The sequence below is a fragment of the Arachis ipaensis genome, chromosome B1 (genome assembly GCF_059453495.1).
Source record: "Arachis ipaensis isolate K30076 ecotype BB chromosome B1, ASM5945349v1, whole genome shotgun sequence".
NCBI classification, from domain to species: Eukaryota; Viridiplantae; Streptophyta; class Magnoliopsida; order Fabales; family Fabaceae; genus Arachis; species Arachis ipaensis.
The window spans coordinates 87951315-88023403 of record NC_142436.1 but is presented as its reverse complement, the minus strand read 5'-3'; the positions used below and the strand labels follow the sequence as shown (position 1 = coordinate 88023403).

Here is a 72089-nt window from a genome sequence, read left to right as displayed (position 1 = left end):
CTTTCAGATACTTTAATGCTCTCATTTAATTACTTATGTTGCCAAATTGGTCTATGAACTCTTTATGTTTAGATTGATTTTCTCTTATTAATGCAATTGAGGTATTTCAGATTTATGATTCTTGTTTAGCTTTTTATATTCTTGGCTTTAATTGATTAACTGGAGGCTCTTGAGTTATCAACTTATCGTGATTGATTGTTATGTCGGCTAATTGACTGGAATTCCACTAACTCTAGTCTTTCCTTAGGTGTTGGCTAGGACTTGGGAATCTAACTAATTAGTTCACTTGACTTTCCCTTGCTTTTGTAAAGGTTAACTAAGTGGGGTTAACTTCAATTCTCATAGGAGTAACTAGGATAGGACTTCTGAATTTTCACACCTTGCCAAGAGTTTATTTTACAGTTATTTATTTATTTTACTTGTCATTTAAATTACTTGTTCCTTACTTTCAAAACCCCCAATTTACAAAACTCATAACCAATAATAAGAACACCTCCTTACAGTTCCTTGAGAAGACGACCCGAGGTTTAAATACTTCGGTTATCAATTTTAAAAGGGTTTGTTACTTGTGACAACCAAAACGTTTGTACGAAAGGATTTTCTGTTGGTTTAGAAGCTATACTTACAACACGGTCATATTTTTATATTTCTTTACCAATAGAAAAACCGATCGTCAATGAGTCCTACACCCTTGTAGTCCTTTGATCTTTTGCTTTCCCATAGCATGAGGACATGCTATACTTTAAGTGTGGGGCGGTTCATAAACCCCGTTTTTAGGGTTTATCATGCATAGAATCTAAGGGTTTTATCAATGATCTTCCACACTTATTCATATAAAATTGCATGATTTCGTGTCTCTTTCCCATTTTACCTCATAGATGAGAATATGCTTCTTTTGCATCAAAATTGAGATATTGTAATCCTCCTCTATTACCATTAGATGCCTTGATCCATTTGTTAAGTGATTTCAGAAGTTATAGGGCAAAAATGGCCAAGGGGAATGGAGGAAGCATGCATGAATGGAAGGAGCATGAAACAAATCAAAGAATTGAAGTTTGGACATGCGCGCGCACGCGCACCGTGCGCATACGCGTGGATGCACTCATCCAGTGCCAGCGCAGTGGAGCCGAGCGAGGAGCCGGTGTGCTTATATGGCTGGGCCATATCCCTTATGACGCTCGCGCGCACCGTACGCCTTCGCGCAGATCGCAAAAGAGCCCAAGGACGCGTACGCGCGTAATGCGCGTACGCGTCGATATGCGCACATGATTTTTTAAATGAAACAGGTGCCCAGCGATTTCAAGGGGTTTCCAGGCCCGCTTTGGAGCAGATTTTGGAGGGAAAGTCTTAAGAAGACTAAGGCTTAGGGGTGTTAGGGGGGAGAGTCATAATTCTAGATTTTTTTTAGGAAGTTAGTTACATTTTGTTTTTAGAGAGAGAAACTCCAACTTCTCTCTAGGTTTTTATCCTCCATTGCAAGTTTCCTTTGAATTCTTGGTGAGATCTGTTGCTAATTGACTTTTTGTTTTGCTACAAGTGTAGATCTACTCTTCTTCTACTCTTAATTGATGTTCTTTTGGTTCAATTTCTTAGATCTAGATTTGGTTCACTTTGTTACTTTGAATGTGGATTAATGAATTGAGGTTTCATTCAATTGTGTGATTGTTGAGGATTGTTTGGAATAGATAGCTTTAATTCGATTCTCTTCTCTCAATTGCCTCATGTTTTCTATAATTGCCTACCAATTGTTTGTGATAATGACAACCTTAGCTATGGAGTAGATTTCTCTCACTTGGCTTAGGGGTTGAGTTATTGGAGACACTTGAATAGTGGATATCAATTATAGATTATGAATTGAGAATTGCTAATTGTCTTGGAGTGCACTAAAGCTAGACTTCCCTAGGGTGAGACTAGGACTTGTGACTCAAGTTAGTTACTCTCACTTGACTTCCCTCCACTGTTAGGGGGTTAACTAAGTGAAGCAATAATCAACTCTTATCATAATTGAAGGAAACTATAATGATGGAACTTCCAATGCTTACCCTTGGCCAAGGCTTTTATTTCCATTAATTGTTGATTGCTTTGCTAGCTTGAATTCTTGCACCAACTCTCAAAACCATAAAAGTTTTCCTAATCAATGATGCACATTCTAAAGCAATTCCTAGGGAGAACGACCCGAGATCAATACTCTCGGTCATAGATTTTAGAATTGTTTGATGCGGTATTCGTATGTTGGTTAGACTATACTCACGATCGGATTTATCACTAGTTTCTAATCGGCATAAGAATATTTGCGTTCATCAATCGACCCTCACTCACCTGAGGTATTACTTGGTACGACCCGATGCACTTGCCAGTTCAGTTGTGGAGATTTAAAATCCACACCAGCCATCCGAGCAAATTAAGTCACACCTTAGACGAGCAGGATTTGAGCACGTGGCATATATGCTAGAGTGAGACCATGACTAGGCATTGGTCTCTGCTTTGATTGAGAGATGGCGATCTGAGTCCCACACTTTTCACTTGCCATGTGGGGAGATGACTATCACCCTACATGATGTGGTGTATTGGTTGGGACTTAACATTGACAGAGATCCAGTCAGCGGCAGCATTACACTACAAGAAAAATGCTGAGTACCATTGGATTTACCGTCGAAAATAATCAGACGATATAAACCTTGTCGGTAAATGTTTATCGTCAGAATTTTCTTCTGACGATAATTACTGTTGGATTTTGCAACGAATTATCAGTTCAGAAAACCAATTGGTTATCGTCGAATTTTTCCAACAGTATTGTTTACGCCAAAAAATATTTTTCCGTGCATTATTATCGTCAAATTATTCCAACGGTAATGTCAATTTTTTTTAATTTGAATTAAATGGTTAATTTTAATTTTAATTTTGAATTTTTTTTCACATAATTAGTAGTCCATTCATAAATAATGAAAAACTTTTATATAAAATAAATAATACAATGTTCAAATAAATTAAAAGTCAATTACATTAAATAAATACATTCAAACAATAAAAGGAAAAACTAATAACTACAAATCCAGGTAGTCATCGTCGTCGTCGGTCCCGTGGCTCTGAATCGGCAGCGCAGAAGGTGGTGATGTCCGTATTCCACCAGCAGGACGGCTATCACCTGCAATAGGACCGCTGCCATTAGCAAGGTCGATGCCAGCGGCGCGCATCTGGATCTGGTGCACCTCCATCTGAGCCTTCATACGCTGCATCCGCTCCAGCGACTCCCTACACTCCAACCTAAGCTCATCTATAGACATCACGCAAGTGAGAATTTTCTGATAGCTCTTCCGATAATCGTTAAGTTTTTGAGCCTGCTGCTGAAGGCTGCATTGGAGCTCCTGCACCTGCAGCCTCAAATCCATGCCTTCCTCAGGCTCGATGGCTTGACTGGTGGCAGAGCCTGACGACGGCCTCAACGTGGAGGTGCGAAGGCTGCTGGTGAACAATGATACCATCCCGTATACGCGGTTCTTGTACGGTGCTGAGACGGTTTCATGCCAAACCGCATCAGGATCGATGACAGAAGCTATAGAGCCATCGGTGGCGTCCTTTCCACCTTGCTGAGACTGTTGAGTCACGGCCTCTAGTCTATGTGTATATGACTCCTGTGTAATTAACATAAGCTAATGTATTAGTACAACAGATATACAGTTAATCTCTAATAATTTTATAGCAGAAGATAATCAGATGTATGTTTACTCACATAATGGTCCTGAGACCGCTGATCAACAAACGTCTTTTTGTTCTCCTTCAATGTGTGGTTGTACTTGAACGTCTCTGCCAATGTCACCTCACAATCCAACGATGTTGACTACATATGTTGCATTAAAACAATATGATTAGGATACCTAGAAAAGATATGAAAAAGAATATAACTAAGTTATTAACAAAATTAAAATTACTTTACATACCATCCTAGCCTTAGTCTTCATGAAGGTCATTGAGCCACCAATATACTTGGACGACCTTGGTCGAGGTCCTGTTAGCTCTGTTGGTGAGAGCCGACGCCAGAACCCCTCATCGTTCTCCCATTAAACAAGCAGAGCCTTCTTTATGTCCAGTCAAAGCCACTGCGTCCGGTGGTCCTATCCCTGACGAACATCGTCTAGCATCTGCTGGAGCCGCTGACCCATTCTATGGTCGAATATCTTCTTGGTGGTAAAGTCGTGCTTAGTGTCCCACCTAAAGTGCATCTACAACAAATAAACTTTAAAATTAGTTAAGCAAGATATAGGATATAAACTAGCTAAAAATGTTTGAACCTAAAAAAAATATTAATTACCAGTCATTTCTGAAATGGTCGCTCCCTGGTCTCAGCGGGGATCTTCGTGTAGTTGGGCCAGGGATGGTCATACATTAGCTTGATGACATTTGTCATCTTCTGAGTATACACGTTGTTGTTCGGCGCAAACCTAACAACCCACAAACAAGAATCAACCTAAATTTACTAGACAGGAATCAATTTTCAAGAACTTTCACCAATAATGTTAATCATAATCATTGAAACTTAAAAACACTAATCAGACAACCAAATCAAATTAAATTCACTAGATAGGAATCAATTTTCAAGAACTTTCAACAAGAAATTTAATCATAATCATTGTAACTTTAAAACACAAGCCAAGCAATCAAATCAACCTAAATCTACTAACAAGAATCAATTTTCAAGAACATTCAGCAATAAAGTTAATTATAATCATTGAAACTTAAAAACACAAGCCAACCAACCAAATCAACTTAAATCCACTAAACAAAAATCAATTTTTAGGAACTTTCGGCAACAACCACAATCACTGAAACAAAAAACACTAAATAGGTAAATAGAGACAACTAAATCCACTAGATAGGAATCAATTTTCTGGAACTTTCAGCAACAAAGTTAATCATAATCATTGAAACTTAAAAATACTAACCAACATTCAAACCTAAATCCGCTAAACTAGAATCAATTTTTAGCCACTTTCAGCGGTAACCATAAACAAAAAATACATGAGACTCAATGTGATTCTTACCCTGTGCCACCATTAGGCCAAATCTTTAACCATACATGGGAGGTGGTGGAAGGACATCAGCTACTGTCTCACTTTCGTGGGTGAACTCTGGGGCCGCGACATCTGTCGCTGGAGGCGGCGTCGACATGGATGCAGGTTGCTAAACAGTAGGAGGTGGCGTCGTCACCATAGACAGAGCCACATAATTAGGGTTAGAAACCATGATGAATGGCTGGTCCGCTAAACCCACAACATGTGGTGTCATCGGAGTGGTCGGAGTAGAGAGAGGATCCAAAAGTCCCAAGGGTACTGGAAGAAACCCTCCATTTACCCCGACCATGGCTACGACCACGACCAGCAGCCTAATCCGTAGCACCTCTACCTGTCGAGATGTCAGGAAATATAAAATTATCAAACAATGCAATCTCAGCAACAATTTCTTAGCAAAATAGTCATCAACGTAGCAATTAACACAATTAGACAATTCCAAACACTTCAACAATTCAAAACCTAATGTATTGAATCTAACCTAACTTAATCAACCTAAATTCACTAAGATTAGAAAACTGAACTAAACTAAGTTTGAAAATGATTCAAAATTAAAATTGACATTCTAATCAAAGCTAAATTAAATTAAACTAAAATTAAACAATTATCAAACAATCTCAGCAACAATTTCTCAGCAAAACAGTCATCAGCGTAGTAATTAACACAATTAGACAATTTCAAACACTTCAACAATTCAAAACCTAATGAATTGAATCTAACCTAACTTAATCATCCTAAATCCACTAAGATTAGAAAACTGAACCGAACTAACTTTAACATTGATTCAAGATTAAAGTTGAAATTATAATCAAAGCTAAACTAAATTAAACAATTATCAAACAATCTTAGCAATAATTTCTCAGCAAAACAGTCATCAACTAGCAATTAACACAATTAGACAATTCCAAACACTTCAGCAATTCAAAACCTAATATATTGAATCTAACCTAACTTAAGCAACCTAAATCCACTGAGATTAGAAAACTAAAATGAACTAACTTTAAAACTTATTCAAAATTAAAATTAAAATTCTAATCAAATCTAAACTAAATTAAAATAAAATTAAACAATTAGCAAATAGTCTCAACAATAATTTCTCATTTTCTCAGCAAAATAGTCATCAACGTAGGAAATAACAAAACTAGAGAATTTTAAACACTACAACAATTCAAAACATAATGTATTGAATCTAACATAAATTAATCAACCTAAATCTACTATGATTAATAAACTAAACTGAGCTAACTTTGAAACTGATTCAAAATTAAAATTGAGATTCTACTCAAACCTAAATTAAATTAAACTAAAATTAAATAAATTTGAGAAGAGCTGCTCAAGAACCTGTAATGAAGAACAGAGCAGGAAATAAGGGAAGAGGTGGATGTTGCAACCTTGGTCACCAAAGTTGCGGTGGCGGCAGATGATGGTGATGACAGATGGTGGTGACGGTGAAGAAGAGAGAGAGGGAGGGGAAGAAAGAGAAGAAGGAGCATTAGCGGTGGGGTTGACGGTCACAGAGAGGGGGTGGCGATGGCGGCGGTGACAAACGATGGTAAAGGCTAAGCCGAAACACGAGAGAGAGAGAGAGAGAGAGAGAGAGAGAGAGAGAGAGAGAGAGGGATGGTGGTGAGGGTTCGGATGAGGGCGAAGGGGTTCGTGATTTGAATTTATGCCACTTTCACCATCGGATTTACCGTCGAAAAATTTTGACGAGAAACCGTTGCAGGTCACCAAAATGCATCGTTTCACTAAATTGAGTTACCATCGGATTTTTTAGACGGTAAACTCAACAATAAAGGACGCGCATTTACCATCAAAAATAGAATCCGTCGGTAATTACCTGACCTTATGAATTCGACGTGGTTACCGCTGGTAAATCCGCAGCTACTCTGTGATGCTAAATCCAACGGTATATCTAATGGTACTCAACATTTTTCTTGTAGTGTCAGTGGGTGGGAGCAGTTCTACGATGGTTGGTCTATTGAGGCCCTTTGTCTGGGGCTGCTAGGTGTTGTTTCGGGCCCCATGATAGACAGTCACAAAATAAGTGGACTATCAATCTTACATGGTTTTAGAATACTATTTGTGGGCAATTGGAGGAATACCCGACGGAAGAGTGCCTGCTGTGTTACCTTCGAGTAATATGTGCTGAGCAATCACCTTCGAATCCAACCTTCCATGTTCTTGGCCTATTGATGTTTGCATGCAAGTATCATGACCAATGTATCTCCTTACCTCCCATTTTTCCTACTTTTGGCGATAAGCCATGCGTATGTTTCATTGACTACCAGCCCCAAATTGTGAATATTGTTCAACATACTTTAACTGGTCACTCTCTATTATCTTATATTCTATACCCCTTTTAATGCTATATGTCTTAACTGCCATAATAAATTCCGCCTTGTTTTCATATTATTGTCCAATCTCAAACTTATTGGAAGGATCATCCTCGAGGCCTCCTTGATTGAATAAATAATCTGAAGTCATTGCCTCGAGATTTAATGGGAAAAAGTAATCCAATCGATCATATAGTCGAAAAATAGCAGGTTGTGTCAATGCAATTTTTGTGTGTCACCGTAGTAGTTCATCTCTTTCTCCTCCTCATCCAAAATTTTAGTTGGTTCAGCCTTAGCATCTTCACCGTCATCAGGGTTAACTTGAATGGGATCCATCGTTGGGTCTCTAATAGCAGGACCCTCATGACTTTCAACATCAACTTACATCATACCATCATTAGAATCTTCGATATTTGACCCCTCTTGGCTACCTTCAGGTGGCATATTTAGGTTAACTATCGTCCTTCTAATATTTATCCTAACCGTCCCACTTAAAGGAGTATCATCAACAGTATTCGCAAACATTTCTCCACCCAAGTTAACTAGAAAAAGAAATAATTCCAATACATGGATATTTATACAACAATTGTACCAGACCCTAATAAGACATATGTCTTCGTCATCACGTAACTGATACCTAATTTACAAAACATAAATTCTTATCATAATCATCATAAAAAAATAACAAAATAATTATAAAAATTATAATTTATAATATACTTTTTATAAAATAAAGTGTTATTTACTTTGAACAGATATCTATAGTAGATTTTTTTCACTCTTTTCATGTGTTATTGACCAATGTCATGCAATATCAAATTCTTCAACACTGTTAGACTTTCTATTTTAGGTGGCATATATGTAAATACTAATTTAGCAAAAGTGAACACGATAGATCCCTCTTTATCATATTCTATTTCACCATCATAATGAATAAATAACAATGGAATTTCAGATGTTGTATAGAATAAGTAAAAGATCGATATAAAAGGAGAAAGATGAGTTACTAGTAGTGATTTTAATTCCCAATCATTCTCGTTGGGATTTTATTTGGAGGAAGCTGCTTGAAGTTCGCCAAGGGAGGCGAAGAACTTCATATATTACATGAAGTTTGTCGAGGGAAGCAGCAAACTTTGTAAAAACAACAAGGTTTGTCGAGAAGAATGACACTTGCCCCAGACGTAAAAAAAAAAAACAAATTTCAAAAATTAAAATAAAAATATTCTTTTAAATATTTTTTTTAATTTATATCAGAAAAAAAAACTCCTTTTATTGTCCTTCCATTTTGTTATTATTCTAACTAACTGTATATACTAATATGTTACATATAAAATGTAATATATATATCACCTCCAATAATTAGATTATTGAAATAGTTAGACTTGTTTTTTATTCATCAAAAATATTTTCACTTTAATTAAAATTTAGACATTTATTATGTACAAATATTTTATTTGTGTTTTCTTCCAAATTATTTTTACAGCAGAAGAAGAAAGAGATTGATTGTTTGACATATAGTTTTTACCATTCAAATAGAACTTTTTTTTTTGTTTTTTTGTTATATATATATAGAGAGAGAAGTGATCTAATATCCATATTTTTTATACTCGAATTCGATCCGATCTAATCTGCATATTTATATATCGAATCAGATCAAATATTAAATATATCCACAAATAAAAATATATTAAAAAATTATTTTATAAAAAAGTCAGTAAAACTCATTTTTTTACTTTTTTAAACATGATTACTCATAAAATACTATTAAACTAATTTTTTTAATACAAAAATAAAATAATATAATACATATATAAATAATAATTATTAATTAAAATAAAACATAAATATAACATATATATCATTTATTTATTATTGGTTTTTTTTTTTGAAAGCAAAAAGCTCAACACAATAGCAGTGGAGCACCAAAAGTCATCCAATTCTCAAAAAAAACAACCTAAAAAGAAAACCAATAACCAAACTAAAACCGTCCCCATGTCATCTCCGGCATAGCCATCAACAACTAAAGGGATCACCACCGCTCCACTCGTTAGCACTATTTGAAGACATGTTGATAATTTCTTCAACTCCTTTGCTTGTTTGCTGAAAAATCCGTTTATTCCTTTCCAACCATATGTTCCAGACGATCGCAGAGAAGCACCTCAACCGGTGATTACGCTCTTCCAACCTCCTCGGTTCCTTTGTCCAACTAATAAAGTGATATCCGCGATCCAATCCATTTAAAATGCGGATCAGATCCAATCCAATTCAATCATCTTATAGATTAGATACACATAAATATCACAAATGTGTGGATATAATCCAATTTATAACATCCCTGTTTACATGATATGTCAATGTCCATTTTCTTGTAGGACTGGTATAATGATGATTTTAAAAAATACATTATAATTTTGATGGAATTTTCAAAACTACATTGATATATCAAGTCAGTTACTATTATTAAAGGCATTTTAATAAGTAATAAAGTTCTTTTATTATATGGATAATTTTTTACAATATATTTATCATTTTTTAATTTAATTTTTTTAAAAGGAATCTCACTAAAATAATTAAATGACACATTTGTTTTGTTTTATTTTAAAAAATTCCGATTTATTTTGGACCCAAAAAGAAAAAGGATTTGACAACTTTGCTATGAACATTCCTGCTGCCGTAATATCCCCTTAAACCACTTATAATATTATCAACCCCAATATAACAGTACAGTATTAAAAATGAATGACCCAACATAAAGCTGCAGTAACATTCATTCATGCTTGAAATAGATCCATCCAACGGTTTCAGCGGACACCATGATCAAAATCACACCAAGCAGCAATCATAATAATGCTTCTCATAGTAAATCTCTTCTGAAATTCAATTTCATATTTTGAATTAAATTGAAAAAACACAAATTAAATTTCAAGGGTCAGAAAATTAATAGATATAATTAGATAATTAACATCTAGCTAGCTAGATCCAAATCTGATTATTCTTCATTATTTTCCAAGTGCTGTGTGTAAAATACAAAATAGAGAGATCACACATTTGATGATTTGACATTTTTAAATCTTGTAACGAAGGTTAAAAACATTTTGTGTTTCTGCCAGGCTGATTGGGGCTGGATTTCAACCATGCCTGTCTGCCTCATATTATGACATTACTTCATTATTTTGCAATTTGTAAGCTTTCGTTTTCTGCCTCCATCAACATATTCCTATTTATAGAAAATATAAAACATGGATTTATTCAATGGCAGCATCACCCAATAAATATTATTTATTAGAAGATGACATACTTTGAGCTGCATTTTTTTTTATTCTTATTATTTTTTATTTACTAGAAGATTTAGAAATAATTTAACAGTCACGTATATTCAAATAAAAGACCTGCCATATGTACCATTCTCAATGTCACAAGAAAAATGTTTTATATATATATATATATATATATATATATATATATATATATATATATATATATATATGTATTTTTTTCTTTATTATTATTATTTTAAAATTAGAGTCAATCCAATTTATTTTGATAAAAGTAGGTAACAACCAAAATGTTCTTTAGTTTTAATTCAATTGATCAAAATAGTTCCTTAATTTTATGTAAATCAAGTTAGTCTTAATTCCTCTGTCAAATAGCTAGTTAATGACGCTAATAGAAATCTTACGTACACCATTTATTATTGACACTGCATCATATTCGAATCGTCATGGTCTTCCTTCTCTTTCACGAAGGGACTAATTAACTTAACCTATGGTAAAAAAGAAATTAAAGGACTATTTTGATCAATTTTAAAATTGAATTATTAGTTTAATTACTGAGTTGAACATGAAAAATTATTTTGCCAATTAATGTACAAAACACCTTAAAAAGAAAATGTTCAAAGCTGAAATTCGAATCTGATTCACCACTACCACTTTAATTTGTGATAGATTAATTCCCTTACTGTATGATAAAGCAAACCTTTGTTGGCACACAACAAACACTACATATATTCTATAGAATTATTGAATTGACTTTATTATTTATTATTGTGGATCTTTTACCATGCATCTTGTAAATCAATCAAGTTCTCAATGTATATCTTCTGTACTACGCAATACTTATAGCTGGATATCTCTACTAATTTATGGCAAAACTATCGAATCCCATGTGCATGAGTTTCCACCGGTATCTAATCTATTTAACAGAAGAAATGTTTGTATTGACTTTTTTTTTATTTGGTACAATGTATATGTTTACAATTTTTTGCTATCGGTGTGCATAAATCATGCTAATATATATATATATATATATATATGTCATCTTGGTAACAGTAGTCCATTTTATTATTCCCTATGTCTATTTTTGCTTGCATTTTCTTTAATTGAAAAAATAATTAATATGATCTAGTGATCTACCTTTTATTTAATCACACGGTGTTTCTTTCCCCCTCCTAGCTACTTAGTAACTTTTTTTTTTCCTTTCTCAAGAATATCACCTCTTTATTATTTTAAGGATAATAAAATTTATTCTTCAAACCGAACGGATTAATAACTGAAGTAAAATTTAAGGGTAGTCATGATTCATGTGGGTCGGACAATAGCAGGGAGTTCAAAATCGAATCTGACTCGAAGTTTGGCTTTGGACCCAAAACATGTTCTGTGGGATTCAAATTTGTCATTTTTATTTAGTATTATTTTTAGATTGGATTCAGATTATATTTGGATTAGATCCGGTTTAGTTTAAAATTATATTTTATAATTAAAATATATGTTTTGTGGTATGGTGAAATTAATAATACATTATGAAATTAGTAATAGAATATTAGAATGTTATAAAATTTTGAGGTGAAATTATATGGTAATTTTTTTAAATAATTTATTTTAATATAAATATTATAAATATTTAATAATTTAATACTTAAAGATAAATTTTATGAATTTATTATATAAAATTTATAAAATTATATATCAGATTGATCCGATTTATTTTGGATTAATTTAGAATTAAATTCAAATATTTAAAATAAATCCTATAAAAATAATAAATTAAGGTTCATATCTAATTAAACTCGATTATTGGATAAAAAAATCATTAATCGGTACATAAATTAAAGAAGGATGATGAACTATAATGCATTAAAATAACACTACTTGTTTTCCTCAACTTCTGATACAAGACAAATTGCATAACATGCATTCGATCATGTCTTTCTAGTTCACTGAAATAGCATTGTTCAACCAACCGTCCTGGAAAATACAACAGAAAATGAGTTAAGTCATCTAATTTAACCCTTTTATTTTTTTTTTTTTAATGTTTTGAACCGTATAGATTTCGTCATCAAATCAAATTAATTTTTTTATACAATTTATGTATCTACACGAATCATGCACTGTTATTTTGTAAAAGAGGCTTAACTTTTTTTTAATTATATAAAAGATATAAAATGTAATTAGATTAATAGTATACATTCAAGAATTTAAATTTGATGTATTTTCAATTCACCTTTTTTGTGGTTATCTATGTACGGGAACTTGGGAAGTGATTATTTTTGTTGATATAGTAAGAATTGTTGTAACAATTAATGAAAATTAAATATGGTAAATTATGGCTGTTTTTTACTAATTTTCTTTGGTTACCAAACATTTCCGATAATCTATTATTGAATGCATATATAAAATTAATATATTTATATTGGTTGTTCATAAAATTAAATCCTATATTTAAATAAAAACTAATTCTAGGAAGGTTTTATTAATTGCTAAACATTATTAATCTACTAAAATTAGTTTTAATGATTAATTAAAACGAATGTAAATTAAACCTTTAATTTGCATTAACTAGTTCCAGAGAGAACGAGTTCATTATAGTCCAAAACTTAAATAAAAGCTAGTAAAAAAAGAGTTATATTAAATATCACTATGCTATATATACACTAAAATATAAAATATACATTAAAATATAAAATATAGATTAAAAATAAGTTAAGCTACACATGTATTTATATATATATATATATTTATTTGTACATAAATATATGGTGATTAATTTTGATAGCTAATTTTAGTATACAAATATTATTTTTAATTAAATATATACAACAAAAATTAGGGATGATAAAGCGGGTAGCTCGTCCAAAAAATTAATGGAGCAAAACGGGTGTAAAATAGGCTCAAAATGCTAGCTCGCACCGCTTTATAGTGAATTGACGAGCATTTTTGAAAAATTAATAAAATTAATAAAAATCACAATTAAAAATCAACTACAAATAAAAAAGTCAAATTATAATACAATTTTTTTATTATTTTCTTCTAAATTTTTAACTTCAATAAATTTTTTAAAATAATATCCGTTAATAGAATTATCTTTATTTTAAGAAATAAATTATATAATTTGAATATATAAGTATAAAATAAAATAAATAAATTAATTACAAAAAAATAAAAAAATATGTTTAAAAATTATATGATTGTCAATTTTTATAACATTAATCACTCTTTAATTTTATCTAAAAAACTTTTGGCCTGGCGAGCTTGTCCTTCCTAGCCCATGAGTTCGGCAAGGCGGATTTAGCAAATTTTTCATTTACGATGGATTCAAAATCCTAGCTTGACTATTTTTTTGGTGAATTTGACGGATCGATTAGATAAATTCGACCTATTTTTACTATCCTGACCAAAACTATTTAGAGCTTAACCTAATTGTAAGTTATTTATTTATTGTTCCAATAATCTGGACAAGCACAACTTGGTTTAATATAGAACACTCTCGTGAGTCAACATGAAAAGCCAAGGAGAACAACAAAAGATGACTGCAACCCAAAATCATCTTTAGAACCTACCAAGTATAAAATAAAACCAGTACCACACAACAAACACTAATGCACCGAAATCAATTATTGACACAACCTAATTAGGAATATCCCCAAGGGATTACACACCTAACTAAGTTAGAATAACATCATCTTAGAAACAATTCAACATTAAGACAAAATGATTCACATTTCCTTCCTGCCATCCACCCAACCACCAACTGGCCGATTAAGTAGAATAACTACCTTCATGATATCACCCACATTCACACACATACATATATGCTTTTACCTGCCACAAACAACAATCATAATTTAACAAATTGTTATCTATTTTATGCTAATATTTTCTTAATTTTTTTTTTACTTATAATTGTTTCACTATTCCATCATCACCTTCCCAATTTCCATATTGATGAGATATATATCATCATGTAATGTAACTTTCAAGTCAACAAATAATATAATCATTTATATATTTTATTAGAAAAATAGAAACGAAGTAAAGCTCTAGAAATATTTTTAGAATTGTATTTACAAATTTTACCAGAAAATTTACATAAATAAACCAATTGAATTTTAAATTTGTGCAATTATAACTTTTCTAAATAGATTATATCTATGTTCTAATAAACTAATTCTATATAAACCACTCTTTAGCATTTACATGTAATTCACTATAGAGTATCACAAATTACATTAAAAATCGCACAAGCATAATTCACTACAGGGTCTCATAGATTATGAATAAATTGCAAGGCATAAACAGCTAGAGGGTATTACAGTTTATGAACAAATAGATATAGGCATAATCTGCTAGAGACTGTCGCGGATTATGTGTTGTATTGCTATAAAATTACGATAGCTAGCAGTGGATTCTTCTTTCGCTTGATAGAAAAATTTTTGGATTGAGAGGGAAGTTTTGGACTGAGAGAAGAGGTTGAGAGAGAATTTGGGGCGACCATACTTTTTAGTGGGACTATAACAGAAAAAAATCACTTGTACCGGTTGAATGGCATTACTCACGTCATTGTCATTGGAAGGATCAATGAAGAGATTAGTTTTTTTTTTTTTAACTATAAGAGTTGTCATTGCATTAAGAGATTAGTTGTAGCTATTTAAATATATATCTTTTATATTTTGTCTTATCTAACATTTTTACAATTTTTGTATATTTAAAAGATTGGATAGATAACAGCATTCGCATTTTGAAATTTGGTTAGAATATTTTTACAAATAATTTATGGTTTAAGCTTTCATGACTTAGAATTTATATATTTTTTATTCTCACCTAACATAGTTTTTGTATATTTAAAATATTAGATATATAACATGCATTTACATATTTGGAATATGATGGAGACATTTTTTATAAAGAATTTTAGTATTTGTATTTTCACTTATTTTGGTCCTACACACTCCAAACTTTTATAATATACTAATTTTTAGATTTGACAAGGTATTATTCAATAACTGGATAAAGACACTTAAGGATTTTTTTATCGGTAAATTTCACTTCTTTTTTGTTTTTTGTTTTTTTTTTTAATTTTTTCATAGTCATGCACTAGAGCTAAGAAACTCTCTTTACTTGACATTATTGTGAATTTGACACTCTATTTCACAAATACTTTTTCTATATATAATGCCTCCACCTATTCGTAATTTGCTGTAGGGTGCAGCAGATTATGCATATACCTATTTGTTCATAAACTGCAACATTCTCTAGCGATTTATGTCTTGTAATTTGTTTATAATCCGCGAGACTTTGTAGCGAATTATGGTTGTGTTTTTTAATATAATCTGCGATATTTTATAGCGAATTATATGTAAGTGCTAAAATACATTACCATGTAATAATTTATATAAAATTAATTTAGAATATAGATGTTACTTATTTTAAAAAATTGTAATTTCATAAAATTAAAACCCAAGTGATTTATTTATATAACTTGTCCAATTTTACACCAATAAAATTATTTTTCTAAATTGTTGTATCATCACTACTTATGTTGTTGTTGTTGTTGAATAGTTATAGTAGTGTTTTCTAAAGAAATTTAATTTTCATATATTATCGCTATAAAAGAGTTTATATAAATAGTTAATCATATATTATTACTTTAGAAAAATAATTAATTTTTAAATATATTACTAAAAAGTTCATCTAAATTAAATGCATAAATATCATTAAATAACTGTGTAAAATGCATCAAATTAAATACATTCTAAAAATAATGGATGATTTTACAATTTTAAGCTCGTTATTTCTTTTATGTGGTTCTATCTGTTTGTTAATACAACAATATATTATATCAAAAGAATAAAGAAAACCTTATAAGTTATGCTGATTTGATGAGTAGCACTATAGAGTCTATAGATGCTATCACTAATAAATTAAAGATAAACGGAAAATCCAACAAACACCAATGTTAAGCAAAACAAACAAAAGTTAGATTTTCACATGCTAAAAAAGTTGATCATCACTTCTATACGAAAACATGCACTAAAAAGTCTATAGATATAACAATACAATTCAATTAATTTCTATATAATGTGCGCATACACATATAATACAAAGTCTATAGATATAGAATAACATACTAAATCGTTATGTATGTTTTATATTCTTAAAAATATTAGTTACATGTAAGCTAAAAAATATTGGTCCATAAATTATTAATGGATTTAGTTAACATATTTCTTAAAAACTCACATTAAAATTATTAATTAAGAAATATAAAATATAACTTTTAATATACTTATTATACATTTACTAAAATAAAATATTTTAAAATTTTTATTAATAGTAACTTTACATGTGCCCAGAACTAAACTCATTACTAATTAATCAAGGTATGAAACGAAAATAACAATTAAAAGTTTAAACAATAAAATAAGATAGAATCCGGCAAGTTGAGAATGTGTTCAATGTCCTTCTTTGCTTGTAAAAGAAAAAGCGAAAGTGAGAGAAGTGAAAGACTATAAAATGATGAGAATGAGATGCTGGGAGGAGAGAAAGTGAGAAAGAAACACACACAACACAGAAACAGAGGGGTCCACCATCTTCTTCAGATAAGTGAATCCGAAGCTGAAGGCCTTCATCTCATAAAGCGAGGCAATAACCGCATTTTTCATTATTATCTTATTAAAAATAACAAAACTATAATTGAGAGAGGAAAAAAAGAAAAAAATAGTACTATCTTTTACTGCTTTTTCCCGGGAAAATTAACAGCCTCCAGTCCTCAACTTTTGATTTCTTCTTCTTCTACTTCTTATTCTGAGAAATAATTCACGACATACACTCCAACTTTTGTTTCTTTTTTTTTTTTTGGGGGGGGGGAGGTTGAGATGGATGATCAACTACCACGGTCTTCATCTTCAACGGTATCTCCGCCACCGGCTTCTTCTCTAACCTTTAACAAGTGCCACGTGGACAGAATGATCAACTCCTCACACTACTGCTCACCTTCTAGAACCATCTACTCCGACAGGTTCATACCGAGCAGATCTGCCTCCAAGTTCGCCTTATTCGACATACCTGCTTCGCCGACCTCCGCCGCCTCGGGAGTTTCACCGCCGGCGGCTGACGGCAGGGAGGATAGCTCCAGTGCTTACACCATGCTGTTGAAGACTGCCTTGTTCGGACCCGACGCCGCCGGAGTTCCGGTACCGGTGACACCAGAGAAGAGGAGCTCGTCGGCCTCCGTGATGACGATTTCAAGCCGGAACATATTCCGGTACAAGACGGAGACTCGGCAGTCCTTCCATTCGCTTTCGCCGTTCATGTGCGACGATGCGGTCCCCGGCGTTAATCACAGCCCTGTCAAGGCTCCTAGGAAGGTTCCTCGGTCGCCGTATAAGGTCAATTTCGTAATTTAATTGTTTTTGCCACATCCTTCACTATCGTTTATTTCAATTATATGTGGAAATTCTGATATTTTGGTGGTGTAATTTTTTAAAGGTTCTAGACGCGCCTGCGCTGCAAGACGATTTTTATCTGAATCTGGTGGATTGGTCTTCGCACAACGTGCTGGCGGTTGGTCTTGGTAACTGTGTTTATTTGTGGAATGCGTGTAGCAGCAAGGTGAGTGAGTTGATTGAATGTAGTTCCAGAACAATGCATGTTCTCTTTTTTGTAAATTTTGATTGTGTTAAGGAAATGATTGGTATTTTGGGGCTAATTGCAATCTTCTTCTTTTGTTCGGTGTTATGTGCAGGTAACTAAATTATGTGATTTGGGGATTGACGACTGCGTTTGTTCAGTTGGCTGGGCTCAACGGGGTACCCACCTTGCTGTTGGAACTAGCAATGGAAAAGTTCAGGTGAGAGTTATTGTGCTTATCACATTCAAAGGAGTGTATTTGATGAGTACTCATAGTAATTGGATTCGACCATTCTTTTAATTCCTTTGTGCTCATAGTTTCTTATGAGTTATGATGTTTACTTAGCCCCTCAGATTTACTTAAGAGTTATGATGTTTACTACGCCTCTCAGATTCCACTACTAGTCTCTCTCAAATAAACATAGTTTTCCCTTTCTTTTTCGGCTTTAAGAAGGAAGGTTTCTGTATACGAATGGTGATTACATGTGATAGCTTGCAGGCAGAGACTAGCAAAATAGCACCATAATCATTTAGCATTGTAGTTGTGGTTGATTAGCATTTTTTTAAAAGTTGAGACTTCAATTTGTTTGGTATGACACCATCTCCAGGGAAGAATGAAATTTGGCAAAAAGTAAATGAGCATCAGCGCAAAGTTTGAAGATGAAGATGCAATCTTTCATTAGGTCAAAACAAATATCAAGAAATCAAGAACAAGCTGTAGTGGATTGGATGTGGTTGAATATATAGCTACAGAAGGATGCCAATTAATGGCCAGACATCCTGAAGCTGAACTCAGCTTCTCTAGAGGATTTGAGCATTCCTGGGTGTTTTATTAGCTTTAACAAGGAAACCAGTATCAAAGTTAAAGCAATTAACTTTATAATTTTCTAAATTATGTAGAATGGAAAGGAAATATTTTCACTATATTAAGGAGAGAAAATTATGTTAAGCTAAAATACTTTATAGAGAACTCATCACTTTTAATGCTATATGGGCCATTTTTTTAATATTAATGTTTTCGTTTTGTGTCTATAGATGCGTTCTGAACTAATCTCTATTTCTTTCATATAATGTTTATGCCATGCCTTGTCCTTGAATTTTAGTTCTTGTCATGCCTCCATGTCCTAGCTCATGTTGTGTTATGTTGTGTTGTGTTGTGCTGTGCCTGTTTCTGTTGCTTTTATCTGTTCTTCACATCATTCTTTCCTTCCTTGATTGTAATACATCCAAAGAAGGGATCAGATAGTTCCTTTCCCCTCTTTTTAAGGAATTTATTTGGCTTCATTGCACCCTTTGAACTAAAAGGGTGCTATAATGCCAGAAAACTATTTATTATAAAGGGTACTTTCTGATATTAGGTCATTTGGTTGACATTGGTCTGATTGTACACGACTTAGATGCTGCTATTCATGCAACTCCATGAGTCAGCTGTTCAAGATAACCCTCTCCAGAAAGCTAGGTTGAGGGAGAGCCTCCACTGTAAAGTGGGTTATATACAACTCATGCTCCTCTGTCAAACCTGATTTGGTTTAAAAGAGCAGTCATTCCTTACTCATGTATAGTCATAGTAATCTTCAATATTAATTAATGTTGACTGGATTCTGCTCGTAAATGCTAGGCTGATAAGAAGGGAGAGAGTTTACTGTGTCTAGAGTTTGTGTTGCAAGTTGCTACCAGCTGACGTGCGACTTGTGTGTCAGTGTATTATTTAACAAATGGATCAATAAGCTTTCTCATCTATACTGTCTATGGTGGAAAATATTAAGTATGGTAATGTGTGTGTTAAACTGTTAATTGAATAATTATAATTCATGATCTTAACTTGTCACCTTTGAGATTCTACAGATCTAGAAAACTTATCCTTTCACAACAGTGGATCAAAGAAACAGTGGCTTCAAATTTGGTAACTTCAATTAGACTGATTCATCCAAAAAACTTCCAAGAATCTTGGAGTCTAGTTGACTTTAACTTAACTGTTTGGGGTTATTATGTCTTTATTTCCTACATCGATCCCTGTAACTTGCTGAGTTCCCTTTATCTCTGTTATGAACTTTTATATGCTCTCTTTCTATACCAAAGCTAGCCGTGCCTGCATCTGACTAATATCCATGTAGATTTGGGATGCAGCTCGATGTAAGAAGATAAGATCGATGGAGGGTCATCGTTTACGTGTTGGAGCCTTGGCCTGGAGTTCTTCTCTTTTGTCCTCAGGTGGCCGGGATAAGAATATATATCAACGAGATATAAGAGCACAGGAAGATTTTGTCAGTAAACTTTCGGGGCACAAATCAGAGGTGAGACACTTTTTTTCCCACTCAAGCTTTTTCTGGTCTAACCAAACTACTGTACGTGGTATGCTATTCTACATAATACTGATTTTTTTTTTCAATTATGGTTTAGGTTTGTGGACTGAAGTGGTCATATGATAACCGTGAGTTAGCATCTGGAGGAAATGACAACAGAGTATGCAATTGCAAACTTTATCATTTTTATGAGATATCCAATTGTTCTTATCTTTTACCTCTTGTTCACTGGTATTCATATTATTTCTTGGATTTGCAGCTGTTTGTTTGGAATCAACATTCAACCCAGCCTGTCCTTAAGTATTGTGAGCATACAGCAGCTGTTAAAGCGATTGCATGGTCTCCTCATATTCATGGACTTCTTGCATCAGGAGGAGGAACTGCAGATCGATGTATTCGATTCTGGAATACAACCACAAACTCACACTTAAGTTGTATGGACACTGGAAGTCAGGTAAAACGACACTTGGAACCTGCAAGTTACTTTTGAAAACCCTATTCTAAATGCTAAAATGGTGACTGGGTTAGAAAAGAGTCCAGTAACTTGGTTCAGAAATATGGACCCCAAGTTGGATATGGCTCTCCGTTAGGGCAATCTTAGTAGATTTTGCATGTGGGGGTAGATATGTATTAGGCTATGGTAGTTTTTTACACTAGATTTTGCTAAGAGATACCATTTTGTGTGCTTAGTTTATATAGCCAGTTTCACAGCTGTTGTTTAAAGAATGGACATTGCATACGCTCATTTTTTCCATGTTCAGAAATCTTTATATAATGGGATCATGATGTTCAAATTCTATGCTGCTTAGTCAACAAAGCTTAGACACCATGCCAACAAATCTTTAAAAGCTTACCTTGTCTAGGGAAGGCTTATAGGTGACTGTATTACTTCGATACTTCTCTAGTTCACGTATATCATAACTATGGGATCCAAACTAGTGGAATAAGATGAACAATCCATGGGGTACAATGAATATCATGATTTGCTTTATGATTTCGGAATAGGGGAGACATTACAAGTAAAGTAACTTCAATGTAGTGTTCCTTACACAATTATAAAGTTGTCAATAAATTTCCTAATAAAAATAAATTCTGGTCAGTGACCTTTCATAACTGTGAGTTTTCATTTGACTTAATCAAAAATTGTTTTCAGATTTTGTGGTATTTGTCTTCATATATTGAGATCAGGATAAAGTGTCCATCCTGCTATGATTTTTTTCTTTTATAACCACAAATAAAATGATGTAAACTGATGTATATGGCAGGTTTGTAATCTTGTTTGGTCAAAAAATGTCAATGAATTGGTAAGCACACATGGATACTCCCAGAATCAGATAATAGTTTGGAGATACCCGACCATGTCGAAGGTAAAACAATATAATACGTGACAAGTTATATCTCATATTTTTAGTTAATGTAAACAAATTTATTTGACCATTTCGATGTCTTTTGCTGCAGTTAGCAACTCTTACAGGTCATACATATAGAGTTCTTTATCTTGCCATCTCTCCAGATGGGCAGGTATTTCAGTTGTCCTTTCAACCTCTTCTACATGACTGATTAAGCTGGAATTACGAAATATTTTTTATTACTGTGTTTTTATTCATGAGGGGTTCTACTGTTTCAGACTATTGTAACTGGAGCTGGAGATGAAACACTTAGATTTTGGAATGTATTTCCTTCCCCTAAATCACAGGTAACTTATTCATTAGAAGATAGAGGGGAATAAATTGTTCTACTATCCACAGTTCCCTATTTACATTTGTGAAGATATTAGTGTTAATCATACTTAGAATTGTCTCTATTCCCTTATATATGACTGAGGATACATGAAAATCACTTTAATGTGATTTTAGCTAAAGGCCGCAATATCATTTCCGTTTCATTATGATGTCTTTGTTCTTTGAGAATGACTTGTAATTGAGTTCTGCATTCTTGAAAATGACTGCCACCTGTCCACCAAGTCTTACGATTATTTTTGTTGTTGTGATTAACTAATTGTCAAATTGATTTAACCAGAACCATACCTATATATTGCCACAAATTTAATGTGAAATTTCTTGTCAATCACTTTTAACTTCATTGGTTTCATATATATATATATATTGGTGATAATTCATATAGCTACATTATTAGTAAACACTAAAAATGTTTCAGAGATGGTTTAACAACTATTCCTACCAACTTGAGTAAGGTGCTCTAGTGATGAATTCAGTTTGGTAGTTCGTTAGTTCATGTATAGAGTATTTCATGCATAGAGTATTATATATAGACATAGATGACAATTGTTTTTTTTTTTTTCCCACTGTTTCTGTTAAATTATTGATATATGTATGTGGCTATTGTTGCAGAATACTGAGAGTGAAATTGGAGCTTCATCTCTCGGAAGAACAATTATAAGGTGATTGCACCTGCCGTTTTGACCTATTTATGTTACATTTTTTGATTGTTGTGAGAAAGCAAGCTTAGAAGAGAACAGCATTCTGGAAAAACTTCGCGTGTGAAGAAAACAGAGCAGATTTATACTTATCAGAAAGGTGGTATGGCTGCTGAATGCTGATGGTGTGATATCCCTGCCTTTCATGCGAAGTCCCATTTTATTTTAAAAAGAAGAAAATAAAAGGAGTCATTTTCTTGACTTAGATTTATAAATGTGCTAAGGGGATTGTAACGGCCTTTGTATATAACTATTCTTTCTCAGGAGAGGTGTAACGACAATTTTTTTCCCCTAATGCAATTATTTTTATTGTTTTAGAAAGTTATTTTGAAATTCTGTGGATCAACTATAGGCAACTTACTGTTATTTCCAATGAAAGGGTAGTAGAAAAATTCAACTTGCTTAGTGATAGGCCGACACGGGTGTGTGTTTTGCGAGATGGATTAACTATATTAAGTGGACCGAATGGCTTTGGTTGCTGCCTACGATAACATAAGAAAGAATCTGTCACCAAAAAGAAAAAACAAAGAATCGCTGGTATTTGTCTTGGTTGTGTAAAGTCACATAAATCACATAAATTTATTTGTATAATAAATAATTGAAAACTCATAATTCATCAATTAACCACGTTTTAGAAACCAATATGACACTGCTTCATGCCAAAATTGAAAACGAGGACGCTATTCTTGAAGAAAAGAGAGTAGGGCGATTGCGAGTTGTCTAAAGAAAGGGTCTTGTGTAGTTAGTTCGCCAAAGGAATGGTCTTGTGTAGTTAGTTTGCCTAGAGTTGCCTTAGATATGGTTTCTCTCCTTCCATTGACTCTATGACAAAGTTATTTAGATTTTTTGTTAATGAAGGGTATCCAAGTAGATAGTTTCGAACAAGAGTGTTTTGGTTGCATTTGTTGTCAATGATTGAATGGAGACTAAATGGATTTATAATGATACTAGGGTTTAATATGTCTGTGAAATAAGGTTATAATTCTTGCATAAATCTCATGATAATGCATAAAATTAACAATACGATTGAATCAAGATAAGCATGAATTTCTCATCCAAACACTTACTTATTGCCTAAGGAATGCATAAAAACCAATTATAATAGATTAAAAAAAGGCTTGTGAAACTAACCTAAGATGACTTGTCATCACTCTTCCTCAATTCTGCATGTAATAGGCTCAGAAAATGAGTTGGATCTGGGCCTGGGAAACTTAGAAATCGCCCCCACCGTTTTCACTTTAATGAGGTCACGTGCGAGCTGCAACGCGTACGCATGGGTCACGCATACACGTCGATTGGCATTTTTACTTCCCACGCGTACGCGTCATATCACGCGTACGCGTCACCATGCGACCTCATATTCACGCGTGCGCGTCGTTCCACGCGTGCGCGTCGATGAATGCACTCCCAATCCTTGATTTTTCATGATTTCTCCACTTTCCATGCTTTTCTCTTCACTCCTTTGATCCATTCCTAGCCTTTTCAACCTGAATTCACTAACAAACACATCAAGGCATCTAGTGGAATCAAAGGTGAATTAAAATTAGCAAATTAAAGGCCTAAAAAGCATGTTTTCACTCTTAAGCACAAATTAAAGAGAATTTACGAAACCATGCTATTTCATTGAATAAGTGTGAGAAAAGGTGATAAAATCCCCTCAATTCAGCATAAAATGCACCACGAAATTGTGGTGCATCAAATTTTCCCACACTTAAACCATAGCATGTCCTCATGCTAAACCAAGAAAGAGACAAAGGGTATCAATATTTATTAAATGCAAACTAACTAAATGCAACCTATCTATATACAACTATCTAAATGAATGCAACTACTTGGTCAAAACAAATCAATTTCCAAGAAAGCATATATAAGCATAAGGGCTAGAGGTATTAACAACCAAGCCAAACCCACAATTGACTTGAGTTATTGAAAGATTTTTGCAAACTTGCAAGAAAAGTGATGATTCTAGGTGAAAACATGTAATTGAGCAATCGAACCCTCACCGGATGTGTATCCGCTCTAATCACTCAAGTGTATGGGGTTGATTCACTCAATTCTCCACTAATCATGCTTTCCAAGATTTGTTTTTCATCTAACAATCAACAATTATTCATGCATGCATACAATTATCATGAGGTCTTTTCCATAGGTTGTAATGGGGTTAGGGTCAAGGTAAGATGCATATAGTCAAGTGGACTTGATATTTGAATCTTTAATAAGCTTAAACTTTCCACCTAATCTTATATAACAACCTATACAATTCTAAACAAACCTAACTACCAATTTTTTACTTTTTCACACACTCATGCATTCTTCTTTTTTATCACAACTCATATGCATTAATTATTATTGGACTTCGCTTTGGGGCATTTTTTCCCCTTTTTATTGCTTTTTTTTCTTTCTTTTTCTATTCTTTTTTCTTTTCATATATATATATATTATTTTATCATCATTTTTTTCTTTTTTCAATAAAGTATATACAAAAGTATCAATGTATATGGGTTTTATATTTAATTAACACATGATTATGTACCCAATTCCCAATATTTTCAATAGAAATACAAAACACACATTTTTCTCAACCAATGTCCCAAGTTTTCCCACACTTAAATGATACACACACTCACTAGCCTAAGCTAATCAAAGATCCAAATTAAGGACATTTATTGTTTTTTGCTTCAAGGCTTGTAACGTGCTAAAGTTAAGAACAAGTGGGTTAATCGTAGGCTCAAAATTGGCTAACAATGGAGGATAGAAGGTAGGCTTATTTGGGTAAGTGAGCTCAAAGAAACAATGGCCTAAATCATATAAATGCATGTTTACACGAAATAATGGACATAAAGAATCAAACAAATCAAATATTACAATCATAGAAAGAGAATAATGCACACAAGAAGGAAATAAAGTGGTTATAAGATGTAACCAGACAATTAGGCTCAAATCTCACATGCTTGTGTTCTTAGCTCAAAACACGTTCCACAAGATATAATTCAAGTAAGTTCAATGAAAAAGTTTTACTCAAATCAATTGGGGGGTTGCCCTATAGATAAATTTCTTGGAAAAATTTCATTATTTTGACTAAGCTTATTATTATATGCAAAATAAGCAAGTACAACTAAAAATCCTAAAAGACTAAAAATGAAATGCAAAAGTGTTGGGATTAGAAATTTGTCACTCAAAAACACCGATTGGTCAGATGACCTCCCCACACTTAAAAGTTTGCACCATCCTCGGTGCATTCAAAGGATAGCAAGGGGGTATGGCGACTTGCCGGATTGCCACCTTTAGCTGGTGGATCAACCGGCTGCTGCATATTCTTTGTCCCGCTTCCGTTTTAGCTTATAATGACTCATCCTGAAAATAGAAGACAGGATAGTAAGAAAAGTAAATGCAAAATCAAGGAAGCATGCATTGTTGGAATAAGGTAATAATCACTAGAATGAAGTCAGTGAATTAGTGTGACATGGATAAAAGGTAAGTGTGTATTCTAAGTTGCACGCGGTTTATAACACACATACTAATATAAAAAGCTATGTCACAGTTACCAAAAAAGAACATGCACTTCACTCATCCTAATGTGCTTGAGATGCTCTAAACTTGTAGGCTAAGACAACCAAACAAGCAATAAAGAAGAATGAAAACATTCAAGCCAAAAACATATGGATGCATATGATCTAGAAATACAACGCATTAAGATAAATGCATGACATTCGTCAAGAAATTGCCTACTCAAAGAAAATGGTTCAAATCACATGGTGGACAAATCATGTAATTCAAAAAGATTTAACATGCTTGAAGGCAATGTCATTCACTTGATATTCACAATTGTTCAACAAAGAAACTCAAAACCAAGTAGCAAAATATAACCTCAACAATGAAATTCAACAATGACAATTAACAACAATGATGTTAAACTAACATCTCATCAACAATCAGCAGCAATAAACAGTAAACAAAATTAATAATCCAACACTTATAATGAAAAACAAAGAATTAAACAAAAAATGAAACTAACTAAATAACTAACTAACTGAACTAACTAATGGTTAATGGTGCATAGTAGTGTGGGATGATGGGTAAGAGAAGGGAAGAAGAGAAGAGAATAGAAAAAAAGGAAAGAAATGGAAAGAAGAGAAGAAAAGAAGAGTGGTGAAGAAGGGCGATCCACGCGTGCGCATGGGGTGGTGAAATGGAAGCGACGCATACGCGTGATGGGTTATTCAGAGAGGTGACGCGTACGCGTGAGGTGATGCGTACGCGTGGCCAGAGTTGTGCCTCGCGCACAAAGTTGGCATGAAGTAGGCACAACTCTCTGGATTTTGTATGGAGGTGGGAATTTTGAATCCATGCATACGCGTGGGTAACGCGTGCACATGGATGGTCGAAAAAGCTTGCATCACGCATACGCGTGGGTGACGCGTACGTGTGGGTTGGTGCTCTATTTTTCAAATTTTTTCCAAGTTCTTGCACCAAACCAAGCATTCCAAACCTCTAAACAACTACCAAAACACCTTAAAACCTTATTTAACATACTAGACTATCAACAAAACTCAACAAATCAATCAAAACATGAAATTAAACTAATTCTACCAATATTCACAAAAGAGAAAAAGGAAAGATGTTACCATGGTGGAGTGTCTCCCACCTAGCACTTTTATTTATTGTCCTTAAGTTGGACTTATGGGGAGCTCCTCATCAAGGTGGCTTGTGCTTGAAGCCATCGTTGAACATCCACCAATGCTTGGACTTCCAATGAGATCCATTCTTCAAAATTAATGTGACCAAGCTTTGATGGAGTTCTTTACAAACCCTGAGTTCCCAAAGTTGATTCTCCTTGTGCGATCCGGGATCCCACACTTTGTTTTGACACATGTCTTTAAATTGATCATCATTTGTCCATTCGGGTGGTGAGCAAGATGAATTCTCAATGAAGTGCCAAATTCTCCTTCTGGACCCACCTAATTGAGCACTAGCCCAACCTTTGTATCTCATCTTTGATGTGTCAACCAAAATGAGCCTTGATTTGCAATGCCAACCACGAAACATCCTTCTCTTGCGCTTCATCCCACAAAATTCCCTGAGTTGACCATCCGTTTCAAGCAAGCCATATTCGAGTGGTATAATAAAGCTAATAGAGATGAATTTCACCCACTCAAATGTAGGAGTAGATGACAACCTAGGCAAAGAAGCTTCCAAGGATCTTGACAAAGCGTATTCAACTCCCATCCTTCTTTTTCTAAGGACTTCCACCTCTTCACAAGATTTTTCAGTTTCAATCCTTTACTCATCAATTTCACCTAACTCTTCTCCATCACTCAAATCATAAATGGGAGGATGAGAGAAATCTACCTCCACATTGCTTTCAAATTCACCGGGAGAAGGTTCTTCAGGTTCAAAGGATTCACCACCAAGAAGGTTTGATGCGTGATCTTCATCACCAAGGGAACTCAATTCTTGCTCTATCCCATCCAAGTCTTCATACGGAATATGCTTTGGAGGTTGTGCACTTTCCTCCTTAACATCAAATTCAATCTTCTTGGAAGGGTTTTCTTCCACTCTAGGTTCCCAAGGAGGTTTCGCATCTCCTAAGTCTTCCACCACTTCTTCCTCTTCTTTAACAACTATAGGTTCCTCCAATTGTTCTAACACAAAGCAACATTCCTCATTTTCCACCAGAGTTTCCAATCTCTCCTTCATACTATGCTCTTCAAATGATTCTCCACATGTGGCCATGGGAGTTCCTTGAGTGTTCAAGCATTGGGAGGCCAATCGGTTTACCACTGCATCTAAGGCGGCCGTGAATTCTAGCACCTCCCTTTGTCCTTGAAGTAGCTAAGTGAGAGAATCATCCATTGGGGCTTGGGGTGGATAGGAGGGTTTATTATTTTGGAGAAAGGTTTCATGATAGGAAGGTAGTTCTTCTTGGTAAGGGTATGGAGGTGGTGTGTATGGAATTTGTGGTTCTTGGGCGTATTGATGTGGTGGCTCTATGGATTTTCTAACATAATGGTCACAAGGATGAGGTAAGGGTGATTGGCTATATGATGGATAAGGGTCATAGGAAGGGGTTTGATAAAAAGGAGCTTGTGAGTATGGTTGAGGGCTATGTTGAGGATGAGGTTCATAGGCATATGGTGGGACTTGTTGGTAACTACAAGGGGTCCACTATAGCTATTGGATTGATATGCATTAGGAGTGGAATTATACCCATAAGAGACCGGAGGAGGTTGTTACAAGGTTGTCCATAAGCTTGAGGCTCCTCCCAACCTTGATTGTTCCATCCTTGATGCATATCCTCATTGAAGCTTTCATTCCCTACAACATAATTGTAACCAAACTCATAGTCAAATGGATGAGAATTCATAGTGAAAAGACTAAAACAAAAAGGACAAAAATAAGGAGATAGAATCTAACTACTAACTCAAACAAGCAAACCAACAAAAGAGAAAAATATTCACACTATTCACATATATACAGTAACCAATAACAAGGCACACATTTGAAATTCCCCGGCAACGGCGGCATTTTGATGAAGAGAATTTTTATGTGGTTTAGAATTTCACAAATGAAATCTCATTGCAAGTATTGTTCTAAACCAACAAACAATTCCTCAATCAAAAATTTGTTTGTCACAAGTACAAACCCCAATAAAAATAACCGAAGTATTTAAACCTCGGGTCGTCTCTCAAAAGAATTGCAGGGAAGTATTCTTGTTATTGGTTATGGCAAAGTGTTTTTGGGATTTTGAATAAGAGACATGAAAGATAAATGACAAGAAAGTAAATGAAACTCAAATGATAAAAGGTCTTGGCAAGGGTTGATGGTTAAGGATCTATATCCTTGTCACTAACCACAATATGATAATTGTAAGGATCAATCTCATTAAGTTATCCTCTAACAAGTGAAGGAAAGTCAAATGAGCTACATCAATCCTAATCCATAAGTTCTAGCCACCTCACTAATTAACTTAGTGGAAGCTAGTGTCAATGGACACTAATTATCAAGACTTGGACATTAGCAACTCAATTTCACCTAAGTTACCATCCCAAGCCAAGAACACAAAAATCTACTCTAACATCCTTCCAAGCATTTTGTCAAACACTTGGAAGGCATAAAAGGAAAGCAAGATAAGATTGCAAGAAATGTAAATCTACAATTAGAAATTGCAAGGAAATTAACAACAACAACTCAAATCAACAATAAAGGAACATGAAATATAAATTGCATTAAAGAAAAATAAAAGAAACAAGAGTGCATCAACAACAAAGTAAACAAATACAAGAAGTAAAATGCTAAACTAAGAAAGCAAGGGTAGAGGAACAAGAAATTAAAGAGGAAAAGTAAATCAAAGCATGAATTAAACCTAGATCTAGGAAATCCTAATCTACATCTAACCTAATTCTAGAGAGAAGAGAGAGCTTCTCTCTCTAGAAACTAACTAAAGCATGATAAAACTCAACTATGTGTTTTCCCCCTGACTCGTCCTCAATTCTACATGTAATAGGCTCAGAAAATGAGTTGGATCTGGGCCTGAGAAGCTTAGAAATCCCTCCAGTGTTTTTACTTTAATGAGGTCACGTGCGAGTTGCGATGCGTACGCATGGATCACGCGTACGCGTCGATTGGCATTTTTACTTCCCATGCGTACGCGTCGTTCCACGAGTGCGCATCAATGAATGCACTCCCAATCCTTGATTTTCCATGACTTCTCCACTTTCCATGCTTTTCTCTTCACTCATTTGATCTATTCCTAGCCTTTTCAACCTGAATTCACTAATAAATACATCAAGGCATCTAGTGGAATCAAAGGTGAATTAAAATTAGCAAATTAAAGGCCTAAAAAGCATGTTGTCACTCTTAAGCACAAATTAAGGAGAAATTATGAAACCATGCTATTTCATTGAATAAGTGTGAGAAAAGGTGATAAAATCCCTTCAATTTAGCATAAAATGCACCACGAAATAGTGGTGCATCAGGAGTTAATGTTCATACTCTGCATGGGTGCCTTTTTCATTGAAGTTGGATTGATGTTGAAGCTCACGTTGGAGTTCAACGTTTGAGCTCAAACGTTGGGTCAAACTTGGCCTATTAAGGCTGGGACGTTGGCCCTGAAGTTTGACCCATCGTTGGACTCATCGTTGGACCCAATGTTTGCGCATAAATGTTAGCCCACCCACGCGTAAGCGTGTGTCACGCGTGCGTGCCATTTGTCCAAAATCTTCACCGACACGTACGCGTGGGTCACGCGTACGCATCGATGCACTTTTTCCAACCCCAAATTCTTGAAATTTATCTCGCACGTTGGACTCAACGTTGGACCTAACGTTTGAGCACAAACGTTAGCCCACCCACGCGTACGCGTGGGTCACGTGTGCGCGCCATTTGGCTAAAATCTTCACCCATGCGTACGCGTGGGTCATGCGTATGCGTTGATGCATGATTTTACAATCCCAAAAACTTCAAATTCATCATGCACGTTGGAGGTAACATTGGACCCCCAACGTTCCCTCCAACGTTGGCACCCCTTCACCTTGACATTGCCAGCAACGTTGGAGCACCAACTTTAGCTCCAACGTTGCACATCATAGTTGTAGTTGGAGGCATAGTTGGAGGTCCAACTATGGCTCCAACTATGGCCTCTTGGATGAGTAGTTGGAGGCATAGTTGGAGGTCCAACTATGACTCCAACTATGGCCCTTTTGAATGAGTAGTTGGAGGCATAGTTGGAGGTCCAACTATGGCTCCAGCTATGGTCTTCTTAAATGAGTAGTTGGAGGCATAGTTGGAGGTCCAACTATGGCTCCAACTATGGCCTTCCTCATGGCGACGTTTAGGGTGATGTTTCTGGTCCAACTTTTGGCTCAAACGTTGCCTTCTTTTGTAGTTGGAGGTATAGTTGGAGGTCCAACTATGACTCCAACTATCCACCTTTCTTGGCTAATGTTTGAGGCATAGTTGGAGCACCAACTTTGGCTCCAACTATGCACCTCTTGAGTATAACGTTTGAGGCAACATTGGAGCACCAACTTTAGCTCCAACGTTGCTTCCCCTTGCTTTCTTCCATGCCCTTTTTGTTGCTTGTTTGCTTTGTGGTGCATGAAATTGTGATCTCAGGCAACGGCGCCAAAATCTCTGTACGCACGTCTTAATAAATTGTTTTTCATTCACAACTTCGATACAACTAACCAGCAAGTGCACTGGGTCGTCCAAGTAATAAAACCTTACGTGAGTAAGGGTCAATCCCACGGAGATTGTTGGTATGAAGCAAGCTATGGTCACCTTGTAAATCTCAGTCAGGCGGATATAAAATAGTTATGGAGTTTTCGAAAATAAATAATAAATAGACAGAAAATAAAGATAGAAATACTTATGTATATCATTGGTGAGAATTTCAGATAAAGGTATAGAGATGCTTTCGTCCCTCCGAACTTCTGCTTTCCTGCTGTCTTCATCCAATCAGTCCTACTCCTTTCCATGGCTGGCTTTATGTAAGGACATCACTATTGTCAATGGCTACTTTTCATCCTCTCTGGAAAATGGTCCGATACGCTGTCACTGCATGGCTAATCGTCTGAAGGCATCACCGTGGTCAATGGCTGCATCCTATCCTCTTGTGAAAATGGTCCAAATGCTCTGTCACAGCACGGCTAATCATCTGAGGTTCTCGATCATACTGGAATAGGATTCACCATCCTTTTGCGTCTGTCACTACGCCCAGCACTCGCGAGTTTGAAGTTCGTCACAGTCATTCAATCCCAGAATCCTACTCGGAATACCACAGACAAGGATTAGACTTTCCGGATTCTCATGAATGCCGCCATCAATCTAGCTTACACCACGAAGATTCTGACTAAGAGATCCAAGAGATAATCATTCAATCTAAGGTGGAACGGAAGTGGTTGTCAGGCACGCGTTCGTGGGGGAATGATGATGATTGTCACGTTCACCACATTCATGTTGAAGTGCGAATGAATATCTTAGAAGAGGAATAAGTTGAATTGAATAGAAAAATAGTAGTACTTTGCATTAATTCATGAGGAACAGCAGAGCTCCACACTTTAATCTATGGAGTGAAGAAACTCTACCGTTTGAAAATACATAAGTGAGAGGTCCAGGCATGGCCGAATGGCCAGCCCCCATGATCTAAGAACTAGGCGTCCCAAGATAGATAATACAATAGTAAAAAGTCCTATTTATAATAAACTAGCTACTAGGGTTTACAGAAGTAAGTAATTGATGCATAAATCCACTTCCGGAGCCCACTTGGTGTGTGCTTGGTCTGAGCTTGAATGTTACACGCGCAGAGGTTCTTTCTGGAGTTGAACGCCAGGTTGTAACGTGTTTCTGGCGTTCAACTCTGGTTTGTGACGTGTTTCTGGCGTTTAACTCCAGACAGTAGCGTAGAACTGGCGTTCAACGCCCTTTTACATCATCTAAACTCAGCCAAAGTATGGACTATTATATATTTCTGGAAAGCCCTGGATGTCTACTTTCCAACGCAACTAGAAGCGTGCCATTTTGAGTTCTGTAGCTCCAGAAAATCCACTTTGAGTGTAGGAAGGTCAGAATCCAACAGCATCAGCAGTCCTTCTTCAACCTCTGAATCTAATTTTTGCTCAAGTCCCTCAATTTCAGCCAGAAAATACCTGAAATCACAGAAAAACACACAAACTCATAGTAAAGTCCAGAAATGTGAATTTAACATAAAAACTAATAAAAACATCCCTAAAAGTAACTAGATCCTACTAAAAACAATGCCAAAAAGCGTATAAATTATCCGCTCATCACAACACCAAACTTAAATTGTTGCTTGTCCCCAAGCAACTGAAAATCAAATAGGATAAAAAGAAGAGAATATACTATAAAATCCAAACTATCAATGAAACATAGCTCCAATCAGATGAGCGGGACTTGTAGCTTTTTGCCTCTTGAATAGTTTTGGCATCTTACTTTATCCATTGAGGTTCAGAATGATTGGCATCTATAGGAACTCAGAGTTTAGATAGTGTTATTGATTCTCCTAGTTCAGTATGTTGATTCTTGAACACAGCTACTTTATGAGTCTTGGCCGTGGCCCTAAGCACTTTGTTTTCCAGTATTACCACTGGATACATAAATGCCACAGAAACATAATTGGGTGAACCTTTTCAGATTGTGACTCAGCTTTGCTAAAGTCCCCAATTAGAGGTGTCCAGGGTTCTTAAGCACACTCTGTTTTTGCTTTGGACCTTGACTTTAACCGCTCAGTCTCAAGTTTTCACTTGACACCTTCACGCCACAAGCATATGGTTAGGGACAGCTTGGTTTAGCCGCTTAGGCCAGGATTTTATTCCTTTTTGGCCCTCCTATCCACTGATGCTCAAAGCCTTGGATCCTTTTTATTACCCTTGCCTTTTGGTTTTAAGGGCTATTGGCTTTTTGCTCTTGCCTTTTGGTTTTAAGAGCTTTGGCTTTTTCTGCTTGCTTTTTCTCTTTTTTTTTTCTATTTTTTTCGCTATTTTTTTCTGCAAGCTTTATTCTTTGCTGCTTTTTCTTGCTTCAAGAATCATTTTTATGATTTTTCAGATTATCAAATAACATGTCTCCTTGTCATCATTCTTTCAAGAGCCAACATATTTAACATTCTTAAACAATAACTTCAAAAGACATATGCACTGTTCAAGCATTCATTCAGAAAACAAAAAGTATTGTCACCACATCAATATAATTAAACTAAGTTCAAGGATAAATTCGAAACTCATGTACTTCTTGTTCTTTTGAATTAAAACATTTTTCATTTAAGAGAGGTGATGGATTCATAGGACATTCATAACTTTAAGACACAGTTACTAACTACTAATGATCATGTAATAAGACACAAACATGGATAAGCACTTAACATAAAAAACGGAAAACAGAGAATGTAAGAACAAGGAATGAATCCACCTTAGTGATGGTGGCGTTTCCTTCTTGAGGAACCAATGATGTCCTTGAGCTCTTCTATGTCTCTTCCTTGTCTTTGTTGCTCCTCCCTCATTGCTTTTTGATCTTCTCTAATTTCATGAAGGATGATGGAGTGCTCTTGATGTTCCACCCTTAATTGTCCCATGTTGGAACTTAATTCTCCTAGGGAGGTGTTGATTTGCTCCCAATAGTTCTGTGGAGGAAAATGCATTTGAGGCATCTCCGGGATCTCATGGTGATGAGCTTCATGTGTCTCTTGAGATCCATGAATGGGTTTTCTTGCTTGCTCCATCCTTTTCTTAGTGATGGGCTTATGAGATGAATCTTTCCATCTCCCATGGCTCAGAGGTGGAAGCAATTGTCTTCCCTTTCCTCTTTCTTGAGGTTTCTCTGGCCTTAAGTGCCATTAATGGTTATGGAAAAACAAAAAAGCTATGCTTTTACTACACCAAACTTAGAATGTTGCTCGCCCTCGAGCAAAAGAAGAAAGAATAGAAGAAGAAGAAGAAGAAGAAGAAGAAGAAGAAGAAGAAGAAGAAGAAGAAGAAGAAGAAGAAGAAGAAGAAGAAGAAGAAGAAGAAGATATGGAGGAGATGGAGGGATGTGTGTATTCGGCCATATGGGTGGGATTGGGTGGGAAAGAGATGTTGAATTTTGAAGGTAGGTGGGTGTATGGATGTGAGTGGTAAATGAAAAACAGAAGGGATGACCATGAATGGAGAGAGAGGGTGAGGTAGGTGGGGATCCTGTGAGGTCCATAGATCCTGAGGTGTCAAGGATTTACATCCCTGCACCAATTAGGCATGTAAAATGCCTTTGCATGAAATTCTGGCGTTTAAACGCCGAATTGATGCTTGTTTTTGGCGTTCAGCGCCAGCTCTTCTTCACTGTGCATTTCTGGCGTCTGAACGCCAGGATGCTGCTTGTTTCTGGCGTTGAACGCCAGAAACATGCTCTGTTCTGGCGTTGAACGCCAGCCAGATGCTCCTTACTAGCGTTTGAACGCAAGTGAAATCTTCCTCCAGGGTGTGATTTTTCTTCTGCTGTTTTTGATTCCATTTTCAATTTTTATATTTATTTTGTGACTCCACATGATCATGAACCTAATAAAACATGAAATAAAAATTAGATAAATAAAAATTGGGTTGCCTCCCAACAAGCGCTTCTTTAATGTCAATAGCTTGACAGTGGGCTCTCATGGAGCCTTACAGATGTTTAGAGCATTGTTGAGACTCCCCAACACCAAACTTAGAGTTTGGATATGGGAGTTCAACACCAAACTTAGAGTTTGGTTGTGGCCTCCCAACACCAAACTTAGAGTTTGACTGTGGGGGCTCTGGTTAACTCTGTTTTGAGAGAAGCTTACTGTGTCTCTTTTCCATGTTTACAAAAGGATGTCCTTGAGTTTTAAACTCAAGGGAGTCCTCATTCAATTGAAGGACTAATTCGCCTCTGTCAACATCAATCACAGCTCTTGCTGTGGCTAGGAAGGGTCTTCCAAGGATGATGGATTCATCCTCATCCTTCCCAGTATCTAGGATTATGAAGTCAGCAGGGATGTAAAGGCCTTCAACCTTTACTAACACGTCCTCTACTTGTCCATAAGCCTATTTTCTTGAATTGTCTGCCATCTCTAATGAGATTTTAGCAGCTTGCACCCCAAAGATTCCCAGTTTCTCTATTACAGAGAGGGGCATGAGGTTTATCCCTGAACCAAGGTCACACAGAGCCTTCTCAAAGGTCATGGTGCCTATGGTACAAGGTATTAGGAACTTTCCAGGATCCTGTTTCTTCTGAGGCAATGTCAGTTGATCCAGATCACTTAGTTTATTGGTGAACAAGGGAGGTTCATCCTCCCAAGTCTCAATACCAAATAATTTGGCATTCAGCTTCATGATTGCACCAAGGTACTTGGTAACTTGCTCCTTAGTAACATCCTCATTCTCTTCAGAAGAGGAATACTCATCAGAGCTCATGAATGGCATAAGGAGGTTCAATGGAATCTCTATGGTCTCTAGATGAGTCTCAGATTCCTTTGGTTCCTCAGAGGGAAGCTTCTTATTGATCACTGGACGTCCCAGGAGGTCTTCCTCCTTGGGATTCACGTCCTCCCCTTCTTCCTTGGATTCGGCCATGATGGTCATTTCAATGGCCTTGCACTATCCTTTTGGATTTTCTTCTGTATTGCTTGGGAGAGTACTAGGAGGGATTTCAGTGACTCTTTTACTCAGCTGGCCCACTTGTGCTTCCAAATTTCTAATGGAGGACCTTGTTTCATTCATGAAACTCACAGTGGCCTTAGATAGATCAGAGACTAAGTTTGCTAAATTAGAAGTATTTTGTTCAGAGTTCTCTGTCTGTTGCTGAGTGGATGATGGAAAAGGCTTGCTATTGCTAAACCTGTTTCTTCCACCATTATTAAAGCCTTGTTGAGGCTTTTGTTGATCCTTCCATGAGAGATTTGGGTGATTTCTCCATGAGGGATTATAGGTGTTTCCATATGGTTCACCCATGTAATTCACCTTTGCTATTGCAGGGTTTTCAGGATCATAACCTTCTTCTTCAGAAGATGCCTCTTGAGTACTGTTGGATGCAGCTTGCATTCCATTCAGAATCTGAGATATCATATTGACTTGCTGAGTCAATATTTAATTCTGAGCCAATATGGCATTCAGAGTATCAATTTCAAGAACTCCCTTCCTTGTAGGCGTCCCATTATTCATAGGATTCCTTTCAGAAGTATACATGAACTGGTTATTAGCAACCATGTCAATAAGTTCTTGAGCTTCTGCAGGCGTTTTCTTTAGGTGAATGGATCCACCTGCAGAAGTATCTAATGACATCTTTGATAGCTCAGATAAACCATCATAGAATATATCCAGGATGGTCCATTCTGAAAGCATGTCAGAAGGACACTTTTTGGTCAGTTGCTTGTATCTCTCCCAAGCTTCATAGAGGGATTCACCTTCTTTCTGTCTGAAGGTTTGAACATCCACTCTAAGTTTACTAAGCTTTTGAGGAGGAAAGAACTTGGCTAAGAAAGCCGTGACCAGCTTATCCCAAGAGTTTAGGCTATCTTTGGGTTGAGAGTCCAACCACACTCTAGCTCTGTCTCTTACAGCAAAAGGGAAAAGCATAAGCCTGTAGACTTCAGGATCTACTCCTTTAGTCTTAACAGTATCACAGATCTGCAAAAATTCAGTTAAGAACTGAAAAGGATCTTCAGATGGAAGTCCATGGAACTTGCAGTTCTGCTGCATCAGAGAAACTAATTGAGGTTTCAGCTCAAAATTGTTTGCTCCAATGGTGGGGATGGAGATGCTTCTTCCATGTAAATTGGAATTAGGTGCAGTAAAGTCACCAAGCATCCTCCTTGCATTATTATTATTTTCGGCTCCTATCTCCTCTTCTTGTTCGAAAATTCCTGACAGGTGCTTGCTGGATTGTTGTAATTTAGCTTCTCTTAGTTTCCTCTTCAGAATCCTTTCAGGTTCAGGGTCTGCTTCAACAAGAATGTTCTTGTCCTTGTTCCTGCTCATATGAAAAAGAGAGAACAGAAAAAAAAATAATAATAGGGATCCTTTTTACCCAAGTATAGAGGTTCCCTTTGTAAGTAGAAGAAAAGAAGAAGAAAAGAATGTAATGTAAAGAAAGAAACACAAGGGTGAGGAGAGCAGAGATGTGAGATGAAGAGAAGTGTTAGTAGATGAATAATTAAATAGAAGGAGATGAGAGAGAAAGGAAATTTTCAAAAATTATTTTTGAAAAAGAGTTAGTGATTTTCGAATATAGTCTTTGAAAAAGGGTAGTAATTTTCGAAAATTAAAATAAAAAATTAAAATAATTAGTTAATTAAAAAGAAATTTTGAAAAAGAGGGAAGGGATTTTCGAAAATTAGAGAGAGAGAGTTAGTTAGGTAGTTTTGAAAAAGATAAGAAACAAACAAAAAGTTAGTTAGTTAGTTGAAACAAATTTTGAAAATCAATTTTGAAAAGATAAGAAGATAAGAAGTTAGAAAAGATATTTTGAAATCAAATTTTTGAAAAAAAAGATATGATGTGAAAAGATATGATTTTGAAAAAGATAAGATAAAAAAAGATATTTTGAAAAGATATGATTGAAATTAGTTTTGAAAAAGATTTGATTTTTAAAATCACAATTAATGACTTGATTCACAAGAAATCACAAGAAACGATTCTAGAACTTAAAGTTTGAATCTTTCTTAACAAGTAAGTAACAAACTTGAAATTTTTGAATCAAAACATTAATTGTTGATGATATTTTCGAAAATTAGGAGATAAAATTGAGAAAAAGATTTTTGAAAATTATTTTGAAAATTTTCGAAAATAAATAAAAAATTGAAAAAGATTTGATTTTTGAAAAAGATTTTGAAAAGATAAGATTTTTAAATTGAAAATTTGATTTGACTCATAAAAACAACTAGATTTTAAAATTTTTTGAAAAAGTCAAATCTAATTTTCAAAATTTTAAGAGAGAAAAAAGGGAAAGATATTTTTTTTGATTTTTTTGAATTTTTATGATGAGAGAGAAAAATATGAAAATGATGCAATGCATGAAAATTTTTAGATCAAAACAATGAATGCATGCAAGAATGCTATGAATGTCAAGATGAACACCAAGAACACTTTGAAGATCATGATGAACATCAAGAACATATTTTTGAAAATTTTTATATGCAAAGAAAACATGCAAGACACCAAACTTAGAAATCTTTCATGTTCAGATACTATGAATGCAAAAATGCACATGCAAAACAAGAAAAGACACAAAACAAGAAAACATCAAGATCAAACAAGAAGATTTACCAAGAACAACTTGAAGATCATGAAGAACACATGCATGAATGCAATTTTCGAAAAATGCAAGATAAATATGCAATTGACACCAAACTTAAAAATCTGACTCAAGACTTAAACAAGAAACACAAAATATTTTTGATTTTTATGATTTTCTAAATTTTTTTGGATTTTTTAAAAATTATATGAAAAAGAAAAAAAAAATAAGGATTCCAAAATTTTTAATATGAATTCCAGGAATCTTGTGTTCTTTAATCTAAAGCTCCAATCTGAGGGTTAGACATGGCTTAATAGCCAGTCAAGCTTTAGCATGTAAATCTTTTGGATCTGGAACAGCAGCAGGTGGATTAGCAACAACTAGCTTGCTCTTGATAATGTTGGGTTGGAAGCCTCAGTCCAAATGAATTTAGACATGGCTTTACAGCCAGTCAGGCTTCACATGCTTCATGAAACACTAGAATTCATTCTTAAAAATTCTGAAGAAAAATATATTTTATTTTTTTTTTGGAAAATTTTTTGAAAACCAAGGGAAAATTTTTGAAAGATTTTTGAAAATTTTTTTTTGAAAACTTTTTGAAAATAAAATAAGAAGAAAATTACCTAATCTGAGCAACAGGATGAACCGTCAGTTGTCCAAACTCGAACAATCACCAGCAACGGCGCCAAAAACTTGGTGCACGAAATTGTGATATCAGGCAACGGCGCCAAAATCTCTGTACACACGTCTTAATAAATTATTTTTCATTCACAACTTCGATACAACTAACCAGCAAGTGCACTGGGTCGTCCAAGTAATAAAACCTTACGTGAGTAAGGGTCGATCCCACGGAGATTGTTGGTATGAAGCAAGCTATGGTCACCTTGTAAATCTCAGTCAGGCGGATATAAAATAGTTATGGAGTTTTCGAAAATAAATAATAAATAGACAGAAAATAAAGATAAAAATACTTATGTATATCATTGGTGAGAATTTCAGATAAAGGTATAGAGATGCTTTTGTCCCTCTGAACTTCTGCTTTCCTGCTGTCTTCATCCAATCAGTCCTACTCCTTTCCATGGCTGGCTTTATGTAAGGACATCTGATGAGAGAGATTTTTGCCAGTAAAGAATGTCATAAAAATAGTCGCGTTGTAGATATAGTCTCTAAACCGATAGAAATCCCTTCGTACAAACGTTTTGGTTGTCACAAGTAACAAACCCCTTTGAAAATTGTTAACCGAGTATTTAAACCTCGGGTCGTCTTCTCAAGGAATTGCAGGGAGGTATGTTCTTATTATTGGTTATAAGTTTGTAAATTGGGGTTTAGGAAGTAAGGTGAGAATATGTTGAATGATAAATAAATTAAAATAATAATAATAAAATAAACTCTTGGCAAAGTATGAAGAACTGGAAGTCCTATCCTTGTCAATTGCGATGAGAATTGGGTTTTAATCCCACTTTGTTAACCTCTAACTATGAAGGTAAATCAAGTGGATTAATTAGCTTAAACCTCAGGTCCTAGTCAATTCCTATGGAAAGACTAGAGTTATTGGAGCAACTCCCAATTTCAACCACTGCTTTATTTGACAGCTCAAGCATTACCAATAAATCAACCGAAGCCAAAAGGGAAAAATCCAAATTATTTATATAATAAAAAAGAGCAATCATAAGTCTGAAATACCTCAAGATATATTAAATGGAAAATAAATCTAAACATAGAGAGTCATAAACAAAATTGGGAAAAGAAATAAAAAGAACATTGAACCTGGGAAGAAGTTGAAATAATAAAGTTGAAATAATAATACATCCTAATTCCTTTAAGAGGAATCCTAATCCTAAATCCTAAGAGAGAGGAGAGAACCTCTCCCTCTAAAAACTACATGAAAGTGAATTATGGAAGCGTGATATGTATGGATGCATTCCCCCACTTTATAGCCTCTAATCTGTGTTTTCTGGGCCGCAAACTGGGTCAAAAACAGTCCAGAATTCGCTGGTTTCAAATTTTGCCACGCTGAATTTCTGTCACTGCGACGCGGCCGCATGGATCACGCGGTCGCATCGCCTAGCGTCAGGGAAACTATATCATATTATATATCAAATCGAAGCCCCGGACGTTAGCTTTCCAATGCAACTGGAACCGCATCATTTGGATCTCTGTAGCTAAAGTTATAGCCGTTTGAGTGCGAAGAGGTCAGGCTGGACAGCTTAGCAGTTTCTCCAACTTCTTGTATTCCTTCCACTTTTGCATGCTTTCCTCCCATCCTCCAAGCCATTCCTGCCCTATAATCTCTGAAAGAACTTAACACACATATCAAGGCATCTAATGGTAATAAGAAAGGATTAATAATAAGCAATTATAAGATCAAAGAAGTATGTTTTCAATCATAGCACATAATTAGGAAGGCAAATGTAAAACCATGCAAATAGTATGTATAAGTGGGTAAAGAGTAGATAAAAACCACTCAATTGAGCACAAGATAAACCATAAAATAGTGGTTTATCAACCTCCCCACACTTAAACATTAGCATGTCCTCATGCTAAGCTCAAGAGAAGCTATAAAGAAATGAAGAGGAATGGTAGAATGCATGAAATGCAACCTATGAATGCAACTACATGCTAAATGCTTTTACTTACTTGGTTAAGAGTAAGTAAGTTCTCCAAGAATAAATATGAACTGGATTTCACTAATTCAAATCATAAAAAAAAAAAAATGAAGTACAAATAGACTTGTAGAAGAAAATAGCTCATGAAAGCAGGGAACAAGGAATTGAGCATCGAACCCTCACTGGTAGTGTATACACTCTAGTCACTCAAGTGTTTAAGGTTCGATTTTCTCAATTCTCTACTAACCTTGCTTTCTAAGGCTTGCTCTTCATCTAACAATCAACATAATTTTAATGCACAAATACACATATCAAGAGGTCTTTTAAGGGTTGTAATGGGGTTAGGGTTAAGGTAGGATTGTATTTGGCCAAGTGGACTAAAATCTGAATCCTTAATTAACTTAAACTTTCCACCTAACTTAAACAATCCATGTAATCACAGTACAAAATCTAACTATCCATCAACCATGTTTTCCACATATTCATGCATTCTAATTTCAAGTACAATTCATATGCATTGTTTTCAACATTTACTTTGGGGCATTTTGTCCCCTTTTTGCTTAATTGCTCTTTTTCTTTTCTTTTTCTCTTTTTCTTCTTTTTTCTTTTTTTTATTATATTTTTATTTTCTTTTATTTCTCTCAATGCATATGATTAATTTATTGGATGCATGAATCGTGTTCTAAACATTTCTTTCACATTTTCATAAAGATATATAATACCCAATTTTTAAACCAATTGGTTCCAAACCCAATTTTCCCACACTTAAATCATAAGCACTCTCACTAGTCTAAGCTAACCAAGGATTCAGATTAAGGACATTATTGTTTTTCGCTTAGAGTTAATGATGTGCTAAATAAAAAGAACAAAGGGGTAAAATAGGCTCAAAATTGGTTTGCAAGGGATAATGAAAGGTAAGGCCATATGGGTATGTAAGCTCAGTGAAACAAAGGCCTCAATCATGTAAGTGTATGCATACATTAAACAATGGAAATATAGAATTAAGCAAGACAAAGATCACAATTTTAGAGAGAAAAACACACACCAAAAATAAAATATTGGTTGATAAAATGCAAGCAATTAAACAGGCTCAAAAATCTCACTGGTTTTGTGTGTTCGAGCTCTAAACCATGTTCCAGTATAATATTTCTTCAAACAAGTGTAATATTAAATTTTATTCAAATTAGTAAAATTCTCTAAAAAGTTTTTTGAAAAAGAAAATATTACTTCAACCAAGTGGTAAAATATGCAAAAATCAAACAAACATGCAAATGCAACAACTAATCTACAAAGAAAATTTAAACATTGGTGTTTGAGACAAGAAAGTACTAACCCATGGAGATCGGTATCGACCTCCCCACACTTAAAGATTGCACCGTCCTCGGTGCATGCTAAGATGTGCAAGTGGATGGGGGTTGTGGTTCCTCAGCTAGGGCTCTTTTTGTTCCTTTCCTTGCTGTTGATTTGGGAATGACTTTCTCTTTTCCTTTCTTGGTGGCCATCCTGAAAAAGGGAAGAGAAAGTAAATTAAATTCAAAGAGATATATATAGCAAGGAGGACAACGGAAAAGGTGGTGATGGATGCACATTAAGATATAACTGACATTATCACATGCTCGCGAGTACATGTGAAAAGCCAACAATGGGAAATAGCTAGTGCATGTAAAGACAAGTGAATGCAAGGTGTTTATTGGCATGCCGGCAAAGGGCATGAGTAGCATAGACCAAGCAATACTTTGTAACAAACCATCACATTTGTATTGACAATTAATTTCAATTAATACAATAGTAAAGGGAGTTTATGAAAAGCAAGCATTCAGAGTAGTAGGATAAAAGATACTGAAAAGTAGTGCACAATGCCATACGGGCGTTTTCACAAACACATAGCATGCATGTTAAATAATCTAATGAAAATAATAAATTGAACATGCAAGCAACCCTTTAAAAATAAATATATATAATTGTCAAATAATTCCTCTAATAATCCACAAGTAAAATATAGAAATAATGACCCAAATAAATTTCTAACACCAATGAAAATAATGCAATGAATGAAAGTATGTAAATAAACTAAAATAAAATAAAAAGAAAAATAAGAGAGATGAGAAGGGAAAGAAGATAAGAAAGGAAGAAGAAAGAAATAAGAAAAGATAAGAAAAATAAGGATTAGAGAAGAAAAGATAAGAAATTTGGCTGATCTGGATAATCTGTGCGCCGCTTGTGACGCGGACGCGTGAGTGACGCGGTCGCGTGGTGCGCAAGAAGGTCAGGTGACGCGGACGTGTGGGGCATGCGTTCGCGTGGGAGGGCTTGGGCTTCCAGCACGAGTCCAGCCTAACTCCAGCATAACTTTCGACCATGCACCCTTTTGACGTCGATTTTCAGGTCATGCGGCCGCGTGGGTGACGCGGTCGCGTGGGAGGCCAAAGTTCCCATGGGACGCGGACGCGTCGGCAACGCGGTCGCGTGGGGTGATTTGTGCCATTGGCACACCTCCAGCGCTGCTCTTGCGAAACTCTCTGTTCATATTAATATTATCTCCCATCTCCTTGCGACGCGGACGCGTCGCGTGCTCGCTCTTTTTTTTAATCTGAAAAGATGCAGAATGCAGTGTTAATATGAATGTGATGCAAAACTCCAGGTTTAATATAATAAAATAAAATGAAACTCAAAAACAAATAAAACTAAATAAAAATGAAAAAGGAACAATCATACCATGGTGGGTTGTCTCCCACCTAGCACTTTTAGTTAAAGTCCTTAAGTTGGACATTTGATGAGCTTCCTGTTATGGTGGCTTATGCTTGAACTCATCCAGGAATCTCCACCAGTGTTTATGATTCCAGTAACCTCCGGGGTCCCAAACTAGGCATGTAAAACCCTTGAGCAGCTTCAAAAGGATTCTTAGGCTCCCGGGGTGTTGGATGTCAGAACAGATTCCAGGATCCCAAACCTTGCTTTTACACCCATTTTTATCGGGATCTGTATTTTTCCAGCCGGGTGATAAGTAAATTGAATTCTCACTGCAGCGACCAAACAGCTTCCTAGACCCATTCAGTTGAGCTTTATACCAACCCTTGCGTTTGAACTTAGGGCTTCCAACCATGATGAACCTTGCAGGACAATTCTTACCACTGGCCATCTTCCTCTTACTCTTAATATCACAAAGAGCTCTAAGTTGACCATCCGTCTCCAGTAGCCCATATTCAAGTGGGATTAGAAAGCTATGGGATATGAATTTTACCCACTTGAATGTTGTGAAGGATGATGGCAACTTAGGGGGAGGTATTTTTAATGAAATTGCAAGTTCCACTCCCTTGTGCTCTTCTCTGATAATTACCACCTCTTTGCAAGCTTCTTCAATTTCAACCTCTTCCTCTTGGCAGCTTTCTTTCAATTCAATCTCCTCTTCATTGCTTTCCAAGGGCATGGGAGGTTGTGCTTCTTCTTCTTGAATCTCCATCTCTTGATCAACCTCTTCCAAGTCTTCAACTATGATATGCTTTGGAGGTTGTACACCCTCCTCAGCATCAATTTCAACCGTCTTGGAAGGAGGTTCTATGACTGGACTTTCCCATGGAGGTTCTGCATCTCCTAAGTCTTCAACCACTTCTTCTTCTTCTTGAACAATGACAGCTTCTTCTACTTGTTCTAGTACGAATTCATTCTCTGTCTTGTCCACTAGGGTTTCTGGTATCTCCTTCATGCTATGCTCTTCACTAGACTGTCCACATGGGGCTGTGGCTGATCCTTGTGTATTTAAGCGTCTAGAAGCCCTTTGAATTAATACTTGCCCCAGTTGTTGAACGGTTGCCTGAAATTTAATTACTGTTTCCCTTAGGCGATCCTCTGCTTCTCGGGTTGCCGGACTTGGACATGCTACAAAAGAAAGTGGTGGTGGTTGGGAGTGATTGGATTGGAATTGGGGTGGTTCTATATATGGTTCATATGGCTCATAAGGTGGTTGGTATGGTGGTTGAGGGTTAGGGTCATATGGAGGTGAATGGTGGAAAGGGGCTTGTGAGTATGGTGGTTTAAAGTTGTGTTGAAGAAAGGGTTCATAGGCATATGGTGGTGGTTGTTGATAGTCCATTGGAGGTGGTTGTTGCCATGAGGGTTGATCAAATCCTTGTGGCTCCTCCCATCTTTGATTGTTCCAACCTTGATGCTTGTTCTCATTGTAATTTCTTCTTCCTGCAACATAATTGTAACCAGACTCATAGCCAAAGGGGTGAGAGTTCATAGTAGCAAATAAAAAATTAAAAATAAAAATAAAAACAAATTTAAATTAAAAGGTTATTTAAATTTTGAATTTGAAAATTAAATTTTGAAATTTGAAATTTGAATTTTTGAAATTTGAAATTTGAAATTTTAAAATTTTTAAATTTAAATTTTGAAAATTTTTAAATTTGAATTTTGAAATTTGATTTTCGAAATAAGATAACATAAGATAAAAATTTTAAAAATAAAAATCTGAAATTTTTTTTTTTCGAAAAAAATTAATTAAAAATATTTTTGAATTTAATGAGGAAAGAGAAAAACAATAAAATGACACCAAATTTCAAATTTTTAGATCAAAACGAAGAAAACAACTAAGAACAGCTTGAAGGTCAAGATGAACGTGAAGAACAACTTGAAGATCAAGATGAACACTAAGAACAAATTTTTGAAAATTTTTTTATTTTATTTTATTTTTTTAATAACTAAATAAAAACAAATAAACAAGCAAAAATAAAAAAATATTTACAATAACCAATAATAAGGCACACGTTTGCAATTTCCCGGTAACGGCGCCATTTTGACGAGAGAGATTTTTGCCAGTAAAGAATGTCATAAAAATAGTTGCGTTGTAGATATAGCCTCTAAACTGACAGAAATCCCTTCGTACAAATGTTTTGGTTGTCACAAGTAACAAACCCCTTTGAAAATTGTTAACCGAGTATTTAAACCTCGGGTCGTCTTCTCAAGGAATTGCAGGGAGGTATGTTCTTATTATTGGTTATAAGTTTGTAAATTGGGGTTTAGGAAGTAAGGTGGGAATATGTTGAATGATAAATAAATTAAAATAATAATAATAAAATAAACTCTTGGCAAAGTATGAAGAACTGGAAGTCCTATCCTTGTCAATTGCGATGAGAATTGGGTTTTAATCCCACTTTGTTAACCTCTAACTATGAAGGTAAATCAAGTGGATTAATTAGCTTAATCCTCAGGTCCTAGTCAATTTCTATGGAAAGACTAGAGTTATTGGAGCAACTCCCAATTTCAACCACTGCTTTATTTGACAGCTCAAGCGTTACCAATAAATCAACCGAAGCCAAAAGGGAAAAATCCAAATTATTTATATAATAAAAAGGAGCAATCATAAGTCTGAAATACCTCAAGATATATTAAATAGAAAATCAATCTAAACATAGAGAGTCATAAACAAAATTGGGAAAAGAAATAAAAAGAACATTGAACCTGGGAAGAAGTTGAAATAATAAAGTTGAAATAATAATACATCCTAATTCCTTTAAGAGGAATCCTAATCCTAAATCCTAAGAGAGAGGAGAGAACCTCTCCCTCTAAAAACTACATGAAAAGTGAATTATGGAAGCGTGATATGTATGGATGCATTCCCCCACTTTATAGCCTCTAATATGTGTTTTCTGGGCCGCAAACTGGGTCAAAAACAGTCCAGAATTCGCTGGTTTCAAATTTTGCCACGCTGGATTTCCGTCACTGCGACGCGGCCTCATGGATCACGCGGTCGCGTCACCTAGCGTCAGGGAAACTATATCATATTATATATCAAATCGAAGCCCCGGACGTTAGCTTTCCAACGCAACTAGAACCGCGTCATTTGGACTTCTATAGCTAAAGTTATAGCCGTTTGAGTGCGAAGAGGTCAGGCTGGACAGCTTAGCAGTTTCTCCAACTTCTTGTATTCCTTCCACTTTTGCATGCTTTCTTCCCATCCTCCAAGCCATTCCTGCCCTATAATCTCTGAAAGCACTTAACACACATATCATGGCATCTAATGGTAATAAGAGAGGATTAATAATAAGCAATTATGAGATCAAAGAAGCATGTTTTCAATCATAGCACATAATTAGGAAGGCAAATGTAAAACCATGCAAATAGTATGTATAAGTGGGTAAAGAGTAGATAAAAACAACTCAATTGAGCACAAGATAAACCATAAAATAGTGGTTTATCAACATCACCATTGTCAATGGCTACTTTTCATCCTCTCTGGAAAATGGTCCGATGCGCTGTCACTGCATGGCTAATCGTCTGGAGGCATCACCGTGGTCAATGGCTGCATCCTATCCTCTTGTGAAAATGGTCCAAATGCTCTGTCACAGCACGGCTAATCATCTGAGGTTCTCGATCATACTGGAATAGGATTCACCCTCCTTTTGCGTCTGTCACTACGCCCAGCACTTGCGAGTTTGAAGTTCGTCACAGTCATTCAATCCCAGAATCCTACTCGGAATACCACAGACAAGGTTTAGACTTTCCGGATTCTTATGAATGCCGCCATCAATCTAGCTTACACCACGAAGATTCTGACTAAGAGATCCAAGAGATAATCATTCAATCTAAGGTGGAACAGAAGTGGTTGTCAGGCACGCGTTCGTGGGGGAATGATGATAATTGTCACGTTCATCACACTCATGTTGAAGTGCGAATGAATATCTTAGAAGAGGAATAAGTTGAATTGAATAGAAAAACAGTAGTACTTTGCATTAATTCATGAGGAACAGCAGAGCTCCACACCTTAATCTATGGAGTGTAAAAACTCTACCGTTTGAAAATACATAAGTGAGAGGTCCAGGCATGGCTGAATGGCCAGCCCCATGATCTAAGAACTAGGCGTCCCAAGATAGATAATACAATAGTAAAAAGTCCTATTTATAATAAACTAGCTACTAGGGTTTACAGAAGTAAGTAATTGATGCATAAATCCACTTCCGGGGCTCACTTGGTGTGTGCTTGGGCTGAGCTTGAATGTTACACGTGCAGAGGTTCTTTCTGGAGTTGAACGCCAGGTTGTAACGTGTTTCTGGCGTTCAACTCTGGTTTGTGATGTGTTTCTGGCGTTTAACTCCAGACAGCAGCGTAGAACTGGCGTTCAACGCCCTTTTACGTCGTCTAAACTCGGCCAAAGTATGGACTATTATATATTGCTGGAAAGCCCTGGATGTCTACTTTCCAACGCAATTGGAAGCGCGCCATTTTGAGTTTTGTAGCTCCAGAAAATCCACTTTGAGTGCAGGGAGGTCAGAATCCAACAGCATTAGTAGTCCTTCTTCAACCTCTGAATCTGATTTTTGCTCAAGTCCCTCAATTTCAGCCAGAAAATACTTGAAATCACAGAAAAACACACAAACTCATAGTAAAGTCCAGAAATGTGAATTTAACATAAAAACTAATAAAAACATCCCTAAAAGTAACTAGATCCTACTAAAAACATACTAAAAACAATGCCAAAAAGCGTATAAATTATCTGCTCATCACTTTGCCTTTCTTAGTTTCCTTTCCTCCTACAATCAACCAAACACTTGCATCAAAGTTTGCTATAATCACAAGATATTTGCATCATTCAATCATCAAGTAAAATTTGCATAAAATCTTGTAAAAAGCATATAAATAACCAAGTTTGATTGACTCAATGGGTTAATGAAATTCTTATCCAATTACTTACTTAAAATTCAAGAAAGTGCAAAAAACCTAATGAAAACAGAAGAAAAAGGCTTGTGAAACTAGCCCAAGATGCCTTGGCATCACCACCACCGCGAGGGTTCCGCCGCCGTCGTTCCAGTGCTGCCGTTCATGCCTTGCATTCCCTTCGTCGTTCTGTCCAGCATCACCAGCACTGAAGTCAACTTCTACCACCGTCGAGCTTTGTTGGAGCTGGTGCTGTTTTTGGAGGTTTGGAGGAGCGGCTTACCCAATTTGTCTCTGCTCCTGGTTCTCGCAGCTGCCGGAGCCTCTGTCGCCATCAGTGTCGCTGTTTTGCCACCATCAAGTTAGGGGGAGGACGCTGCCACTGTCACCATTGAAGCTTGCCGGAGAAGGAGCTATTGACAGAAGAAACTGCTGCTGCTCTTATCTACTTTGTGCTGCTCTATTCAGTCTCTACTTTAGGTTTCGTAGTTATCGGGGCCCTCTGCCACTAGAAACCGATATTGGAGCTGCCCAGAACCACTTTGGTTGCTGCCCATGAAACAAAACGAGTGTTGGAATTGCTAACGGAGCTGCTGTGTTTGGTGATTTTCGTGAGTTATGACATTGAGGTAGGGGATTTATTTTTAAAATTTAACGGTTTAAATTCTAGAATGCCTACAAAGTTAATTGGATAAGTGCAAATGGTTAATGACGGTTAAAAATCATTTAGTTGATATGAATGACTTGAAATGCATTTGAAAATAGTTAGTTGTTGTGATTATTCTGAGCTGTGACTGAAAGTAGATGCGGTTGTGAATAATGATTAATTTAGTGCAGTTTATTAAATTGACATATACTGAGCTGATTATTGAAAAGCTGTTGTATGGATGATTGATAAATTGAGTTTAGATTATGGCTGTGATTGTGACCAGTTTTGTTGTTGTGAGTGATTAACTAATGAGATTGATTTTGGTTGGAGATTGTGATTCTTATTGGTTTTAGATTATTTTGTAATTGCTGAAAATCCTGACATTATTTGATTATGCTGAATTGGTTGAGTTGTGGCTGTATTCTGATTATTGAGAATAACTACTTGTTGTTGAATTTAGATATTTGATGTATCGTGATGGCTATGAAACTGATTTGGGATTGGTTGGAAATGGTTTTGATGGTTGTTAACGTTAATTCATGACTAATTAGAATTAAGTTTGAGAACCATTAAAAGATTGAAGTTTGTTTACTGAATTATTTTCTTGAAATCTGATTTTTATACTAAAATAGTAACATTAATAATAAATAAACTACTTAAAAACATGGAAGGCTGATTTTTGGATTACTAGTTTATTGACTTTAATTTTGAAAGAATTCTATGATAATGAAAGTTAGTTACGAATTGATGAGATGGAAGTTGAATTGATGGATTATGTGGGAATTGTGGGTTATGACCAAACTGTTGACTATTACAAATTGTGAATTTTCTTACTGATTTGAGAACCTTTTATTTGGTAATCGTTGAGGAAAGGTGGAGATTTGTTGAGAAAGAGGAAACCCGTAAGGGTGGCTAAGTCCGAATTTTAGGGAAAGTGCTGTCGAAATTTTATAAAAATCTGAGGTTTTATTTGAAAAGTCGTTTTAGAATATTTGAATTTGGAAAATCATATTATTTAAGTTTTATTTAGATGAGAAAAGAATTATAATATTTTGAATTTGAATTACCAAGGAAAGGTTTATGTTTCAAGTTTGAATTATTTAAGAAAGGAATTATGTTTTGAATTCAATTTAATATGAAAAGAGTTATGTTTTTGGGCTTGAAATAAAGGATTACTTTTCAAGAGTTTGGTGAATTTTATAACATTTGAATTCGAATGATAAAGAGAAATGGTTTGAGCTAAGATGTTGTAAAAGTGAAAGATATAAAGTTTGTATAGTATGATTGAATTTGTATAGTATAATTAAACAGAGAAAGAAAGAGGTACTGCATAAGAATGTGAAAGTGATGATGATTAATAAGAATGATAATGAATGATGATAATGAGAATGATTATGTGATGATCTGTTGTGTGAAGGCAGTCAGATAGATGGTGGTGCAACCACTGAGAGCGCTTTCCTGGGATACCTTGCTATAATGCTTTACTATAAGATAGAGGGTGCTTACAGAGGTATCAAGATCAGTGTGCTCCTGTAAGACAGAGGTTGCTTACAGTGAGTGTGTTGTGCTCCGGTAAGACAGAAGTTGCTTACAGCGAGTGTGTTGGGCGTATATTGGCTAATAAGTGCCGCCCTGCAAGACAAAGGTTGCTTGCAGTGGGTATTGCCAACAGGAAAGCCTTATCCAGACAGAGGTTGCTGGGTAACGTCGGGAGCGGGTATGTAACCGATAAATGAGCTCATTACCTGCACTAGGGCTAGACATGCATCATCCTTTTTTGTGCATTTGCATCTGATTGGGTTTGCTCATTGAACTTTCCTGTGATTGTACTGCTTACCTTGCTGTGACTTGTTTGTATGTTAAATTGAACCTCTTGTTAATGCTATTAGTTTGAGAATGTATGAAGGTGATTAAGAATTGACGTTGTGATTGAAAATTAATTATGTGGTTGAGAGATGGTTAATGTGACTAATTTATATTTAAAATTTGTCTTGAGTTTAGAAATTTAAAAGACGTAATTAATTAGCTAAAGTAAAACCAAGAGCATTTTCAAAAAGTTTTGATAAAGATATGATTTCCTTGGATATGATAAATATTTGCATTCTATTTCATTACTTTTACGGCATTCCCATCCCTACTGAGAACGTGTGGTTTGTTCTCACCCCAAAATCTTCCACTGTTTCAGTGATACAGGTTCGAAGAATCAATTTGAAGCTGTGGGCGATTATAGAATTTATTTATGAGTTAAGTTTCTTTCATAGAATTCCCTCGCCCTAGTTGCTTTAGATTTTATTTTGTACAGAGGGATAAGAGTTGTAACTGAGTTTCATTCAAATTCTTTGTATATCATCTATTATTATTAATAATTATGTGATGATTATTATTACTTAGTGATCTTGGATATATGAGTTTGATAAACACAAACAAAATTTTTCTACAATTTTCTATAAAACAGGAACGCATTATCGACGTAAAGGATCAATATTAAATAGATAATAAAGGAAATCAGGTCCGTAACACCTTACTTTGGTACGATCATGACGTGTCGGAAGTTGGGTCGTTACAACCCACATCCAGAGACTTGCAAAGCTAACTGAAGATCAGAGAAGTAGTATATATAGGGGTAGTTTAGAACTAAAAATGGGATTGGCACCTAGGGGATCCAGGATTGTACACACTCTGTATTTTGCTTTCTCTGTAATTCAGTTTACTTTTCAATGCACTTTCCATTCTCAATTTCCATTCCCAGAGCTATGAACAACTAAACCCCTTTTCATTGGGTTAGGGAGCTCTGTTGTAATTCAATGAATCAATTGTAGTTTTCATTCTTTTTCTTCTTTCTTTTCTCTTGATTTACTTGAAAGCTTTTGATCTTCATCCAATTGAACAATTGTCTCGGAAGAGAAATTGCTCATACTTGGATTTCTTTTGAACCTTGGAAGAGGAATGAGGAAATCATGCTAGAAATACTTTCTCATGTTGGACTGGATTGGGGGTTACAGTGGCATATAATCCTACCAATGCTTTGATTTAGAAAAACATGTGGTATAATTAGTGATCGTACTTCATCTCTTCCCATGAGCAATTAGATTTTGGAATTAGGCAATTGTTCAAGCTTAGAAAGATTGGATTGCCAAGGAATTGGGATTCAATCACCTAAGATTGCCAAGAGATCAATAAATGCATTGATTGAGGAAGAGATGAGAATGAACTTGATCCAGAGAATGCAACATCTCCTAAGCCCAATGAACTCTCCCATTTCTGATCTTACCCATTCTCTTTAATTCTGCTATTTACATTTATGCTCATCATCCCCATTCCTATTTAAATTCCTGCAAGTTTACTTTCATGCAATTTATATTCTGCAATTTACTTTCCATCATTTACATTTCTTATTATTTACTTTCCCACCATTTTACTTTCTGCAATTCTTAACCCAACTTTGCTTAGTTCAACTAGTACATTCCTCTAATTAAAGTTGCTCAACCAATCAATCCCTGTGGGATTCGACCTCACTCTATTGTGAGTTTTTACTTGATGACAATTCGGTATAATTGCCGAGGGAAATTTGTAGTGATACAGATTTTTGTGCATCAATAGGTTGTTATATATGTTTGGTGAGAGCTTAGGTTAATCAAAGATTCAAATTTCAAGCTCACTTGACCATATGCATTGATGAGCGGATAATTTATACGCTTTTTGGCATTGTTTTTAGTATGTTTTTAGTAGAATCTAGTTACTTTTAGGGATGTTTTCATTAGTTTTTATGTTAAATTCACATTTCTAGACTTTACTATGAGTTTGTGTGTTTTTCTGTGATTTCAGATATTTTCTGGCTGAAATTGAGGGACTTGAGCAAAAATCAGATTCAGAGGTTGAAGAAGGACTGCTGATGCTGTTGGATTCTGACCTCCCTGCACTCAAAGTGGATTTTCTGGAGCTAAAGAACTCAAAATGGTGCGCTTCCAATTGCGTTGGAAAGTAGACATCTAGGGCTTTCGAGAAATGTATAATAGTTCATACTTGGAACGAGTTTAGACAATGTAAAAGGGCGTTGAACGCCAGTTCTACGCTGCTGTCTGGAGTTAAACGCCAGAAACAAGTCACAAACCAGAGTTGAACGCCAGAAATACGTTACAACCTGGCGTTCAACTCCAGAAAGAGCCTCTGCACGTGTAACATTCAAGCTCAGCCCAAGCACACACCAAGTGGGTCCCGAAAGTGGATTTATGCATCAATTACTTACTTCTGTAAACCCTAGTAGATAGTTTATTATAAATAGGACTTTTTACTATTGTATTAGACATCTTTGGATTATATTTTGATCTATTGATCACGTTTGGGGGCTGGCCATTCGGCCATGCCTGGACCTTTCACTTATGTATTTTCAACGGTAGAGTTTCTGCACTCCATAGATTAAGGTGTGGAGCTCTGCTGTTCCTCAAAGATTAATGCAAAGTACTACTGTTTTTCTATTCAATTCAACTTATTCCACTTCTAAGATATTCATTCGCACTTCAACCTGAATGTGATGAACGTGACAATCATCATCATTCCTTATGAACACGTGCCTGGCAACCACTTCCGTTCTACCTTAGATTGAATGAGTATCTCTTAGATCTCTTAATCAGAATCTTCGTGGTGTAAGCTAGATTGATGGCGGCATTCATGAGAATCCAGAAAGTCTAAACCTTGTCTGTGATATTTCGAGTAGGATTTAGGGATTGAATGACTGTGACGAGCTTCAAACTCGCGAGTACTGGGCGTAGTGACAGACGCAAAAGGAGGGTGAATCCTATTCCAGTATGATCGAGAATCTCAGATGATTAGCCGTGCTATGACAGAGCATTTGGACCATTTTCATAAGAGGATAGGATGCATCCATTGACAAGGGTGACGCCTCCAGACGATTAGCCATGCAGTGACAGCGCATCGGACCATTTTCCAGAGAGGATCAAAAGTAGCCATTGACAACAGTGATGTCCTTACATAAAGCCAGCCATAGAAAGGAGTAAGGCTGATTGGATGAAGACAGCAGGAAAGCAGAGGTTTAGAGGGACGAAAGCATCTCCATGCATTTATCTGAAATTCTCATCAAGGATTTACATAAGTATTTCTATCCCTATTTTATTATTAATATTCGAAAACTCCATAACCATTCTATATCCGCCTGACTGAGATTTACAAGATGACCATAGCTTGCTTCATACCAACAATCTCCGTGGGATCGACCCTTACTCGCGTAAGGTTTATTACTTGGATGACCCAGTGCACTTGCTGGTTAGTTGTTCGAAGTTGTGATAAAAAGTTGAGATTACAATTGAGCGTACCATGTTGATGGCGCCATTGATGATCACAATTTCGTGCACCAAGTTTTTGGCGCCGTTGCCGGGGATTGTTCGAGTTTGAACAACTGACGGTTCATCTTGTTGCTCAGATTAGGTAATTTTCTTTTTGTTTTATTTTCAAAAACTTTTCAAAAAATATTTCAAAAATTTATCCTTTGTTTTCGAAAAAAATTTTTTTTTTAAAATAAAAATGTTTTCAAAAATATATTTTTCTTCAGAATTTTTAAGAATGAATTCTAGTGTTTCATGAAGCATGTTGAAGCATGGCTAGCTATAAAGCCATGTCTAAATTCTTTTGGACTGAGGTTTTAGCCTAAAATTGAATGAATTACACGCATATTCATGCTAAAGCTTGACTGGCTATTAAGCCATGTCTAACCCTCAGATTGGAGCTTTAGACTAAGATTGCAAGATTCCTGAAATTCATATTAAAAATTTTGGAATCCTTATTTTTATTTTTCAAATAATTTTCGAAAAATCCAAAAAAATTTCATAAAATCATAAAAATAAAAAATTTTGTGTTTCTTGTTTGAGTCTTGAGTCAGATTTAAAGTTTGGTGTCAATTGCATGTTCATTCTGCATTTTTCGAAAAAAATTCATGCATTCATAGTGTTCTTCATGATCTTCAAGTTGTTCTTGGTAAGTCTTCTTGTTTGATCTTGATGTTTTCATGTTTTGTATCTTTTCTTGTTTTTCATGTGCATTTTTGCATCCATAGAATCTAAACATGAAAGATTTCTAAGTTTGGTGTCTTGCATGTTTTCTTTGCATATAAAAATTTTCAAAAATAAGTTCTTGATGTTCATCTTGACATTCAAAGTATTCTTGGTGTTCATCTTGACATTCATAGCATTCTTGCACACATTCCTTGTTTTGATCCATAACTTTCATGCATTGCATCATTTTGCATGTTTTCTCTCTCATCATAAAAATTCAAAAAAAAAAAAATATCTTCCCCTTTTTTCTCTCTCAAAAATTCAAAAATTAGATTTGACTTTTTCAAAAATTTTTAAAATCTAGTTGTTTTTTTTATGAGTCAAATCAAATTTTCAATTTAAAAATCTTATCTTTTTCAAAATCTTTTTCAAAAAAACCAAATCTTTTTCATTTTTTATTTATTTTCGAAAATTATAAAAATATTTTTCAAAAATCTTTTTCTTAATTTTATCACATAATTTTCGAAAATATCATCATCAATTAATGTTTTGATTCAAAAATTTCAAGTTTGTTACTTACTTGTTAAGAAAGATTCAAACTTTAAGTTCTAGAATCATATCTTGTGATTTCTTATGAATCAAGTCATTAATTGTGATTTTAAAAATCAAATCTTTTTCAAAACTAATTTCAATCATATCTTTTCAAAAATATCTTCTTATCTTATCTTTTTCAAAATTATATCTTTTTCAAAAATTTAATTTTCAAAATATCTTTTCTAACTTCTTATCTTCTTATCTTTTCAAAAATTGTTTTTCAAAATTTGTTTCAACTAACTAACTAACTTTTTGTTTGTTTCTTATCTTTTTCAAAACTACCTAACTAACTCCCTCTCTCTCTAATTTTCGAAAATATCCTCCATCTTTTTCAAAATTTCTTTTTAAATTAACTAATTATTTTAATTTTTGATTTTAAAATTTAAAAAATTACTAACCTTTTTCAAAAACTATTTTCGAAAACCACTAACTCTTTTTCAAAAAATTATTTTCGAAAATTCACTTCCCCCTCTCATCTTCTTCTATTTGTTTATTTATTCACTAACATCTCTTCCTCACTCACCAAAAATACGAACCCCCTCTCTCTCTCTGAGTTTAAATTTTCTCTTTTTCTTTTCTTCTATTCACACAGGGACCTCTATACTGTGGTAAAAAGGATCCCTATTATTATTATTATTTTTCTGGCCCTCTTTTTCATATGAGCAGGAGCAAAGACAAGAATATTCTTGTTGAAGCAGATCCAGAACCTGAAAGGACTCTGAAGAGGAAACTAAGAGAAGCTAAATTACAACAATCCAGCAAGCACCTTTTAGAAATTTTTGAACAAGAAGAGGAGATGGCAGCCGAAAATAATAATAATGCAAGGAGGATGCTTGGTGACTTTACTGCACCTAATTCCAATTTACATGGAAGAAGCATCTCCATTCCTGCCATTGGAGCAAACAATTTTGAGCTTAAACCTCAATTAGTTTCTCTGATGCAGCAGAACTGCAAGTTTCATGGACTTCCATCTGAAGATCCTTTTCAGTTCTTAACTGAATTCTTGCAGATCTGTGATACTGTTAAGACTAATGGAGTAGATCCTGAAGTCTACAGGCTCATGCGTTTCTCTTTTGCCGTGAGAGACAGAGCTAGAATATGGTTGGACTCTCAACCTAAGGATAGCCTGAACTCTTGGGATAAGCTGGTCAAGGCTTTCTTAGCCAAGTTCTTTCCTTCTCAAAAGCTGAGTAAGCTTAGAGTGGATGTTCAGACCTTCAGACAGAAAGAAGGTGAATCCCTTTATGAAGCTTGGGAGAGATACAAAGAACTGACAAAAAAGTGTCCTTCTGACATGCTTTCAGAATGGACCATCCTGGATATATTCTATGATGGTCTGTCTGAATTAGCTAAGATGTCATTGGATACTTCTGCAGGTGGATCCATTCACCTAAAGAAAATGCCTGCAGAAGCTCAAGAACTCATTGACATGGTTGCTAATAACCAGTTCATGTACACTTCTGAGAGGAACCCTATGAGTAATGGGACGCCTATGAAGAAGGGAGTTCTTGAAATTGATACTCTGAATGCCATATTGGCTCAGAACAAAATATTGACTCAGCAAGTCAATATGATTTCTCAGAGTCTGAATGGAATGCAAGCTGCATCCAACAGTACTCAAGAGGCATCTTCTGAAGAAGAAGCTTATGATCCTGAAAACCCTGCAATAGCAGAGGTAAATTATATGGGTGAACCTTATGGAAACACCTATAACCCATCATGGAGAAATCATCCAAATTTCTCATGGAAGGATCAAAAGCCTCAACAAGGCTTTAATAATGGTGGAAGAAATAGGTTTAACAATAGTAAACCTTTTCCATCATCCACTCAGCAACAGACAGAGAACTCTGAACAAAATACCTCTAATTTAGCAAACTTAGTCTCTGATCTATCTAAGGCCACTATGAGTTTCATGAATGAAACAAGGTCATCCATTAGTAATTTGGAGGCACAAGTGGGCCAGCTGAGTAAAAGGATCACTGAAATCCCTCCTAGTACTCTCCCAAGCAATACAGAAGAAAATCCAAAAGGAGAGTGCAAGGCCATTGAATTAATCACCATGGCTGAACCTGTGAAGGAAGGAGAGGACGTGAATCCCAAGGAGGAAGACCTCTTGGGACGTCCAGTGATCAATAAGGAGCTTCCCTTTGAGGAACCAAAGGAATCTGAGACTCGTCTAGAGACCATAGAGATTCCATTAAACCTCCTTATGCCATTCATGAGCTCTGATGAGTATTCCTCTTCTGAAGAGAATGAGGATGTTACTGAAGAGCAAGCTGCCAAGTTTTTTGGTGCAATCATGAAGCTGAATGCCAAATTATTTGGTATTGAGACTTGGGAAGATGAACCTCCCTTGTTCACCAATGAACTAAGTGATCTGGATCAACTGAGATTGCCTCAGAAGAAACAGGATCCTGGAAAGTTCGTAATACCTTGTACCATAGGCAACATGATCTTTGAAAAGGCTATGTGTGACCTTGGTTCAGGGATAAACCTCATGCCCCTCTCCGTAATAGAGAAACTGGGAATCTATGGGGTGCAAGCCACTCAAATCTCATTAGAGATGGCAGACAATTCAAGAAAACAGGCTTATGGACAAGTAGAGGACGTGTTAGTAAAGGTTGAAGGCCTTTACATCCCTGCTGATTTCATAGTCCTAGATACTGGGAAGGATGAGGATGAATTCATCATCCTTGGAAGACCCTTCCTAGCCACAGCAAGAGCTGTGATTTATGTGGACAGAGAAGAATTGACCCTTCAATTAAATGAGGACAACCTTGTGTTTAAAACTCAAGGATCTCTCTCTGCACCCATGGAGAGGAAGCACAGTAAGCTTCTCTCATTGTAGAGTCAACCAGAGCCCCCACAGTCAAACTCTAAGTTTGGTGTTGGGAGGCCACAACCAAACTCTAAGTTTGGTGTTGAACTCCCATATCCAAACTCTAAGTTTGGTGTTGGAGAGTCTCAACAATGCTCTGAACATCTGTGAGGCTCCATGAGAGCCCACTGTCAAGCTATTGACATTAAAGAAGCGCTTGTTGGGAGCCAACCCAATTTTTATCTAATTTATATTTTTATTGTTTTTCATGTTTTATTAGGTTCATGATCATGTAGAGTCACAAAATAAATATAAAAATTGAAAACGGAATCAAAAACAGCAGAAGAAAAATCACACCCTGGAGGAAGACCTTACTGGCGTTTAAACGCCAGTAAGAAGCATCTGGCTGGCGTTCAACGCCAGAACAGAGCATGGTTCTGGTGCTGAACGCCCAAAATGGGTAGCATCTGGGCGTTTGAACGCCAGAATTGCACCCTGGAGAAGAGCTGGCGCTGAACGCCCAGAACAAGCATAGTTCTGGCATTCAACGCCAGAAATGGGCAACAAATGGGCGTTCAACGCCCAGAACAAGCACCAATCTGGCGCTGAACGCCTAGAGTTGTGTGCAAGGGCATTTTGCATGCCCAATTTGGTGCAAGGTTGTAAATCCTTGAACACCTCAGGATCTGTGGACCCCACAGGATCACCTCAGGATCTGTGGACCCCACAGGATCCCCACTTACCTCCACTTACTTCCTCTCACCCGTCTTTCACACAATCCCATAAACACTCTTCCCCAAAACTCTTCACCAATCACCTCAATCTCTCTTCCCTATCACCACTTCACCAGTCATATCCATCCACTCTTCCCCATAAACCTACCTCATAAACACCACCTACCTTCAAAATTCAAAATCAATTTCCCACCCAAACCCACCCTATATGGCCGAAACCTTACCCCCTTCCCTTCCCTATATATAGCCCTCCATTCTTCTTCAAATTCACACAACACAACCCTCTCTTCCCCTTCTTGACCGAAACACATCTCCCTCTCCCTCTCCTCCATTTCTTCTTCTTCTTCTTCATCTATTCTTTCTTTTCTTGCTCGAGGGTGAGCAAAATTCTATGTTTGGTGTGGTAAAAGCATAAGCTTTTTATTTTTCCATTACCATTGATGGCACCTAAGACTGGAGAATCCTCTAGAAAAGGGAAAGGGAAGACAAAAGCTTTCACCTCCGAGTCATGGGAGATGGAAAGATTCATCTCCAAAGCTCATCAAGACCACTTCTATGATGTTGTGGCCAAGAAGAAGGTGATCCCTGAGGTCCCTTTCAAGCTCAAGAAGAATGAGTATCCGGAGATCCGACATGAAATCCAAAAAAGAGGTTGGGAAGCTCTAACAAAACCCATCCAACAAGTCGGCATCCTAATAGTTCAAGAGTTCTATGCCAATGCATGGATCACTAGGAACCATGATCAAAGTAAGAACCCGGACCCAAAGAATTATCTCACCATGGTTCGGGGGAAATACTTAGATTTTAGCCCGAAAAATGTGAGGTTGGCGTTTAACTTGCCTATGATGCAAGGAGATGCACGCCCCTACACTAGAAGGGTCAACTTTAATCAAAGGTTGGACCAAGTCCTCATGGACATATGTGTGGAAGGAGCTCAATGGAAGATTGACTCCAAAGGCAAGCCGGTTCAACTAAGAAGACTGGACCTCAAGCCTGTAGCTAGAGGATGGTTAGAGTTCATACAACGCTCCATCATCCCCACTAGCAACCGATCCGAAGTTACTGTGGATCGGGCCATCATGATTCATAGCATCATGATTAGAGAGGAAGTAGAAGTTCATGAAGTCATCTCCCTTGAACTCTACAAAATAGCCGAAAAGTCCTCCCCCATGGCAAGGCTAGCTTTTCCTCATCTTATTTGCCATCTATGTTACTCAGCTGGAGCTTTCATAGAAGGAGACATTCCCATTGAGGAAGAGAAGCCCATCACTAAGAAAAGGATGGAGCAAGCAAGAGAGCCCATTCATGGAGCTCAAGAGGCGCATGAAGCTCATCACCATGAGATCCCAGAGATGCCTCAAATGAATTTCCCTCCACAAAACTATTGGGAGCAAATCAACACCTCCCTAGGAGAATTAAGTTCCAACATAGGACAACTAAGGGTGGAACATCAAGAGCACTCCATCATCCTTCATGAAATTAGAGAAGATCAAAAAGCAATGAGGGAGGAGCAACAAAGACAAGGAAGAGACATAGAAGAGCTCAAGGACATCATTGGTTCCTTAAGAAGGAAACGCCACCATCACTAAGGTGGACTCATTCCTTGTTCTTACATTTTCTGTTCTTCGTTTTCTATGTTAAGTGCCTATCTATGTTTGTGTCTTATTACATGATCATTAGTAGTTAGTAACTATGTCTTAAAGTTATGAATGTCCTATGAATCCATCACCTCTCTTAAATGAAAACTGTTTTAATTCAAAAGAACAAGAAGTACATGAGTTTCGAATTTATCCTTGAACTTAGTTTAATTATATTGATGTGGTGACAATGCTTCTTGTTTTCTGAATGTATGCTTGAACAGTGCATATGTCTTTTGAAGTTGTTGTTCATGAATGTTAAATATGTTGGCTCTTGAAAAAATGATGACAAGGAGACATGTTATTTGATAATCTAAAAAATAAAAAAATGATTCTTGAAGTAAGAAAAAGCAGCAAAGAACAAAGCTTGCAGAAAAAAAATAAGTGAAAAAAAATAGAAAGAAAAAGAAAAAGCAAGCAGAAAAAGCCAAAAGCTCTTAAAACCAAGAGGCAAGAGCAAAAAGCCAATAACCCTTAAAACCAAAAGGCAAGAGCAAATAAAAAGGATCCCAAGGCTTTGAGCATTAGTGGATAGGAGGGCTTAAAGGAATAAAATCCTGGCCTAAGCGGCTAAACCAAGCTGTCCCTAACCATGTGCTTGTGGCGTGAAGGTGTCAAGTGAAAACTTGAGACTGAGCGGTTAAAGTCAAGGTCCAAAGCAAAAGAAGAGTGTGCTTAAGAACTCTGGACACCTCTAATTGGAGACTTTAGCAAAGCTGAGTCACAATCTGAAAAGGTTCACCCAATTATGTGTCTGTGGCATTTATGTATCCGGTGGTAATACTGGAAAACAAAGTGCTTAGGGCCACGGCCAAGACTCATAAAGTAGCTGTGTTCAAGAATCAACATACTGAACTAGGAGAATCAATAACACTATCTGAACTCTGAGTTCCTATAGATGCCAATCATTCTGAACCTCAATGGATAAAGTGAGATGCCAAAACTATTCAAGAGGCAAAAAGCTACAAGTCCCGCTCATCTGATTGGAGCTATGTTTCATTGATAGTTTGGAATTTATAGTATATTCTCTTCTTTTTATCCTATTTGATTTTAAGGTGCTTAGGGACAAGCAACAATTTAAGTTTGGTGTTGTGATGAGCGGATAATTTATACGCTTTTTGGCATTGTTTTTAGTATGTTTTTAGTAGAATCTAGTTACTTTTAGGGATGTTTTCATTATTTTTTATGTTAAATTCACATTTCTGGAATTTACTATGAGTTTGTGTGTTTTTCTGTGATTTCAGGTATTTTCTGGCTGAAATTGAGGGACTTGAGCAAAAATCAGATTCAGAGGTTGAAGAAGGACTGCTGATGCTGTTGGATTCTGACCTCCCTGCACTCAAAGTGGATTTTCTGGAGCTACAGAACTCAAAATGGTGCGCTTCCAATTGCGTTGGAAAGTAGACATCCAGGGCTTTCCAGAAATGGATAATAGTCCATATTTGGAACGAGTTTAGACGACGTAAAAGGGCGTTGAACGCCAGTTCTACGCTGCTGTCTAGAGTTAAACGCCAGAAACAAGTCACAAACCAGAGTTGAACGCCAGAAATACGTTACAACCTGGCGTTCAACTTCAGAAAGAGCCTCTGCACGTGTAACATTCAAGTTCAGCCCAAGAACACACCAAGTGGGCCCCGGAAGTGGATTTATGCATCAATTACTTACTTCTGTAAACCCTAGTAGCTAGTTTATTATAAATAGGACTTTTTACTATTGTATTAGACATCATTGGATTATATTTTGATCTATTGATCACGTTTGGGGGCTGGCCATTCGGCCATGCCTGGACCTTTTACTTATGTATTTTCAACGGTAGAGTTTCTGCACTCTATAGATTAAGGTGTGGGGCTCTGCTGTTCCTCAAAGATTAATGCAAAGTACTACTGTTTTTCTATTCAATTCAACTTATTCCACTTCTAAGATATTCATTCGCACTTCAACCTGAACGTGATGAACGTGACAATCATCATCATTCCTTATGAACACGTGCCTAACAACCACTTCCGTTCTACCTTAGATTGAATGAGTATCTCTTAGATCTCTTAATCAGAATCTTCGTGGTGTAAGCTAGATTGATGGCGGCATTCATGAGAATCCGGAAAGTCTAAACCTTGTCTGTGGTATTCCGAGTAGGATTCAGGGATTGAATGACTGTGACGAGCTTCAAACTCGCGAGTACTGGGCGTAGTGACAGACGCAAAAGGAGGGTGAATCCTATTCCAGTATGATCGAGAACCTCAGATGATTAGCCGTGCTGCGACAGAGCATTTGGACCATTTTCACAAGAGGATAGGATGCAGCATTGACAAGGGTGACACCTCCAGACGATTAGCCATGCAGTGACAGCGCATCGGACCATTTTCCAGAGAGGATCAAAAGTAGCCATTGACAACAGTTATGTCCTTACATAAAGCCAGCCATAGAAAGGAGTAAGACTAATTGGATGAAGACAGCAGGAAAGCAGAGGTTTAGAGGGACGAAAGCATCTCCATGCATTTATCTGAAATTCTCATCAAGGATTTACATAAGTATTTCTATCCCTATTTTATTATTAATATTCGAAAACTCCATAACCATTCTATATCCGCCTGACTGAGATTTACAAGATGACCATAGCTTGCTTCATACCAACAATCTCCGTGGGATCGACCCTTACTCGCGTAAGGTTTATTACTTGGACGACCTAGTGCACTTGCTGGTTAGTTGTGCGAAGTTGTGATAAAAAGTTGAGATTACAATTGAGCGTACCATGTTGATGGCGCCATTGATGATCACAATTTCGTGCACCACACAGCTACTTTATGAGTCTTGGCCGTGGCCCTAAGCACTTTGTTTTCCAGTATTACCACCGGATACATAAATGCCACAGACACATAATTGGGTGAACCTTTTCAGATTGTGACTCAGCTTTACTAGAGTCCCCAATTAGAGGTGTCCAGGGTTCTTAAGCACACTCTTTTTTCTTTGGATCACAACTTTAACTGCTCAGTCTCAAGCTTTTAACTTGACACCTTCACGCCACAAGCACATGGTTAGGGACAGCTTGGTTTAGCCGCTTAGGCCAGAATTTTGTTCCTTTAGGCCCTCCTATCCATTAATGCTCAAAGCCTTGGATCCTTTTTACCCTTGCCTTTTGGTTTAAAGGGTTACTGGCTTTTTCTGCTTGCTTTTTCTTTTTCTTTCTTTTTCTTTTATTTTCGCCATTTTTTCGCAAGCTTTCTCTATTCACTGCTTTTTCTTGCTTCAAGAATCATTTTTATGATTTTTCATATCATCAATAACATTTCTCCTTTTTCATCATTCTTTCAAGAACCAACAATTTTAACATTCATAAACAACAAATTCAAAAATATGCACTGTTCAAGCATTCATTCAGAAAACAAAAAGTATTGCCACCACATCAAAATAATTAAACTAATTTCAAGGATGAATTCGAAATTCATGTACTTCTTGTTCTTTTGTAATTAAAAACATTTTTCATTTAAGAAAGGTGATGGATTCATAGGACATTCATAGCTTTAAGACATAGACACTAGACACTAATGATCATGTAGTAAGACACAAACATAAATAAAACATAAGGCTCAAAAACCGAAAAACATAAAAATAAGAACAAGGAGGTTAAGGAACGGGTCCACCTTAGTGAGGGTGGCGTCTTCTTCTTCTTGAAGAACCAATGGTGCTCTTGAGCTCCTCTATGTCTCTTCCTTGCCTTTGTTGCTCCTCCCTTATAGCTCTTTGATCTTCTCTAATTTCATGGAGGAGGATGGAATGCTCTTGGTGCTCTACCCTTAGTTGTCCCATGTTGGAACTCAATTCTCCTAGGGAGGTGTTAATTTGCTCCCAATAGTTCTGTGGAGGAAAGTGCATCTCTTGAGGTATCTCAGGGATTTCATGATGACGAATTTCCTCATGCTCTTGTTGAGGTCCATGAATGGGCTCTCTAGTTTGCTCCATCCTCTTTTTAGTGACAGGCTTGTCCTCTTCAATGAGGATGTCTCCCTCTATGTCAATTCCAGCCGAATTGCAGAGGTGACAAATGAGGTGAGAGAAGGCTAACCTTGCCAAAGTGAACTTCCACTTTCTCCCCAATCATGATACTATGGATCATGATGGCTCGGTCTATAGTAACTTCAGACCAGTTGCTAGTGGGAATGATTGAGCGTTGGATGAACTCCAACCATCCCCTAGCCACTGGCTTAAGGTCATGCCTTCTTAGTTGAACCGGCTTGCCTCTTGAGTCAATTTTCCATTGAGATCCTTCCTCACATATGTCTATGAGGACTTGGTCCAACCTTTGATCAAAGTTGACCCTTCTAGTGTAGGGGAGTGTGTTTTCTTGCATCATTGGCAAGTTAAATGCCAACCTTACATTTTCCGGACTGAAATCTAAGTATTTTCCCCGAACCATTGTAAGCCAATTCTTTGGATTCGGGTTCATACTTTGATCATGGTTCTTAGTGATCCATGCGTTTGCATAGAACTCTTGAACCATTAAGATCCCTACTTGTTGAATAGGATTGGAGAGAACTTCCCATCCTCTTCTTCTAATCTCATGTCGGATCTCTGGATACTCACTCCTTTTGAGCTTGAAAGGGACCTCAGGGATCACCTTCTTCTTGGCCACAACTTTATAGAAGTGGTCTTGATGGACCTTTGAGATGAATCTATCCATCTCTCATGACTCAGAGGTGGAAGCAATTGCCTTCCCTTTCCTCTTTTTTGAGGTTTCTCTGGCCTTAGGTGCCATTAATGGTTATGGAAAAACAAAAAGCAACGCTTTTACCACACTAAACTTAAAATGTTTGCTCGTCCCCGAGTGAAAGAAGAAGGAAAATAGTAGAAGAAGAAGAAAATGGAGGAGATGAAGGGAGAAGTGTGTATTCGGCCAAGGGGGGAAAGAAGTGTTTGTAATGTGTAAAAATGAGGTAGTGTTGAGGGGTTTATATAGGGGTGGGGGAATGGTTAGGTTTCGTGTATTAGGATTGGGTTTGGCAGGGAAAGGATTTTGAATTTGGAGGTAGTGAGATTTTTTTTTTTGGGGAAGAGTGGATGGATGTGAATTGTGAAGGGTATTTAGGGAAGAGTTATGGATGTGATTGGTGAGGGGTATTTGGGAAAGAGTGTTATGAAAGGGTGTGAAGAGGAGAGAAGAGAAGAGGTGGGGTAGGTGGGGATCCTGTGGGGCCCACAGATCCTGAGGGGTCAAGGACTTAGCATCCCTGCTCCATATAGGCGTGCAAAATGCCCTTAGAGTGCACTTCTGGAATTAAATGCCAGGTTGCTACTTGTTTCTGGCTTTTAACACCAGCTTTTCTCCCATTCTTGGCGTTAAACGCCAAGTAGATGCTCTGTTCTGGCGTTAAATGCCAGTCTGGTGCTTGTTTCTAGCATTTAACGCCAGCTTGTTGCTTCTTTCTGGCATTAAACGCCAGTCTGATGCTTCTTACTGGCGTTTAAACACCAGTAAGTTCTTCATCCAAGGTGAGCTATTTTTAATGCTGTTTTTCATTCTATTTTTGATTTTTCAGTTGTTTTTGTGACTTCACATGATTATCAACCTAAAGAAAACATAAAATAGCAATGGAAAATAAATAGATATAATTAAATAACATTGGGTTGCCTCCCAACAAGCGCTTCTTTAATGTCAATAGCTTGACAATGAGCTCTCATGGAGCCTCACAGAAAATCAGAGTAGTGTTGTGGCCTCTCAACACCAAACTTAGAACTTGGTTGTGGCCTCCCAACACCAAACTTAGAGTTTGAATGTGGGGGTTCTGTTTGACCCTGTATTGAGAGAAGCTTTTCATGCTTCCTCTCCATGGTTACAGAAGGAGAACCTTGAGTCTTGAATACAAGGTAGTCCTCATTCAACTGAAGGACCAACTCTCCTCTGTCAACATCAATCACAGCTTTTGCTGTGGCTAGGAAGGGTCTGCCAAGGATGATGGATTCATCCTCATCCTTCCCATTGTCTAGGATTATAAAATCAGCAGGGATGTAAAGGTCTTCAACCTTCACTAGCACTTCCTCTACTAGTCCATTAGCCTGTTTCATAGATTTATCTGCCATCTCTAGTGAGATTCTCGCAGCTTGCACCTTAAAGATTCCCATTTTTTCCATTATAGAGAGTGGCATGAGGTTTATCCCTGACCCCAGGTCACACAGAGCCTTCTCAAAGGTCATGATGCCTACGGTACAAGGTATGAAGAATTTTTCGGGATCCGGTTTCTTCTGAGGTAATGTCTGCCTCATTAATGCACTCAGTTCATTGGTGAACAAGGGGGTTCATCCTCCCAAGTCTCAGTACCCAATAACTTGGCATTCAGCTTCATGATTGCTCCTAGATATTTAGCAATATGCTCTTCAATGGTATCTTCATCCTCTTCAGAGGAAGAATATTCATCAGAGCTCATGAATGGCAGATGGAAGTTCAATGGAATCTCTATGGTCTCTGTATGAGCCTCAGATTCCTTTGGTTCCTCAAAGGGAAACTCCTTTCTATCCAGAGGACGTCCCGGAAGGCTTTTCTCAATGGGAATCACATCCTCCTCACTCTCTCTAGGTTTGGCCATGTTGGTCATGGTTATGGCCTTGCACTCTCTCTCGGGATTTTCTTCTGTATTGCTTGGGAGAGTACTGGGAGGAGTTTCAGTAATCTTCTTACTCAGCTGACCCACCTGTGTCTCCAAATTTCTAATGGAGGACCTTGTTTCATTCATGAAACTTAGTGTGGTCTTGGATAGATAAGAGACTATGGTTGCCAGGCCAGAATGGCTCTGTTCAGAATTCTCTGTCTGTTGCTGAGAAGATGATGGAAAAGGCTTGCTATTGCTAAACCTATTTCTTCCACTATTATTATTGAAGCCTTGTTGAGGCTTCTGTTGGTCCTTCCATAAGAAATTTGGATGATTTCTCCATGAAGGATTTTAGGTGTTTCCATAGGGTTCTCCCATGTAATTCACCTCTGCCATTGCAGGGTTCTCAGGATCATAAGATTCTTCTTCAGAATATGCTTCATTAGTACTGTTGGATGCAGCTTGCAATCCATTCAGAATCTGAGAAATCATATTGACTTGCTGAGTCAATATTTTGTTTTGAGCCAATATGGCATTCAGAGTTTCAATTTCAAGAACTCCTTTCTTTTGAGGCGTCCCATTGTTCACAGGATTCCTCTCAGAGGTGTACATGAATTAGTTATTTGCAACCATTTCAATGAGTTCCTGAGCTTCTGCAGGGGTTTTCAGATGAAGAGATCCTCCTACAGAATGGTCCAATGACATTTTTGACAACTCAGACAGACCATCATAGAATATACATATGATGCTCCATTCTGGAAGCATGTCAGTAGGACTGATGGTAGCGGAAATTGGCGAGTTAAGAATGATTATAAAATATGCGTTGCAAGTATAGTTCTCAACTAACCTGAAATCCGCTTATCAATTTAGAAGGGTGTCACAGAAATTAAAATTGAAATATTGGGAGTATGAATCCCAGGTCGTCTCCCAACAAGTTGCAGAAAAGTGTGCTATTTTATTAATCAGATGTTTTCAAAAAGGTTTGAGTTGAATGGCAGAAAATTAAATTAGAGAATTTATATAAATTTAAATAAAAGCCTTTACTGGGAGTTGATTAGCTGGAAGCCCTATTCTTGTTGGAGTACTCTCAAGATTAATTGACAATTGAGGGTTATTATGTTTAGTGGTCCCTCACTAAGTAAGGGAAAGTTAAACAAGTTGGAATGCTGTTTCTATCCACAAGTTCTAATCCACTCTTGGGAGGATTGGTGTTAGTGACTAGAGAGCAATCCAACAATAAACCCAATTACAATCTTTCTCTTGAGCATCCCAACTCAACGGTTCTTTTCAATCAACTCCCCATCAAGTTAGGGAACTACTCGCTCATTGTAAATGTAAAATTCATAACATAAGAAAGGGAATTAAAGAAAGACATGATAAATAATGATCAAAAGATTAATTAAAAATAAAAGTAATTCTTGTGTTAATAAATGCTAAAATAATCCAATAGTAAAATTAAGTAAATTAAGGAACATGGAAGAGTAAGAGACAAGTAAAGAGAACGAACTAGAATGTCGAAGTCTTGATGAGGCAATAACTCTTCTCAATATCCCAATGCAAAAACAATGAAAATAACAAATCCTAAAAACTATGAATGTGCAGAGAGAAAACCTAGAAGAGGAGTAAAACTAGATCTGAAAAACTAAAAACTATGCGGAATGAATGTTGTTTTTGGTTTCTGCATGTTCTCTGGCTCTAGTCTGCTTTTATGGGCCGAAAACTGGGTCAAAATAAGGCCCGAAATTGCCCCCAGCGATTCTGCAGATTATGCAGATCGCGCATGTCACGCGGACGCGTCATTCAGGCGGACGCGTCATTCGGCGTTTCGCTTTGCCACGTGGGCGCGTCGTCCACGCCTCCGCATCACTTGTGCAGTTTCCAATTCGCGCGGCCGCGTCATCCATGCGGCCACGTCATTGCAATTTTCTCTCTTCCGCGCGGTCGCGTCATTCATGCGGCCGCGTCGCTTCTCGCTGGTCATCTCCTCAATTTCTTGTGTTCCTTCCATTTTTTGCAAGCTTCCTTTCCAATCTCTAACTCATTCATGCCCTATAAAGCCTGAAACACTTAACACACAGATCACGGCATCGAATGGAATAAAGGAGAAATAAAATACATAATTAAAAGTCTCTAGGAAGCAAGTTTTCAATCATGCAATAACTTTAGGAAGGAATTATAAATGCATGTTTATTTAATGAATAAGTGGGTAAAGATCATGATAAAATCACATAATTAAACACAATATAAACCATAAAATAGTGGTTTATCAACCTCCCCACACTTAAACATTAGCATGTCCTCATGCTTAGTTGAAGGAGATAAAATGAATGAGTAAGAACATGTAAAACCCATGCAATGCAATGCAGCCTATATATGCGAATGCAACTATATGATTCTTGTCCACTTGATCTAAATTAAATAAGCTCTTCAAAATAATTACAAATCAAATTCCACTAACCCAATTCTTATAAAGCAAGAGGAGATAAAAATGCAAAAAGATAGCTCATGAAAGCAGGGAACATAATATTTCAAGCATTGAACCCTCACTGACGTGTATGTACACTCCAGTCTCTCTAGTGTATAGGGTAATTACTCTATCCTTCTCTAATCATGCTTTCTAGTTTTTGTTCTTCTCCTAACCAATCAACAACATTTAATACACCAATGCAAACATCATGAGGTCTTTTCAAGGTTGTAATGGGGCCAAGGTGAGGGTAAGGATATATATATATATATATATATATATATATATATATATATATGGCTAAGTAAGCTTATAAATTGAATCTTTAATTAACCCAAGCTTTAACATAACCTATATATATTCTATATAACTTTTAAAATTCATACCTAGCTACCCAGAAATTTCCTTTCACATTCCATACTCATGTTTCAACCTTTTTATTTTAATTTTATCATACATGCATTGACCCTTGAATTCTTAATTTAACATTGGGGTAATTTTGTCCCCTTATTTATTTTTTTGAATATATTTTTTCAACATAAACATAAACATAAACATAGCTTATCAA

General features: G+C 36.2%; 1 protein-coding gene and 2 non-coding genes across 3 annotated transcripts; 2 read left to right on the top strand and 1 right to left on the bottom strand.

The window, feature by feature from the left end:
* Positions 1 to 17208: 17208 nt before the first annotated feature.
* Positions 17209 to 23367, top strand: LOC107631106 (B-type cell cycle switch protein ccs52A). The gene is made up of 10 exons (XM_016334439.3): positions 17209 to 18065; positions 18166 to 18288; positions 18422 to 18526; positions 20421 to 20600; positions 20707 to 20769; positions 20869 to 21063; positions 21875 to 21976; positions 22068 to 22130; positions 22237 to 22305; positions 22961 to 23367. Exons 1-10 carry the CDS (start codon positions 17553 to 17555, stop codon positions 23012 to 23014), a joined length of 1467 nt encoding a protein of 488 aa, XP_016189925.1. The 5' UTR covers positions 17209 to 17552; the 3' UTR covers positions 23015 to 23367.
* A 14519-nt stretch (positions 23368 to 37886) lies between these two features.
* Positions 37887 to 37994, top strand: LOC148577373 (small nucleolar RNA R71). Its single transcript, XR_015903406.1, has one exon. It is a non-coding gene; the product is annotated as a small nucleolar RNA R71 (small nucleolar RNA).
* Positions 37995 to 58482: 20488 nt separating this feature from the next.
* LOC148577372 (small nucleolar RNA R71) lies at positions 58483 to 58590 on the bottom strand. The gene has a single exon (XR_015902897.1). It is a non-coding gene; the product is annotated as a small nucleolar RNA R71 (small nucleolar RNA).
* Between the last annotated feature and the right edge of the window lie 13499 nt (positions 58591 to 72089).

What these genes read in the sequence shown, in the direction of transcription:
- LOC107631106 (XM_016334439.3), top strand. Translation starts at nt 17,553, where the DNA reads ATGGATGATCAACTACCACGGTCTTCATCTTCAACGGTATCTCCGCCA. An exon ending in TTCCTCGGTCGCCGTATAAG is followed by an intron (nt 18,066 to 18,165) that starts GTCAATTTCGTA and finishes AATTTTTTAAAG; the next exon opens with GTTCTAGACGCGCCTGCGCT. An exon ending in GGAATGCGTGTAGCAGCAAG is followed by an intron (nt 18,289 to 18,421) that starts GTGAGTGAGTTG and finishes TGTTATGTGCAG; the next exon opens with GTAACTAAATTATGTGATTT.